Here is a 72,089-nt window from a genome sequence, read left to right as displayed (position 1 = left end):
TTACAGGGTAAGACAAGAGCTCTAGCACAAGGTTAAGTAACCACCATGTAAAAGGTGACCCCTACAATCTCATTTTAAGAAGAAAACAGTTAAGATTACTTGTGTAATTTTCAGTCCTAAAAATATTGTGTACTATAACAATCCATTGTTAAGCAGTCACAATATTCCTACCCAGAAGTGATAGTATTTTGGCCATGAAGAAGCAGCCACCTGGGATATATGTAACTGGAAAGAGGGGAGAGTATCTGATTAATTATGAAATATTTTTCTATTATCAGGATAAATGACAACAGGCAAAGGTAATACTTTTTATGCATAGTTTCATATATTGCCAAAACAAAACAGATAAATCATAATAATACATTTCCCTAACTTCCTTGTTCTTTCCCCTGTGCACAAATGCAGACATTTACAATGGGCTTAGCTTTACTGTCTTGATGGGGAGCTGTCTGCCCAAGTAGAAAACAAGCAAATTAACAGCAATGTGGATTTTTAGTTGGTGCTATGATGCTTTTCATATTAAAATCACAAGCTCTCCCTTAAAAGAGTCCATAATAAATTCAACAGGTAACTTGTATTTGAGGTTTGTCTTCTTCCCTTGTGACCATCTTTAACATATATTTGCTTTTAAATTAACCATGGGAGTGATTGGCTACTATTACAGAGGCAGAGACTTTATACCTTTCTTTGAAAAACCAGTAGTTTTTTTTTCTTTCACTTTTTTCCATTTCCCTTGCACTCTTTTCTCTGAGCCATAATAATCAGAGAAGTGGTTTGAGAGCTGTCGCATAGAGATAGCCTCCCTCAGTACCTGCCCTGCATCCTGATTAGGTGCTTCCAGTCTGCAGGCTGGAACACGGATTCAGTCTTTCAAGTCAGCCCACGAGAATGAAAAGCTATAAACCTCACTCAGCAGAATGGAAAGCATAAGGTTGCCGGGATATTGTATTGTGCAAGTTACATTCATGAATGCAGTGAAAAGGACTGAAAGAATCTGCTGTGATAAAAAATGCAATGGATCAGGGGGATTTCTTAGGAGAGCAGGGTATGGATCTGAATTCCAGCTACTGATATGCTTTCATGTCATCTGCAATATCTGCCATCTCATTGTTCACTCCCCCTTTTATACATAACTGCTCAATATATTACATGCAATGGGAGTACTTAGTATTGTACCTTGTGGCACCTCACTATTAACTTTTTGTCATGTGGAAAATCTGTCTTTTAATCTGCATCTAATTCATACAAGTATTACCTCATATCTGATTTTAGTAACCTTAATAGCTTAGTCTGAAGCTTTGCCTGTGAGATGATCAGTGAAGGTGTAACTCCTTTGCCCTAGAGTATCCCTTCCTACTCTGAACCAACAGAGATCCAATGGGAAGACTGAAAATGTTGGGCAGTGAGGAGTTTCCTGTCAGATGTCCGTGCAAAGAAGCTTGGACTAGGTGAAGTTAAGGCTGACAGTTGGGATGAGTGGAGAATGCAGACAGGGAGAGGTGAGGCACTGCCCTAACACTATGTTGGTTGTTGAAGACTGAGCTTGCTTCATCATTCAGAACCTAAGAAGAAGGAATGAGAGATCTTAGTTATTTATGTTTTGTTTCAGTTGTGTCTGTCTCTTGCTCCTGGAAAATAAGCTGTAGCTTCTCTGATTGCAAGTAGAAGCAGCTTGGGAATCAACTATTCTCTTGAAGAAAGAGATGACATTTTTTTCCTTCCAGCAAGGAATGTGGAAGAGCTCTGTTAATCCAGATCCAGAAGACATACATCTCTTTTGATGAGCTGTTGACAGAGCAGAGCAGGGATAGAAACCTCCTCCCACCTCTGCTTAGAAGATGCTGTGGATGTCACAATTGCTAGGGACTTTTCTGAGTGGGAATCTGGCAAGTGGACGGCCCCGGAACCAGAGATGCCATCTGGATAAGCCTGCTCTGATGATGCTTGATTCCTAAAGCCCAGTATTGGATGTCCTCAAAATTTTTTTCTTCAAAGGGAAAAATCTGTGAGAATGAGCACGTTTCACCATGAAACTGATGCTATAAAAAGATCTGCCTGGTGCACAAAGGAGTGTTATAGCCTGGCTGCCAGAAAAGGGAGCTGGTAAAAGTAAATGGTAGACCATAGTGTATGATTGCAAAGTTTTCTCTCTGATAGCATTTTTCTCCTGAGAAACATGGAAGTTCAAGAACAGTTCATCACCCTTTAAAGGTAAGGGAAGTAGACATCAATAGCCCCAATGGCTGAACTGCAAGCTTCAAAACCAAAAGAGAAGCATAACACAGATGGAAAAGTGGACAAATACACATTGAGAACTATAAGGGCATTTGCAGGGTGTGCAGAGATGCGGTTAGAAAAGTGAAATCTCAGCTCAAATTGAAATTTCCCAGAAATGTCAAAAACCACAAGGAAGGCTTCTTCAAGTATGTAAACAACAAGTAAAAAGAGAAAGAAAATATTGGCCCACCATTAAACAGGAGGGATGAATTAGTCACCAACACTAAAAGGGATGAGGTTGTCAACACTTTCTTCACCACTGTCTTTACCAGCACTGTTGGGACCAAAAATCCAGGTTGATGCAAACACAAACCTACCATCAGTGAAAGAAGAGTTGGTATGTCAACTATTACAGGAGTTTGATCCCTGGAAATTGTTGGACCCCAAGAGTATCCACCCACCCAAGGGTAAGAGAGCTGGCAGACATTGTTGTGAGGCTGTTCTCCATAATCTTTGAGAAGTTATGGAGACTGGGAATCATCCCAGAAGACTACAGGAAGGCTATTGTCACCCTCATCTACAAGAAGGGTTTAAAGGAGGATCCAGGATATTTTAAACCCATCAGTCCTACTTCAGTCCCTGGCAAAGCTGTGAAACAAATTCTCATGGGAGCTATCAAAATCAGATGATGTGATTGGGAAAAGCCAGCATGGATTCACTAAGGGCAAGTCATAGCTGACAAACCTGATGACCCTCAACAACAACGTAACCTGCTCGGTTGATGTGGGGTGAGTAGTGGACATTGTCTACCTGGATTTCTCCAAGGGTTTTGATATGGTTTCCCAAAGCCCTCTCTTAGAGAAACTGATGTGATCTCTGTGGTGGATGGGGAACTGGCTGAGAAGCAGCACCTAGAGGGTGGTGAAGAATAGCTCCTTTTGAAATCAATAACCTGTCACAAGTGGGGTTCCCCAGGGATCAATATTGGGCCCAACACTTTCATATCTCCATAAGTGACCTAAAAGATGGGATCAAATGTACTCTGACAAAGTTTGCAGCACAGGTTGGGCTCTACTGGCCTGCAGAGCAGCACAAAGGGGTTCTGGGGGCCCTGGGGGACAAGCAGCCCAATCTGAGTGAACAGTGTGCTGCAGCACAGAAAGTCAACAGGATGCTGGGCTGCAGGCAAGGGCATCACCAGCAGAGTTAAAGAAGTCATTATCCCACTCTATTCAATGCTTGTCTGGACACTCTTGGAATACTGTGTTTAGTTTTGGTCCATGCCATACAAAAAACCTGTGGACAGGCTGGAGAGGGGCCAGAGAAGGGCCACAAAGATGATGAAGGCACTGAGAAGCCAGCCATATGAGGAAAGGGTAAGAGAGCTGGGTTTTTTCAGCCTTGAGAAAAGTAGCCTTAGGGGAGACCTTATCACCATGTTCCAGTATTTAAAGAATGGCTACAAGGAAGATGGAGACTCCCTTTTCACAAGGTTCCATGGAGAAGATGAGGGTTAGTGGGTACAGGTTAATCCTGGGGAGATTCCTGTAAGACACAGGAGGAACATTTTTCACAATGAGGACATTCAGCCTTTGGGATAATCTCCCCAGGGTAGTGATGGTTTTCCTAGCACTGGACAGTTTAGGGTTCAGCTAAACAGAGTGCTGGACCATCTTGTCTAGACCATCCTTTTGCCAAGAAAGTTTGGACCAGATGATCCTCGAGGTCCCCTTCCAACCTGGTATTTTATGATTTAACAGTTTCTTGGTTTTTATTTATTGGAAACCAATCATGATTTCTTGAGCAGGCTAAAAGAAGAACACCTCCATCAATGTATATTTGGTCAGTATTGAATCAAGTCTTTCATGTATTGATGGAAAATGTACCAAGTCTGAACTTCAAATGCTTATTTTGTATATAAAACTCTCTTGTTCTGGTATAGATCATATCCAAAGTACGTATCATTCTTCAGTATAAAATTAAGAAAATAATGTAACCTGTGTATTCTGTTGTGGACATAGCTTGATCTTCTGTGTACATTAAATTTTAGAAGCTGTCCACACACACTTAAACTAGAGCCCTTCTGAGATCCTGGGTGGCCTCTGTCAAGGGAAGAACCTGCAACAGGGCAAAAGAAAGTCTTAATTTGATGATGATTCTTCAAGTAGTAAGTTTCCCTGAAGGCATGAACTACCTTGCTGTAAAAATGACCACTAATAAGTTCTCTAGATAGCTAATGCACCTGCAGACATTAACAACTAAGATAAGATAAAACCATTGCCAAGCGTTCAATGGTAGCCTAAGGACTAATGAAGATCTGAAGGACTGCACCTTGAAAGGCAATGGTCACAGCCCACCAAGAACATTAGGTACTTTCTTGTCTTACTGAGACATAGATGGAAATGATTCAAAGGGCTGGAGACCCAAATTCATCCTGCATGTTAAGAGGATGGATTACTGTCCTCTAATAAAGCACCCAGAATTTCCTTCTACTGAGGCATTTGTCCTCATGGCTGATTCAAATCCTGTATATATATTCTGTGTGCATGTGTTTGGAAAAAGAAACAGAAACTGAAACTCTTCCTCCTGGCAATGTCTTCTATGATTCACATTTTCACAGTGGCCAACTTTTAGTCTTCAAGGGTTTTTTTCATGAACAAGACACCAGAAGCAGAAGGGGACAAGACTTTGTCTCTGTTTTTGGTCAGAATCATCACTCTTTTAAGCCTTTCAAACCAAATGACCCAAAGGAAAGGCAAGACAAAGGATCATCATAAGGAGAGAAATAAAACCATCTCCTCTCTGGATTTAGATCTCTCACTCATATTCATAAAGATAAATATATTCGACTTTGTCTTTAACTTTGGATATCAGGGGCAATTTTGATTTCCTTATTTTTCAAGGGGGCAGAAGAGGGAGAGTGGCAAGAGGGGTGTTATTTTTTGCTCTTCCTTGATTAGGACTGGCAGATTCTTGTGGGTTTTGCCAAGTAGCAGTTTCTAAAAGAGAACTGTTAACTACTGTCACTCTCAGAACTTAAAAGATTTCCTGCAAAAGCCAAGTTTGATTCAAGCCCTAAAAACAGGCTGTGAACTCTGTGTCTTTCAGCTCTTCCCAAAACTTGCCTGCCTTGAGGTGAAGAGATCTCAGTGAATCCAGTTTCTCAGATGAACAGAGAAGGAATTCTTATCTATTTCAGTTTCTATACTAGCTCAGTCTCATTACTGAGATGACTCAGTAATGTCTTCTGAGAGAAACCACCATGACTACAGACTGTCAGGAGCACAGAATATCAAAGGATGCCTCCTTAGCTTTTCTTGAACAATTCCAGATACTTTTGAAATCACGAACCAGCCATCAACCACAGTGAGTGTGTGTCTGACCATAACTACTCAATTCTGGGCAGCTACAAAGTATTGAGAGAGCCAAAGAGTAAACCTTTCCTCCAAACATGTTCAATTGTTTGGAACCTGTCTCTAGGGGCTGATGACACTTCTCTCAGCTTTAAACTTGGAGTCTTGCAGCCAAACCCACAACAGAACAGGGTAGGATGCAGGAAACAAATCAGATTCCACCCTTTTCTGGAATTTTTTTCTGCAGCTATTTGGCAACATTTTTAGCTTTGTGGACCAGAAGGTTGTTAGACTGATCAACTAAGGAGACAGGCAAAGGAACAAATTTTATCACTGGAATTGCCACACATTCCTTCCCCTCTTCTCCCACCCAATTTAATATCTATTATCTCTCCTTTAGTGCTTTTTTTTTCAATTGTGTCTGAAAGAGCTACACGAATGGTTGGATGAGGAGACAGTACTGGATGATATGTGTGCCCCCACATTTAGATGAATCTTTAATGAATGAAATCTTTAATGAATCTTTAATGTTTAGAATATGAACAAGGATTCCTATTAACATTTTCTTCCCCAAAGTTGTGGTGTGCCTAGTTGTTGGGATTTCATATGCTCTTAGATCTAAAGTGTGAGTTGTGTATTGAACTTGTTTCTGTACTTAGCGTGTTGTAGCTTCAAGGACTAGTTAATGAGGTCAGCGGCTCCTGCCACCCTCTCAACAGATGTGTGTAATCGGCCAATTAGAGCAAGCTTTCTCATGCAAACAGCATTGTTAACCAATTATCAGTGCCAAGGTGGTGGAGCTGCGGAGGAATTCAGCTTTTGAAGTGTTTAAGAGTTTTGTGAGCAGATGAATAAAGTTGCCTGTTGCAGTAACTTCTGTGAAGTCGTCTCAGCAGGTCACAAACCCGTCTCCCTCGGTTACACCTAGTTCTCCCACAAATTCTTGCCTATGTTTGCTTTCTGTTTAAAGAAGGTTTGATGCAGGCAACTGCAACAATCCTCAGTTTGCACAATGCTCCATGAGCCAGTGACCAGAAAGCAGTGCCTTCAACAAATCAAAACTAGGAAAAGTCTGTCTAAGAAGAATGCTGGACCTGCCACTTTCCAAAAGTTACTCTGTGTGCTGTGACACAAATGAAAGCTACACTCACTATCTGTGCTGGGTTTTTATCTCCACAGATCTCAATTTTTTTAATTGATAAAGTAAACCAATGAACAAACAACTCAAGACCAACATCTGGCACTAGCAATTCAATACCACTGAGGTAATTACTCCTACACTTCATTTTATGGAAGGGACACTTAATACCACCTTTTAAAGCTTTATATAGAATGACTAAACTTAAGCATACACACCTGGTGGACAAAATAAAGACCATGCTTTGCTGCTTTTTTTGTCCATATCAGAACTCCTTCCTCCCTCTTTCTGTATCTAAGGAAAAAAAGGTTTTAATTGATCACTTGCAGGTGAGTAAACCTGGTTGGAAGTGCACTTGCAAGGCAAATCACAAGCCTGTGTGAAAATCACCTGCAGAAGTATTCTCCTGAAGGAAGGTGATGTCCAAATTTCTATGCATTGACAGGTATAGAAAAGTTTCTTGCCAGAGGGATGGGTAATAGATGAGTAGAACCTTAGAACCAACAGCCATGCTATGGAATGCCTGGAAGAAAATCAAAGTCAGAAGTTGAACTTTAGAGCTACCTAAACTATCAACAACAGCTTCAAAGGAGTTCTCTTGTTTAAACGTGATTTTTATTAAGCAAAGTTTCAAAAGCTGGGCCCTTGCCTCCAAGGGGTTTATGACAGCAAGATGGGATCTATAGGTTTCAGAAATTCAGTGACATAAAGTTGTCTTTGAACTTTGACTTTCGTTACATAAAGGACTCATTTTCCTGCACTCTCATTTAATCCACAGAAAATGCTTCCTAAAGATGATAAGGCATCAGTAACTTATTATTTCACATTTCCTTCATAAGTACCTCCAAAGACATCAGCCGATGAGATCTTGGCCAGGCAAGGTTAAGTGGCACATTGCTATAGGTGAAGGATCCAGTCAGTAGATGCAAGAAGCTTTTGTCTTTGAGGCAGGATCCAAGGTTGTTGACTGAACACATCCGTTTACTGTTGGAGCACCTTCTTTGCCTTTCTTTGCTCATATGACAGGAGTTGCTCTCCTTCACCTCATCTGACAAACTCTAAACTCCTGCCCGCTGGAACCCACTTAACAGTTCTGTGTCAGGGATAACACACATAAAACCCTTCCTCTTTCACTCTGCATTTAAACTCTGCCACTGTGTGAAAACAGTAAAGTAGTTCCCTCGTGCTGCTTGAACAGCTGTGCCCTGTTAGATTACTAGAAAGAAGAGATGAAAACGCTCTTCTAAGTAGGGGAGGCTATAAAATAGCAAATAGGGTAGAGGACAGAAGGAGTACATTCCTCCCTAGGAAGGGAGGAATAAACTAAAAAAACACCTATGAACTAATGGGGCTGCCATATTTTCCCTACAGCTTTTTCTAGTCTTGCTTTATGAGAGAATTTCTCCTTTGAAAGATTCAATGCAAAGAGCTGTATTGGCCACACCTATGTGATCTTTTAGGAGATGATCTGGTTTTTAGGTTTCAGTGGACAGGCTTGAAAGACAGCGTTCTTAAACCAAGAGCTGTATCCCTTCTAGAAGCTTTATGGAAAGGTTTTCCGTACCATACCCCATAACAGCATCTTTCTTAATGACATAAAGGTGATTTCTCTCTCCTGGAATGACAAATGCTGGGAATGGCTCTGCCATACTTGAAAAGGTCCAAGCAGCCAAAAAATGCCCAAATTTGATAACCCACCAAAAACACACAATCTCTTTAAAATAAATTTCAGGAACCTACCCTTAAGATTTTTTTTTTTTTAATAACATACAATTTTACAAATTTATTTCTTCCAGGAAAAAAGTTTAGTCTGAATACTCATCTGTAGTGCAGCTACTTGAAAATAAAGTCTCCGATAAATAGATTCATTTAATTGCATTTAGATTGTAAATTCAGTATCCTTCACAGCAGCATTTATAAATAGATACAGCACTTACCTCCATGGAAATGTCTGAAATATTATGGTAACTTATTTCAGATTTTTAAAAGTAGACCGAATATTTTACTACCACTGAAGTAGCTCAGGTACTTCCAGAACTCCGTAAAAACTAAAAAATTGATAGAAGGTAATATTTTTTTCCCATTAGCATCTCTTTTAAATTCTTCCTTACACCTGGCATTTGGGCTGCATTTTTCTTTTCTGAAGGTAAAAATACTCATTTGTCTTGAATTACTATGTGAGCTACTTTGCTTAACATTTTTCTTTACTATTTGTCTGGTTTGGAGTTTTATCATGACAACCTCTTTAAAGGTAGGATATGCTTTTATAGTTTGTATCACATTTAACTGTAAAGTCATAATAATATAGTAACAATCTCAGAAGATAAATGTTAATGTCTCAGCACAATGTATCTTAGAAACTGCTCTCTTCAAGACAGCCTGAGGAAAATTATCTATTTATGTGTCCCATAATTTAAATGCATCCAAACACTGAAATGCAGAAAAGCACATAACGGTACTACACAGCAGTTCGGGCCTAGTTCAGACTTTGGAGGGAATGCAGTTAGTCAGCTGGTAACTCATCCCAGTCTGTAATCGAAATCTCAGTTCTTGAGAAAGATGCTACCAGCCTTTAATGAAATCAAACAACAGGAATTTGAGTTTATACTTCATCAATAGAACAGTACTTTATGAATTCTATCAATATCCTGTGTCAGTTCAGTCCTGGAACAGGAACAGAGACACTGTGGGTACAGACACTGTGGGTACAAGAACATCCACACTTTGCATCTTCCAGAAGTCACTTCCAAAGCCCCTATAATGACAGGGGGTTTGGTAGGTGAGATGAATTCATAGGACACTAAAGTGAAACAATTTACAAACTATGGGCAAAAGCACCCTCCACCCCATCCTGCACCTTCAAGATGATTCTTGCCAACTTGACCAGTAAAAAAATTTTCTTTCTGACTTTAAATCAGTGCACCAAAGCCAAAATCCCATCAAAGCTCATCGCATGACCAATCTTGTCAGAGAAAGATGGAAGAACAAAAAATATTTCAAAAATGAAGTTACACTGCTAAAAAGGAGAGAAAAGAACAATTTTTTTGTTCTCTTCTTGAGGTAATGAATCAAAGCTCAGAAACATGTGGTACATTAATTAAATGCAACAATTAAATACAACAATTACTACTAAAAGCTCATGATCTAGCAAGAGATGAAGAAACTTATGTAATGAGTGGGCCTGGGTGGGCCATGTGCTCTGTCCTTGCAACTATCAGCCATAGAAATCCTTGGATCTCATACTGAAACACATCCTTGGGCAGACAGTCATTCTGTTTTCCTGGACGTGCCTGGTATCCACAGGACAGAAACCACACAAGTATGTAGCTTTTACCTATGCTGTTGTTATCTCATTACCAACTTCTGTGGCCTCACTCTCTTTCACTTAATTTTACAGCAAACAAAACATGAGCCTCCAAACATCTCCTGACACAGCCATACATGGAAAGCAAATCTTCCTTTAGTCCTCTTATAACAGAATACCAAATGCACAAAGCCTCATTTCACAAGCTTTATTTTCCAACTTCATGACCATCACTAGCCTGCCCCTAATTCATCAAGCTTCACCTTGTAAGCCATTCAGATTCCTTGCACCTATTACTGTGTCTGGAAGACAGTTCCAGAACTTCATTTTTCTGATAGCTAAAGAACTTCTTCTAAATTCCTGTCTAAATGCATTATTGATTAATTCATAACCATCTGATCTTATCTTAAAACTTTAATTGTTCTTCTCCCTACTTGCTATTTACCCAGAAATGTATTTCTAGAAAGTAACAATATCCTCTTTGAAACTTCATCTTGGTCAGCCAAACCAAGCCATGTTCTTTTAGTCTCCTCTCAGAAGACTTACAATTCCATTAATGGTCCTTGGAGACCTTTTCTGGGTTTGTTCCAGTTTAAATTCACCTTTTTTCCACTACAGAGAGTCAGACTGATACCAGTAATACAGATAATATCTAACAGTATTTTGTCCTAATTGTATCAATATTTTCCAATAACCACAGAAAAATGTGGGTTTGGCACTTGCAAAGCCTTCTTCATGGCTGAGGAATACCATTAGTGCATTTATCTTAATAACACAGAGGTCTAACTTCCTGCATCCATGCAGACCAATGAGCCTCCAGCAGAAGGTTCCTAAATGCATGACTTTGCAGTATTAAATGTTTTTCTCGTTGTGATGATTCTGTTGACAGTCATGTCATTCTTCCTGTCTCATAGGCAGATTCTTCTCTATATCTGTAATACCTCCTAACAATCTACTATGTGCAAATTTCATGAACACAAACTGGATTTAGCATCAGGACCACCAACGTGAAATATTAAAAGGAATCAGTCCCGAGATAAGTCTTTGGAAAACACCATAAATAAATTTCCTATGTTTTTATAACCTCTCTTTCAAAATACCTCACTATTTAGACAGTTTTTAATTCCAAATCCTGTTTGCTTCTGCTTAAATAATGATTTCTGCGAACAAAGTTTCAAATGTTTTGTTTAAATCCAGAAGTATTGGGCACACTGCACTGCACTTTTTAAAGAAATCCTTTATGCTTTCAAAGAAAGATGAGCTTTATCTGACATGGTCTACTTTTGATGAAAACATCTCACATTTTATCCCATTTTCTGTTTACCTCTATTTACGAGATCTTGATTGCTCCTTCTGTTCAAGCATTTTCTAAGACCTTGCACAACATCATAGTCAAAACAACAATCCTCTCTTTTTAAAAGCAAACAATTGTTCATGCATGCCAATCCCATTGTACCATACAGAACTGATAGATTAACAATCCTTGCTAGTGGAGGTGCAGTTTCAAGTGCCAGTGCTTTCTGACACACGATACAGATTTCCTGTTTTCTCAGGTAAGAACTCTAAATCTTCTATATTCTTCCCCACTGGTGATAGTAGTTTCTATTGCCCCATCATTATTCATGTTGGGTGTATTGTCCTTGTCCTTTGAATAGCATTATCTACATTCTCTATCTAATCCTCAAATCATGAAAACCACACTTCTACCTTACAAAACTTTCTCTTTTCATATTTCAGTACAGTAGGTCACCAAACCAACAGAAATGCATGTCTTATATTAGTGCTGTGGTTAATGTGATGTAAGAAATGGTGAACACATAAGAGTATGAAGGACACTCCATGCACATCGTTTTGCTCAGTCATATTAGAAGAGTATTACTGAAATCAGGAAAACATCCACAAGAAGGCATAATTCTACCACTACTTCCTACTAGAGGCACCAAGATTGTTGCAATTTTCCCATTTAGTGTGAAGAAAAAGCAGTTACATTGATTTTATTACTTATTTAATGAAAGGAGGATGAGAAGAAAGATGTTACAGAGGGAAATGAACACCCAAGTTTTATGCAATGAAAGTGTATACTTTGTAAAATGCAAGTTTATAGTCTCTAAACAGAAGAACATGTGGATTCTTACTATATTTGCTTCTTATTCTGTATTGCTTTTTTATTATTACTATTCCATGAGAGAAGCCCATTTAAGTTCTTCCTGAGGCAGGATATATCAGAAAAAACCCCCATCCCTATGCACTAAAATTAAGTTCTTATTGTCTTTTTATTTGGAGAGTTATGACATTTCCTTTATCTGCCTTTTCAGCCCACAGAAATGTGAAATAAAATGTAGAATTCTCACAGCTCTTCAGTCATAGTTTTCAATCATTCCTGAGACTGCAGAACCATGTACAGAGTTTGTAGAAATTGCAGTCTTTCCTGTCACTGCAGCATCTCCAGACTCCCATCAAGCTCTGCTCAGCCAGCCCTAGGTTGGACAAACAAGGTAACTGATCAATCTGACAATTAGTTAAACATAATACCCTTTAAGATTTCTTCCAAGTTAACCTAGAACAGGACAAAGGAAATAAAAAATTTGGTCTAAATAATTTTTTCGAAAGCAGAAACAGTCCCAAAAAAGGTATTTTTCTTCCAGAATATTTTAAAGCATTCTATAGTCATCTCAGAGAGATCTGCCTTTAGGATACTCTTTTCCTATTAACTGCCTTGGCTTCTTTCTCATTCCCCTTCAATCTCACTGTTCCCATTAAGGGGTCACAGCTGTTGCAGATAGAAGCATTCACAAGCCTGTGTATGACAGCAATAGTTTTGTTCATGTATATTAATTAGAATAAATTTATGATTGCATGATCACATAATATTTCCATGGTACCACTGCTCTACCCAGGCACTGCCTTTTACACATTATCCATTTTCCACAAGACTTCCAACATCTAAGAACATGTAATTGGGCTGTTTCATAATGCACAGATAAAACAGTTTGGAGAAAATTTGCCCAAGAAACCTGCATTCTGCTTTTGCCTTTTCTAAATGTGTGACTTAGAACCTTAAAAATCTTTTGAGTTTGTTTTGTTTTTTTTTTAGTAAAATGTGCTTTTATTCTATAAATTCATGACTTAAAAAAAGAGTTTTAAATCCTTTAGTGGGAACTCTGGCATATCACAGTTTATTAAATTCCGTTTCATACTAAGGCTACTAACTTATTTTTCACTAATGCATGTAAAAAACCCCAGTCCTGTTTTGATTTGAAGGTTTTCCATATTTCTTCAGAGAAACTTTCAAATCTTCATCTTAGGGGATGAAGAATCTCCACCTTCCTCTGTAGTTTATTCCATCATTGTTAAAAATACGAGTTTTATTTCTAATGTGAATTTATTTGGATACAGGTTGCAAGACAAAAGGATGCTATTGTACTACACCTGTCTTCCCTAACATGAATAGCCTTTAGAATGTTGGATTTTCTCTACAGGAAACCATTTATACATTGGAATCAAATAACTTTTGAATAATTTCTCCTTCTCTCTTAAAAAATATGAACTAAGCAGACTGGGCTCTTCAGTTTTCAAACTACAAAGTAATTCTCCACAATTATTTCTGGGGCTTCTATGCTCTTAAAATGCTTACTGTTCTTTTTGAAATGCAAGCCTCAGAGTTATTCAGGATTCCAGTGCCAATTCTATATCCAAAATTTAAATGACTTCTCAAGTGGGCCATTTCCTATTCAAATTACCTATTTCTGCCAAATCATTACAGTAGGAACCCATGTTGACATTTGTCCACTGTGACCTTGGAATCTTTTCCAAATCACTGTTTCCAGGAAACAACTCCTCTTCCTATAGATATACAGACAGTATGTTTTCTGCCCCTAAATATGCTGCTTCTGGATGTGTTAAAATATAACATTCTTTGAATGGGCATAACTCCATCAACCAGTCCACGCGGTCCTCTTAACACTGCACTGGCTTCACTGAGTATTTACTTTTTCCACTGTTTTCATATTATCCAAAAATGTTGTCAAATACATTTAGTACCTTTTATTTATTAAAATAAATACTGAATAGAATTAGTCTTTCACTAGCCAGCTGATAACATTAATGTCAATTGCTGTGCAAAATAAACTCCATTCATGGTGACTCCCTATTAACAACTACTTTTTTGTGTTCCAAGTTCTGCAACCAATGCAGCATGTGCCTTGTTAAGGTTCACTCTTGAATTAGGGCCTTTTTTGTTAGGCCCAATTCAACTGCCTTGTAAGAATCTGTGTTTATTGTCTCTATAAATTAGTAAACATATAAATGTCAATCAGACTGACTAGACTGATTTTCTGTAAATCTACTTCGACTGCTGTTCCCTTTATTTCTACTACTTAGTTATTTTTTTAAAAAATAAGTTCTTAATAACTTTCCACTGTATTGGCATGGATTGATGCCAGACTAACAGATTTATAATTACCTGGGACAGTCTGCTTACCTTCTAGAATGTAGGCATAACCTTACTGCACTTCTGTTTCATGGAATAAATAATTAATTAGGAGTGAATGCAAATTCCATCATATGGACCTCTGTTGATCTATATAATAACAGGGTTCTAATCTTTCAATTCAGAGTACAAGCTGCTGTCAGAGTCAGACTGCACTAATAAAATCACCAGTATAAATGCAATATAGGTCAGACTGTAGAATTGAAGATGCACTTTGATAATATATATCAGATATATTTTTGATAGCAAAAGAACACCAGGACTCAGATTTAATTACACATTCTGCTAATTAAGGAATTTCTTTTCCTCCTTTTCTCTTTACTGATCCTAGCTGGTGGTGTGCTTCTCATGTTGTGACAAATATTGTACCCCTACCTGACCCACGACCTCCTTTTCTCCACATTCCTTTGTAAGTCAGGTAGTTTTCTCTCTCTCTCCTCCATTCCCCTCTTTGCAAGAAGAAGCAGGTTTAAGGTACAAGGAGAAAGGTCTTGCCAGTTTCCTCACTTGGTATCATGACACTTCAGAATAACAATGCCTGGGGAAAGTCATGGTCCATGCCAGTCTGTTCAGAGAGTTTTTGGAAATGGAACATTTTTGCTCCCTTTAGAGAGATGATCCATCAGGGGGAGGAAGATCAGTAGAGACAGAGAATGCTCAGGGTATTTGGCAGCTGGATTCTGACAAGCCATTCCAGAATATTTAAAAACTGTTTTTCAGAGATTAACTGTTCGACCAAATAAAACTGAATCTCCAGAGATACATCCTGAGTTTGCTGAACAAAATTGTATATCTTTTGCAAAACTGACATCTGTCATAATGTGAGTATCTATCCACTGTGATTTAACTCCCAAATTTTACTACTTTGACATAAATTATGACATAACTTCTTCCCATATATGTCATGTACAAATTCTGTTAGTGTTAAAAGAAAGAAGTAGACTTAGAGTCTACCTACCACATTTCTGCTACTTTTTCCTAATTTAGACCAAAATCTGGCAATTGAATGAATAATCAATGATGCTGGCTAAATAACATTTCAAATTAAAATACCCTAATAATAATCAAGAACACTTTTTTCTCCCTGTGCGGTTCTTGCTGCTAATTATCTGTGCATGTTTTTCGCTGTGACTGTGGCTGCAGACTTGGATGTCCATGAACTTTCTATCCCCCCAAACCACGATGTAATAACTTTTGTAAATGTAACATCTCTGTAAAACAAAACCAGTAAAGTCTGTTGTGTTTGGACCACAGCTCATTTTGGGCTCAATACAATTTGAAAGCCTGTGTAATTTTTTATGAAAGCATTGAGACATTTTAGATCTGATTTCCTTTGACAAAAACATGACATAAGACTGCTTGGATGCTGTAAAATGGACTTATAGGTGTGTTTAGGTCACTTCATGCAATGTATGGCATTATCTTACTGTAAATAAAAACCAGGTCAAAAAATTTCCACAGAGTTCCTCTGAATGCTGTTGGGAAGGTGCAGCACCAATCGTCTTCTTTTAATCAAGCAAACATGAGATCAGTGGTTGCAGGAAAATATTTGAACTCCCAAAATATTCCATATGATGGTATCAGATGCTATATTATTTCATAGTTATATTTTCAATGTATATTGAACACCTACCGTGGAAATGTTTAAAATTATTTTTAATGTAAATAGCTTTATTTCCTTTATTTCCATCACTAGAACAAATTAAAATATTCTCTGCTTTTCTTTTGAACTGGTAGGCAACATCTATACCAACCTGGACTCCATAGTCTTTACTTTTCAGAAACAAAATCGAAAGCATTAAGTAGAAACTTGTTTTTTCTATGGATTCCTGTCTCCATTACTGCATCATTTCTCATGTGCAACGAACCATCTGCTTTAATGTCAACGTTGATTCTTTTAGCTGTTCCTTCAATTTTTTTTCCTCTGTCTCTTCACTTGCAGTATCTAATATGAAACCACAAATTTAAATCTGTCTGAATGAGAGTATTCAGGGCAAAGTGCTTCAATGACTTTCAAATTGCTCATTTTGTGCGACACTGAAGGTGATGTTTTCAGAAGAAAAGAAGGTTGCAACTTTCTATCAGGTTGAAGTCTTTGCCTTCATTTCCTTTTTTTCTTCCTTTATTTTTTAAGGTGCAGTCTCCAATTGATCTGTCATATTGTGGTTTTCAAAGATGAACTCAAACTGCTCTGAAAGGAGTTTGCAGCTGAAGAGCTGCTGGAAGGCTCAGAGTAGGGAATTACATTTTCATTGTGGATAACTTTCAATGACACCGAAGATGTCTCACTTGGAAGATCATCAAACCCATGTTTTCTCTTCCACTTCAACAGACAAAGCTTCATTCATTTGACGTGGAGGCTCTGAAGAAACTAATTTTCTTTTTGAAATAAGTGTGAATTCTTTTTATCTTGTGATTTAACAACTCTTGACAATGCATACATTTGATTTCAGAAAAATGAGCTGTTTTCATAACTTCAGTCTTTCCAATCATTTTTCCCCTAAAAATCTTTCAGGATCCCCTTTCTCAACCCAGGTTAATATACATGGAATTTTAGTAATAACTACTTCTAAGTTATCTATTTGTTGTATTAATAATAAACTTTCTCATTTATTAAAAATAGTATAAATATAACCACTTCTTGCATTCAACACTGTAAAGAATGGAAATAAGATGTGTTAATCACATCCTTCAATGACTTATCTTCCCTTAATTTCTAGCAGATCAAATCCATCCTCGATTACATGATACTCTTACCTACTTTATCCTTTGCTGTATCTAACATTTAGCTCCACCCCTGTTTTGTGACTAAGAATATCAAGAATTCCAGCCATAAGGCTTCCAGTTCTGTACAAAGTAAGAGTATTTTATAGTTCTATAATACATATTTGACAAAGATTTCATATACAAAAAATGGACATAGAAATAATAGTGAAACAAGACATAACTTCTGGGAAGTATATTATTTGCTAGCTTTCTTTCTACAAAGGAATCCTGATTTTTCAAGTCACTGGAGGTCTGAAACAAGTTTTCTATTGAATGGTTCACATACACTGTTTCGTGACTTACCACCATGTTACTGGGCTATAACACTGCAAGTTCTCATTTTGTAAGCAGAGTTCTGCTAAGCTCTTCTGAGAAGGTGCCTTTGCTGAGAAGATGCTTTAGACAGACATTGCAGTTTCTACCTGAACCACAGATAGAACTTTCAGAATTTTGTTAGGAGGAGCCAAAAATTTCTGACTAAATTAGGAGTTAATTTGAAGCTCCCAATACAGTATTTTAAAAAGCTTGAAGAGGAAGAGCATTTGAAAAGAAAAAATGAGGATGGTTTATAGCTGATGGTGACTTTTGCAGTGAAAACATGGAAGTTATTTTTGCTTGAAATGTCTACTGCATATAAGCCTAGTAGTTTTGCCCCCAAGATTACATGGATACAGAGAAATTCTTTCCAACATTTGTATTATAAAAATCAGAATACCTGTTTTCTTTTTAACAAAATGTTATTGAAATGAATATTGGTGCAAACCGTGTGGTTGCCATCACTGAGGTCTGGAGTGTTTGACACATACACAAGATTGGAGCAGCCAAGGTTGGAGAAGGGCAAACTTCTGATAGAAGATGCCACTGAAAAGGACCTTGAAAGTCCATCTCATCTATCTACTGTCCCGATGCAGGCCAGAAGTATCAGTAACATTTCTGAGCACAGGTAGTCTGAACATAATGAACTCCAGTAACAGAGATTTGACATCATCTCTTCACAAAATGTGCCAGTGCTTCATTATTTCTATGCTTACTCCTCCCAATATCTAGCCTGAATTTCTGTAGCTGTATTTTAAATCTCTTATTTCTCATCCTATCCATGCTGAATGTAGAGAAATATGATTCTCCTTCTTTCTGGAGTAGCTTAGAAGACATATCTGAAGACATATATTTTGCCTCAGACTTTTCCTATAGACTAAACATCACCAGTTAGTCAAAATTTCCTCATAAATCATGAACACTCTTACTGTTCTCCTTTGGACTCACTCCAGTTAACTCACCTCCTGTGTGAAGTGTAAATGCTAACAACAATAACCGAGGTGAGACCATACTGATGCTGAGTACCTGTATCTTACAGACCCCATCTCTGGTTTTGGATCCAAGAGAGATGTGCTCTACCCCCCAAACCCTTTTCTAACAAACTAAGCAGTTGTTTCCTATTCCAAGCTGTTAAAGCTCTTTAATCCCACCTAAACATGAAACTTCTAATTTCTTCATACTGAACTGCACTCAGTTTTCTAGATTGTTTCTCCAACTGGCCAAGACCATTTTAAATTTGAATTCTGTCCTTCTAACTCACTGTGGTCAGCCTACTGCCATCTGTAAATGAAATAACCATACTTTGTACTCCATCCCCAGCCACTACTGAGAATACCAAATAGCATGAAACATGGAGAGGTGCTCTTCCAACCCACCCAATACATAACTCCAATCTGACAGTACTGATTACTTTTGCTATTTTGCTACCACAGCTACTGCTAATGATTGTCTGAGTATGCTTTCTGAATAATTCTGCACTAGTCTTACCATCATGATGTTCATATCAAGTTTTTCTGTTTTGCTTACAAATATGTGGCATGAATACATGACATGTAAAGGTGGTAAGAAACCCTGCTGAAGTCAAGATACACAACATCTATTACTGCTCTTCTGTTCACAGCTGAAGAGAAACAGAAGGGAAACAGATTGATTTGATGTGGGCTGCTCTCAATAGATCCATTCTGTCTGTTATCCATTTCTTTGCTATCTTCCAGATGGTTACGTATAACTTACTTGGTTTTTTGTCCATTTTACTTGTTCTAGCATTTTTTAGGGATTGAAGTTTAAGTGACTGATGAAAAATACCCTGGCTATGTCTTTTTCACACTTTTTCAATATTTTTCTTAGAGCCTTAGCAACTAACTCCATGTTATCAGAGATGCCTGCTGACATCTTTAAATAGCTTTGGCCAGTGCTCTAAATAAGCTAGAGTCCATTTTATTAATCTGAAAGATCACGGTCCTTTGTTTTTCATAATAGTTGTATTAGCCCAGTGATTACTATAGACTTCTTTAGTGAATACTGAAACAAGAAATGTATTAAATTGATTGAAGACATTACTTGCTCTCAATTGACTATTGAATAGTTTCTCAGTCTTTCTCTTATTCCTTACAGAATTCAAGTAGAAACTCAATAGTCATAAACCATAATGTTCTTTATAGAAACAGATTTTTTAAACCGGTCACTTATAAAAGGTTTCTTGTTTCTCTTAATTATAACTTCTTCTGTGCCTTGTTCTTTTTGATTTCTGTCCCCACGTACTTATGCATTCCTTTATACTGATCTTAGTAATCTCACATAATTTTCATTTCCTGTATGACTCTTTCAGGTGTTTGAGGTCAATGCATATGATTTAACCAGATGATTTCTTACTATATATTTGCTATTCTTTCCTTGCATTTGGATCACTAAATTCTGAATAGCATGTTTTTCATCAGGAAGTGCTTAATTCCTTTATTCCTTTAAACTTCTATTCCGTGGCATATGATCTCCCAGTATCCTGAGTTTGTTGAAGTCTGCTTTCTTGAAATCCTTTGTTTCCTGTCTTACTGTCCTTCCTCCTCTTCTTCAAAAGGATCAGGGATACTTTCATTTCATATTCCCACAAGTTCTCTTCCATTCTCATCTTCTCATCCATATCCTACTTAGCACAAGGATGCTATTCTATCCTCTCTAGTAGCTTCCCCTACTTTCTGTATCAAGGCTGTCACAAAATATATATGTATTTTGCTCTCTCACAGTAAGCTGTTATATTCCTTTCCAAGTGAAGTCCATGTAAACTGTTTTCACTGGTTTGATGAAGTTCCATGCCTTAGAAAATTTCTCAAAGAAAGCAAAAACACCCCAAAAAAGTGCAACTCCACAAAAGCCAAAACTTAAGCCTTATACAGCAGATACTTCTGGCTTGGGATTTCAACAGAAATCACCCTGCTCTCATAATAGGTGTATATATCATCTTTCTGGACAAGCCACCATGTGTGCCCTTGTATTTTGGTCAAATGAGCCATTCTAACAAGTCATTATTATGTTAGTTGAGCTGGAATTTTGTAGTAAGAATCCTGGCTTTTCTATTACTGTTTTCTATTGCTGATTTTTATGTTTAAAGAGACATTTCTAGATTGGGAGGGAGAGCAGATCATTCAGATTTCAGATTGCCTGCTTAGCCTGTCATCAAAGCAAAAAATTAACACCCATTCTCATGAAACTCTTTACATTAATATTTTTCAATGAAAACCTAAAACTTCTCCCAATGTACATTCACCACGTAGGTTTTTTCTGCTGACCCTCAGTCTGAGACTGGGGGCTTACTTCAATATACTACAAGAAGAAGAAAATGGCACCTATAGTCCAGATTTAGGAGCATTTCCTATATACAGAAGATGAAGAGGAGGAATATTTGGCCTTAAACCTGAAAAATAGGTGAGAAATCTCAAGTTATTTTCTCACTTTGCTACTTTTGCAGGTATTGTGTTGACTAAGAAGAACATGTACTTTTCATGAGTTTTAAATAAAGTACATGTATAATCCTAGTGAAGACAGAAGAGTTAAAGCATGAAGCCACATTAACTGCTTGAAGTAAACTCTAAGATTAAAAAACTGTTTTTCTGATGGTGACACTGCCCTGGTGTGTGAACTTGGGCAACTCATTTATCTGTTCTTTAATTTTGGTTCCTGAGCTGCAAAATGACTCTGACAAGAGTTTGCAAATTCGTGAGATGTTTGTCTTAGAGAATATTTATAAACCCATAACGGTCCCTAGATGAAAAATGCTACAGAAAGCAAAGGACTTTTAATGATGCCCTCTTAGAGTGATGCTTGTAACTTAGTGATAACTTTCTCCTTAAAATCACTACACGAAGATTTAAAAGCTTTCAGAAAATGCTGAAATGAGGCAAATTTTCTCTCATCTCTGTGGAGCAGCAGCGCTGAGAGCTCCAGCACACATCTGTCATCTGGAAACCAAGCAGGCCTTCCTCAATTCCAGGAAATCAATTCCAAAGACTGTAGATTGTCAGATGCTACTACACTGGAGGCCATACAGGCAGCAGATTAAATTGTATGAGAAAATTATAGCAGGGTCTAAACTACATGTAATGGTGACCTTCAATGACCTTTCCGAGGACTTGGTAAACATGCATTGAAATTACCAACGGGCCCTTTTGTAGTACCAAAACTGCACACTGAACTTCTCTTACCCATCAGACAGGGTCATTCACAACTGAACTACTTCTGAAGAGGAAAAACAAACCAGAAAATGTAACCACCATATTTTCTTCTTTCAGAAAATGTATGAGAATAAAAGAGCTGCCTAAAAGGAAAAAAGGCAAAGAATTTGGTACCTGTGAAGGCCACATTCTCTAGCAACATTTAATGGGGCTGCCATTCCTGAATCTGTCATCCCAATACCCAAAATACTGGCCAAAATGATTGCTGATGCAGAAGGCTGAATTAGACAAGTAATAGTTTCAGTTTCGTTGTTTTATTCAGAGTCTGTTAACCACTCCCTGGATTTTAGGTCTCATTTTTTCTAGTGCAGACCGTGACAGTTCAAACTGATAATGTGACCCTTTCAGTGCTGCTGACTTGAGGGTTCACACTACAGTGTGTAACTCTCCTTGTCATGAACAGAAACGTAGACAAAGAATGTAATCCCTTTTGAAAATACAGATGAGCTACATGAAATTCTATTTATTACTTCTGATCAACTTATGGTTTCAAAAACTGGGGAGTTGACACCTCTAACTTCTACTTTCCCATTTATCAGTGGCAAGGTGGGCTGGTCTCACTCCTTAATAGTATTTCTACTCGTTAGGAAAGATGCATGGATTAACATATGTTTGGAATTTTAATTTTTCAAAATCTGTCAGAATATTCTCAGGGAATTTTAAGCAAATGGAATGAGTAGATATGTTGGTTTGAAGTGCAGTTGTGCTTCTTTGAATAGCTCCTTTACATTCACTATGGCTGTTAAACGTCTTTTTCCTTTGCTAAAAGATCATATAGAATCGTATCCCAAGCTGGCTGTAACTCATTGTGTTTAGTTCCAAAGCAGCTTTTAGGGCATCAGACGAAGCGAGTTCTTGGTCTGACAGCAAGGCACTACAACCTCAGTGAGGCACATGATCAGAGAGGGAAGTGGTGAACAGGAACTGCCCTTACTATTGTTTTGTTGACTCTGCCACAGACTTCCTATACGACCTTGACCAAGTTTTTAAATCTATTTCCTTAATTCCCTGTGTGCTGTTCTGGGCTAATAATTCCCCAGGTCAGAAGCATCTGAGTATAAATTTATTGCTAAATGTGTTTTATGCTAAGACTTCTAAGTAACAGTGAAAGAAACCTGCCTTTCTGCTCAAGGAACAATTGCTCCACTGATTATAAACTAACTTTGTTTATATTTTTAATTTTACTTTCTCAGAGATCTTGTTCTTTATTTAATGCCTTATACTTTCATTTACACATTGGTATTTTTCTGCCACTTACATTAGATATTTTTACAAATGTCTTGATCAGCTGTCGTACTTTTGGTGTTGGGCATTGTAGAATTAGACCTATGTTCTGGGGAGGAAAGCTGGGAGGGAAGGTACAGAGCAGCAATCCCTGCACACACACAAAAAGGAAATCTATGGGCTAAATGACTGAAGAATGGAATGAAAGGCATATGAATATAAAGAGCACACTTTCAAAGACTATTTTAGCCACAGGCCTTTTCATGTCAAATATCTGGTGCATCCAAGCTGTAAAAAGCAAAGCAGGAATTTCTAGGATCGATTTTCATCCCTTTGACTCATCCCTTTCCTTTGCCCATTTGCTCTCATAAGACAGGCCCAGAGTGTGCAACAGGAAACCAAGAAAAAACAATACAAGAAAAACGCATTTTAATTTTAGCCACACAGCTGCTTCTGGGTTCTTTAAATACACTCCTCTCTAAGTGCTTCCATACACCAAGATATACAAGCACTCTAGACAGGCTGAGTCTCAACTGCAAACTCATTCCACAACTAATCTGTGTCTGGCATTGTTACAGCGATCAAACCAAGTTGATCAAATGCCCAGATGGGGCAAACTAGGTCCCTGTCCAAGGGCTCTCTGTATTATGTGGCTTGAAGTGATGAGGTGCAGTCCTGAAGTTCTTTGGGCAGGGACAAGTTTTCGCATAGGGATTAAAAACAACCTCTTTTTTCTCTTATCATCTCCCTCTGCACATTAATACACAGCATAAGAAACCAAAAATATCTTTTGAAGGCATGCCTGTGAGTGACACTGTGCCCTAGTATAATGTGACAGGTGACCTATTCTCCTTGTGCCAGGCTTCGTGTAGCCTTGCTGTCTGGAAAACTACCTGGGGAATTTAAGGACTACCAGGAGAAAAATGGGAAATGTAAAAGCTTAGTCACATACTCAGTTCTTCATCTTGAATTGTTTTTTCTCTTTGACTTTTGAAGGTGAAACATAAGCCACCTCTGAATTTCAGAGGTTTTTTACTGCCATCATGTGGAGAATGTCCTTAAAAAAACCAAAAACTGTCTTCCCTGACTGGATATGATTTTTCCTGCCCTTGACAAAACTGAAAGAATCTAATTCAGTATTATATCTACACAGGGCTAGTCCTGAAGCCACAAATGCCATAACATCTGGTAAATGTTCTACTGTCCTTAGTACACTTTGCTTTTGCCCTACTGAAGCAGTTTGTTTGTTGGCATAGCAGAGCTGGGCCAGAGTGTGACAGCCTGGGTATGCTTGTCATTTCTGATTTTCCATTACAGGTTTCTTTCTTAGGTCTGCAGGAACATACAAGCATTTAATATCAATGCTATTTCTTTCCATGCAGCAACGCTACAAAGGAAAACTATATTATAATAGGGTATCACAAATCTCATTACATAAAATATCTTGGGATCAGAAATACACCTTTTTCAAGCATTCCTATTCCCACTATGCAATCCTCCATTTTACCACCATAACAACTGCACTTGAGGAATTTGATAAAAACATCAAAACTGTTCTGGAAAGCTGGAAATTTAGAAGGCTATATTAATTTTAATACAAGAAGGAGAGTATTTCTACCTTCCAGGAAATTCCAAGATTTCAAAAGTTTTGACCAAGACCAATGACTATATTTAAATTAAAGCAACAACAAACAAACCAACCTCCTCCCAAGCAACATGGAACACCACTGCATTTTATTTATTTCTAGTTTACTTATTTTTAGTTTTGTACTGTACTAATTAACATTATATTTTACTTATATACTGCACCATTTTTCAGTGAATTTTTCAGCAATATTGACAGATTTTCCCTAAAGGTTTCCCTTTTGTTAAATCAACACAATCTGGAAGATGATTACTGTCAGAACATTTCATAGAAAATCCATTATTTTCCCGAAGACAAGCAAACAAGTGGCCCCATTTTCAGGAGTGTGAGGCCCCAGTATCTCCTCATGAATTCAGCACACCAGAAAGCAGCCTTGCATGGAAATTAGGAATCCAATTGGTATCTTCTATTCATTCTGCTATATCACTTGAAATAAAAACTGGGGTTTAGTTTCTTCCTGACTAGAGGTTGTAAACAGTAATTATGGACTTCAGCAAGGGCCATAAATTACTCCAGAACAAAAGCACGTTCTAATTGAGACTGACATACTCTTATACAAGACTTCTTCGGAAGAGCCGCTACCACTTGTCAAGTTTAACAAGTTGATCTGAAGTACTACCACCATGGCACTGCCTTCTTCATGAAAACTTGTTCAGATTTGGCTGCACTATACATAGCCCACTGTAAAAATCAGCACTTAGCAGCTTTTTCTGGATCTGGTCCTCTAATCCCTCACAATTCCTGTAGCACTGGACTCAAACTGTTCAGTTTTTCACTGTGATAGTCAGTGTAGATTTCTAAGTTACAGGTAAAATAGATCCTGCTGCTGTTCCCTACAGTAGGGGATCATACTTTGCCCTGCGAATCAAGAGCCAGTTTTATATTTGTCTTTTAAATGGTTCTAGTAATTCTGAACATTTCACTATCATATTGTTAAGCGAAGCCTCAACTACTACTAAGAGAAGGCCCCCACACCAGGTTAATTCACAGCCATCTAACATAACAAGCCTACAGGGAAAGCAACTGAGTCACAGTGGCATGTGAGATTCTCAGCAAGCCTATGTCCAGTCTATACCCCTGCTCATCCCTCCATACCATGAGGCACAGCCCGTGGCTATATCAATGTTACTGCATCATGTGATCTCTCCAATGACCAGTCTGTCAGAAATGTAATCCTTCTGTGTGCAACTAATATGGTTGGTCTATAATCCTCTGCAGCACAGGTCTGAAGGTTCAAGATTCAAGTTCTCTTCTGCATGGAGTACATTTGTTAGCCTTGCATATAAAGTTACAAATTACTGCCTTTTCATTTCCTTGTAAAAATGATGAAAACAACAGGCCAAAATCCTTATCAAAATAATATTCTCAAATACAACCACATCAAACACAGTTCCCCAAAATTATGAAAATACAGATTTGAGACCACCAATGCATCCTGAATTCTGCTACATTATGCATTTATGGTATCAGGGTATCTTTACCTACTGACATCAGGTTATTTCCACTAAACAATGTGTCATTCAGTTGAATGGCTTAATGGTATTAGGAATAAATCATGCAGAGAATTAAGCTGTTGTTTGTGGTATGCCTCTTTCATATTTGTTGTCCTTGGTACATAAATAACAGAATCACAGAATATTCTGAGTTGGAAGGGACCCACAAGAATCAAAGTTCAAATCCTGGTGCCGCACAGGACAGCTCCAAGAATCACACCAAGTGCCTAAACAAATAACATTGGTTTAAAGTAAGATGTGGGACTTCTTTATTGTAATTGTCTGTTAATTAGATAAAGGCCTTTTCATCCGGAAATAAAGTCCACAGGCAGTCTTTGATTGGACCAAATTTGTCCTTCCCTATATCCTGTAATCCAAAGAGACACACGACACCCAGTGGTTATTAGAAATAACGCAGGTGTACAGAAACCCTGTAGAATGCGAAGATGCTTACCATAATTCTCAGGTTCATAAAATTAAGATGCAACCAGAAAAGTTAAGACACTGAACAAATTACAATCCACAGCAAGGAGTCAGCAGAGATGATCTTAACAGATTCAACACTTGTAACACAAAAACCCTCCCAAAGCCACCACCACCATCTGAAATACAAACCCAAATAATTTCTGAACTCCAGGAAAACATGACATTGAGCATACTTTGAAGCAAACAGTAGCTCTTGCACGACAGCAGTGTAAATGCTGTAGATTTCTCTGTCAGAAAGTAACACTATCATGAGATTTCCTAGACAGTATTGCACTGATTAAGGAAAGCTATCCTACACCCTGTAGCTTCCCACTCACTGCAGACTGTATTGCTGCCAGACAGAGAAGGTGACTGGGAGGAGGAAGCGAGGGAATACAACAGGGGTTGCTGCCCTCCAGGGCACTCCTGGCTGCTGCAATGCTCAGATGCTGCAAGGGTTTAAAAGCAGTCATTGGGGCTGCTCTTCTACACAGCATCCCCAAACCCTTGGTCCAAAAGTCTAGGAGTTTCAAAGGAGGTATTACATCTACCTTTGTTGTCCTCCAACATAAAAAAGTACAGAGTAATGTAAAGAGCATCAAAAGTGCTTTATTCTCAATATGCCATCTCTGCTAATAATCATTCTGACTTCTCTTTAATTGGATACACTTATGGTAAAGATGAAGTCACAGCCAGATACAAGAATATGAAAGATGTGTACTTTGTAAAGGATGCATACCTAGATAAACTTGAAATGTAGAAGAAAAATGACCCATTGGTTAAATATCTTCACTAGAGAAAATCTTGTTAAGTCAGCTGCTGAGTGAAATTCTATGACCTGTGATAGAGTTCAGGTCAGAGCACATGATCACACAATGTTTCCTGCTTTGGTATTTATTAAATAAGATACTAATTATTTAAAAATACAACATATGGAATGTCTTTTCAAACAGATTTGAAGATTTAATATTGTTTTAACATTCAACAACACAGCTAACATAAATATAAAAGCAAATACCTTTGAGTACCCCTCTGCTGAAAGGTGAAGCAAACATCAATGAAAACTTGGAGGCATCACTTCAACAATATTCTTCTATTTATGTATTAGAATTAGAAAGTGAATAACAGAAGGAACAAAGATATCTATATTAAAATATCATAAAAATAGACTTTCGTTCAATGAAATGAGATGAATAAAGCCATTTTTTTGCAGACTAACTTAATACAATATAGTACCTGTTAAATTGTATTTTGCTTGTGATATCAAAACAAAACAGTGAGTATTTGAAGAAAAAAGATTGAATACATGTTGTTTTCAGACCTAACCTTTCCAGTTCTGACGATGTAATATGAAACCACGTTCTTCTGACCTGGATATGCTTTACTTTAAAAGTTTGCCAAACATTTCTTTCTACTCCTCTGTTAGGACAAAAGATTCTTTTTTCCATAAGCATTTATGAAGTCCAGGAATCAATACCTTCATTAACTGTTTAGTAAGTACACAAGACCTATTATTTAATCACCTCACTGGATAAATACTTGCCTTTGTCCCTCTTAAGCCATGAAAGATGATTTCTGCATCTTCTCCTGAAAGAAGAGATTCAATACTTTTTTTTAACAAAAGTGTTGAAACACCTGAACTGAATAAACATATAGTCATACTTCACTCATATTCTTTTCACTCTTTGCCTGTTGTACAGCCAGAATAAACAGGGAAGTGAACAAAAAGTCAATACTTATTTGTCAAAACACTCACCTTTAGGATGAACAAACCAACCACTGTACAATGTAAGGAAAAAGGAAAACATCCTGTTGCCACTGACAGTAATCACTGAACTCACATAGTAAATAAGATCTTGGATCAATGAAGAATCAAATGAAAGGAAAAGGAAGAGAAGAGGCAATGGCAGAAATATTATTAACATCACAAAAAGAGCTTATTTTGGAGCAGGAAGAATTCAGATGATAATGCTCTATATAAACCTAGGGTTTAATTCAACTGAATTCAAGGAGAATTCAGGTAATAAAATTTAATTTCTTTAGAACATGGTTACTCTGACTATCCAAGAAAACTTCTTTATTAAACAGCACAGTACTTTGGTTCTCCTACCTGCTGCCCCTTGAATGAAAGCCTGGTATCACACATTCCAAATCTGTTCTGAGTCACCTGAACTGAATGGCAGGTTGTCTGTCCCAAACACAGGCTGTTGGCTTTCTGATGAGCTGTTTTTAGTGAGCCCCAACACATACTCCATATCCTGAGAAATGTGGTCTCTGTGGAGACCAGTAAGGGTTGTTTCTGGGTATAAGGCACCCAGGACCATGCCTGAGCAACTATGATGATACAATAGTGTCCTTAACATGCTGGTCCTCAGAACCCAAACCTCGTAAACAGTAAGGGATCCAAATCCAGAGTCTGGATATCACATATCTCATGCTACAGTTTAGATGTAAGTCAGACCCAACTCTGGCATTTAAATACTCAAAAATACATCCTAGGAATATGTGTCAGTAGCATTCTCTCACAGCATTTCTGATTGCTAGGACTGGAATCCATTGGTGTCATATTTTCAAAATGAGTGTCATTTCACATCATCCCAGACATTTTTATTTTGCATTTGACAGGTTACTTATGAGACTACGCTGACATTAAAAGTCCTCCTCTTTTTCACTCAGAAATTTATTAGGTCTTGTTGATCTCTTTAATCAGCATGTTTCAGGTTCTTTAACAAGACTGTGATAATAATTAAAGTATTTCTTTCATCCATTTCTGTTCATTGTGTCTTTGCTTAGCCCTTCCACGCAGCCTTTTCAGTGTTTTTTAGTGAATGGCTTTCGTGTCTGTATTCTGACAGATTTCTGGGTGCTGGTAGCATTTATGCAGTTCTCAGAACAAGAATAACTACTCTAGTCATATTCACTGAACAAGAGGATTTACTTCCTCCTATTTATTTGCTGTCAGTTTATATGCATGGAAACAGTATTTATTTCACCACCTCACATTAACCAATCATGTAAAAGGGTGTCCTTTACTCCTGACAGGAAGGCATGATCCTTCCCTGTGCTCAGCACTGCTGAGGCCACACCTTGGGTTCTGTGTCCGGTTCTGGGACCCTCAATTCAGGAAGGCCATAGGGGTGCTGGATTGTGTCCAGGGAAGGGCTGGGGAAGGGCCTGGAGCACGAGTCCTGTGAGGAGCAGCTGAGGGAGCTGAGGGTGTTCATTCTGGAGGAGGCTCGGGGGGGAGACTCATCGCTGCCTACAACCACCTGAAAGGATGGTGTAGCCAGGTGGGGTCAGACCCTTTTGCCAGGGACAGCAACAGGATGAGAGGATATAGTCTCATGCTGTGCCAAGGGAGGTTTAAGCTGGACTTCAGGAGGAATTTTTTCACAGAAAGAGTGAGATGGGCAGCCCAGGAAGGTGGTGCAGTCACCGTCCCTGCAGTGTTTCAGTAAAAACCAGACATGGTGTTTAGTGCCATGGTCTAGTTGCCAGGGTGGTGATGTTCGGTCACAGGTTGGACCCGATGGTCTCAGAACGGAGTTGATTTCGTCAGTCCTCCTTTTGCCATGTTTTCCTTCTTTGCGACAAGGTTTAAGCTTTTGGATCTCTTTGATGCTGCGTTCCTCATGTTTTAAGTGGCTGTAAGCGTTTCATCTCTCATTCATGGAGGGACAAAGGCTGTACAGAGGTGTAAACTTTGCGAAGCCGAGCCCTGCCGTCTCGCACGGCCCCGGGGACGCGCCCGGCGCTCCCTACGCGCCCCCGCCCGGCCCCGCCCTGCGCATGCGCGCGCCGGTCGCGCCGGCTCGGGTGGGGAGCGGCCGCGGCGGGTGTGGCGCATGCGCGGCGCGGCGCGGCGGAGCTGTGGCGGCCCCGCGCCCAGGTGAGGGCGGCCCGGCCCGGCCCGAGGGGTGCGCTGTACCCGCCGCGCCTCCCCGTGTGACAGCTCGGTGTCTCGGCCCGCCTGCGCGGGCTCCCCTCACTCCGAAGGGCTCCCCGCGGCCCGGGCCTGCCGTGCGGGCCGGGGCGGGCGGGCGCAGCGGGAGGGACGGCCCTGGGTGGTGGCGGAGGTCCCGCCCGCCCGGCCGGGAGGCGCCTCTGGCTCGGGGATGGGCAGGAGGGATCCGGCGTCTCGGGGAGAGCGTCGCGTCTGGTTGGTTTATTTACGGTTGTGGTTTTGTTATGGTTTGTTCCGTAGAAGAAGGTGTGCCAGCCCTTCCTAAAGCTTCCCCTCGTGCCAAGCGGGCTGATGAGGTGTTCATTTTTTGCTTATTTCTATCCCTCCTTGTTTCTAGTTTTGGTTTATGGTGTTTGGTAAAGGACTAAGTAATGAAAGCATGGGTCGAGACTTAAAGCACATCTTCGTTTCAGAGATGGCATCTCGTTTGCTCTTATGTAATCACGTTTGCTCCATACCTGTTAGGCGGGCAGGTGTGACTGAAAACGGAAAGTAAAAGCAGTGCAAGTAGCTACTTGAGGAGATTCTCTTCTGCTCACCATTATTCCATCGTCTTTGTAGTTACATAGATGGTTATCTTACCATTGCATAATTCTTTACCGGAGGTGCCAGGGCTTGAGATTTTGGAGCACAGTTCAGACAACGAGTTGGCAGGACCTTAAGAAGAAAGCTCATGTTGCAGGGTAGATTGTTCCAGAATGTCATTTGAAGCAGCTTGCCCTGGGTACTGCTGCTGCTGGACTGCTGGCCGCACTGTGATGCAGACCAATGAGTTCCTGGGTTTGTAACTTAAATATAAAGCTTTAGCATGAGGCATAACTTCAAATTATTACTATATAGGAAAATAATTTCTACAAAGAACATTAGAAATAATTTTTGCACTTTGTTCTGTCAGTTTTCTGTTAGCCAAACTCTCAGTTACCTTCTTTCAGAGAAGCAGAAACTTTGTCTTCCTAGAGGCTGCCTACCCTCTGGAAGCAGCTGAAGGTTGTGTCAAGTGAGTAGCATAGGAAGCTGTAATATTACTACATTTTTCTGATTTTTATTGCTTTTAGTTTCAGCCTTTCAGTGTTTTCATTCTGGGTGTATGAAGAGGAGGGCATTTCTAAGGCCATGTCTCCCCTCGGAGTGCTCTGTAGGGTTGCTGTGTGCTGCACTTCCAGCAGTATGGCTTTCTTTAGCCCCAAGCATTTTCATTGGTCAGTTAAAGTTTCTTTTCTCTGATGACTTCCTTTACTCTTTAGAGAGAAACAGACTGTGTTAACAAACCCACAACTTTGCAGGTTCAGCTGTATTTGTTGTATGGGCCTCACTCAGCACAGCTGGCTTGTTTTGGGATTCAGTCCTTGGGACAGCAAAGTTTTTGTAAGATAAATATGGTCTAAGTAACTTTTAATTCTTGAAATAAGTGTTGTTTATGAATAGCCTTTAGTTTTTAGGTTGTTTTGCTTTTTGAGGGTGAAGAAACACGTCTAATACATTAGTTTTTGGTCTGTTTCATTCTTTCAATATTTTGAGGTATTTCCTGAAGTCTCCTGGTTAGCTCACTGGCAGTATGAAAGGAGATATAAAACTATCCCACTGGACTCAGAGGGACATTGTTTTAATTACAGATAACAACCATACACTTCGTGTCTGCTGTTTTATCTTGGTTACCCATGTTGCTGAACTTCATAGATCTGAACAGTACATTTTTAGCAGATCTAGAAATGGTGTTTCCATTTCCCCAAGTTTTGTGTGTGCAGTGAGGAATTTTTGCCTTGTCTGACAGAATTCATAATAGTGTTAGAAATTACTGATGCACTGTGTTCTCCAGGTGAATCTGCTCTGTACTTTACTCAGAAATTGTAAATAGTAAATGGTCGCACTTTGGGTAATTCAGTAAGATTGGCTGTGCTCTGCCTTGCTTAGCCAGTGAAGAAAGAAGTAAGGTGGGTGCATTCTGCTCCTTCAGCTGCATCTGTGTCTTCAGTACTTCTAAAATAGTTGATGGCATTCAGTAAAGATTTTTTTAAAAATTAACATATATACTATATTTTTATTTCAGTTAGCTTCTTCCTTCCTGTGCTGTAGATTTTTTTGGCATCTTCAACCTATCCTAACAGATTAAAGCCATGCCTGCTGTCACGCTATTCTCTTGAAGCTGGTGCAGGGACTGAAAGATTGGTTAATGGAAACTTTCATGAAACTTAAAAAATCATCCAAAGACAGTTGTTAAACTTTAGTTCAGAAGATTCTACAAAGTGTCAGTCGATGCAAAGAATTGTTGCCTATCTTTTCTACTCTGTAATATGTTGTCAAACATGCAGAGTTAAGAGTTTTGCAGGGAATAAACTTTTTTATTGGCAGTTTTATTTTCTACAAACATAGCAAATGTGAGGCAGGGAGTTTAATAGAATTCTGCAGATTGCTTGAGGGGTACAGCAAACCTTTCATAACCTGATTTCCTTATTGACAAACACAGCCACTGTTGTTGTCTTACACTGGTTGGAACTTTCTTTAGATTCAGAGAACATCCTTCTTTGTTGTTAACTGTTTTTGTAGTTCTTCAATGGAGAAGGCATTAAGAACTGCCCATGGCATGATGGAAGGACCCAGACAAAACAATCATCTGTTGAGACCCTTGAGCAACTATTGGGCAAAGTTATGGAAATGAAGAGCTTCAACCATCACCTCAGCATGGCGGCAGCTGAATCTGACAAAGACTCTGGATATTCAGGTTTAGAAAATCACTGTGTTAACTGTTTTGTATGTTATCCTGCTCAGGCTTTGCTTTTATTGGTGATGTTTAACAAATCTGACTAACCCCTTACAGTTTATGTTTCATTACCTTGGAGGGCCTTCTGTGCAAGATGGGTTTCATCTGCTGTCATCCTACCACCAAAGTCTTTTGAGGTGGAACTTCCTCTAGCTAGAAAGTTCATCCTGTGAATTTGAATGGCATGGGAATTTAAAATGTGACTAATAAAGAAATTAGTGGAAGAATCTCAGACTACAGAGTCTAGAAATGAGGATGGCAAAACTACTTTTCATTCTTTGCAGTGATGAATGAACTGTTGGATTATGCTACTTCATGTCTCTTATGGTCTGACCAGATTGCCAGTAGAGCCTGATAAACCAGAGAGTAATTGTTACAACATCAGTAAAATGTAGACACACAGTGTGCCATTTTAATACTTAACAAAACTGTGCAAAAAATGGCCTTTAAAGAAGAGGGGGAAAAAAGCTTTTGTGAGCGCTATCTGCTGTACTGGGTTTTTGGATAGAAACTTTAGAAACACAAAATGCCTGCAGCACAAACTATGGATGTGGCAGTGCTGGAGCTGGTAGTTCTTTCCTATTCCAGGTTTTTAGAGCAAACTTCATGATAGTATGCAGTCCCTTGGAGATTAAATACAAAAGAACAAAAAGTAGTAGATTTTTTGGGAGATGATGTGGCTGTGTGAACTGACCTGAATTACAAAGCCTTTTATTAAAGACTATTTGACAGCTATCACAGCAGCTCTAATTTTGTTGATGTTACAGAACTAAACTAAATTGTTCTTTGTGACTTGGTTGAAAGGAAGCAGAACTGAAAGGAAGTAACAAGCATGTTGCATGTGAAACAACTAACAGCTGAATTCTACATCTGGCAGATGGAAGTTCCGAGTGCCCGAGTGCCATGGAGCAGACGGACTCTGAGGACGTGCTGAACACCTTGTGCTGGAATGCAGAGGATGGGCCTTGGCAATGCCCGAGGACCACGAGCAGCTCCTTTCCTGGGCTTTCTCCTATGGTCGTAATGAAAAATGTGTTAGTTAAGCAGGTAAGGAAGAAATAATACATTCAAAAATATTCTGTGTTCCTTTTTTTTTAAAAAACGCTTTTCTTTTCAAAAAGATTTTGTGAAGTTGTTGCGGTCTGGAAAAGTGACTGTTAAGTTCTAATGTGACAGTCTGTTCTTTTGGGGGACAGCTGGAATCACTAAGATGAAAAAACAAGTGAGATGGAGAAGCTCTGCTCCATCTACTACACCTCTTTGTCTCAAAAGAATCCCCTCCAAATACATCTTTAAGAATGTTATGTAAATAGCACCAAATATTAAATAGAAAAATGCAAAAAATCAATCCTTATCTGAAGTTAGCTATGTTACTTTTAGTTTAATGGTTCTTACCCTTAATTGCTTGATGGCTCACATTACAACAATTACATTCTCTATATATGTTCTCCAGTATTTTGTAATGTGTAGTTCCACCAGCACATCTGTGAAACCCCTAACTTTTACATTTTAACGAAGGTACAAGAGCACCAAGTTCAAAGTACTGGCATGTTATTAGATGTCTTTCTGATTCATTTTTGAAACAGAGCAAAATTTATTCAGTGTTTTATTCTAAATTCGAATCCTTCTGAGAATACAGTGAGAAGGGAGGAAAGGAATATAGATCCTGATTCTTTTTCCACTGAGTCTTTTATGACAACAAGCAACACCTGTTAAACACTGTATATCATTGTGAGCACAGATGTGGGTTTCTGTTAGTATTTAGCAGATTATGCAACAGTGGGGGAGATGATTCTATTTTCTGAGCATTGTGCTTTATCTTGACAAGGAACAATTTTATTGTATAGTCCTGTTCCTTAGATGTGTGGACAAAACTCTGTGTAAACAAATTCTGAAGTTTTTATGTAGCAGGGAATAGGCAAGCTTCACTAAAGGCTCATAGGCTTTGGCCCTGTGCTTGGGCAGTTGGCGTTTTTAATTTAAAAAAAAAAGAGATTATATTTTCTAACATTTGCGATCACATGTGCAATTGTACACGCTATGTGGGGCCCCTCCCCAGGGGGGAAAAAAGGGAAAAGGGGAGAGGGAAGAATGGTTAAAGAGGAATAAGGGGAAACAAACTCAAACTAAAACAAATGAAACAGACAAATACAACCACAAAATGTGAGAAAAAGAGTACAGGCACGACACAGCCTCACCACATCCCGGGCTAGGAAAACCAATAGCAACAGAACAGACCGTCCAGGCTCCTCCTGCTCCCCCCAGCCTTGCCGAAACCAGGAAGACAAAACTCCCTCCTATCACCCCTCCTCCTCTGTTACCTGGAAAACACGTGTGGAATACTTTGTAATGTCCACTTCCTTAGTTACACCTAGTTACTAAGGAACCCATGGATCAAACCCATCACAGGCCCAGAGCTCAGAAATTAAACACTGATTGCAGTGTAGTCTAATGTTAAACTCCAGGTTGTGTATCTAAGCTTAGATATAGACAGATACATACATACATATAAAAAAACCTCAACCACATATAGGTGAAAAAACCTGGTAGTGTAGCAAAACCAGAATTTGGCAAGGAAGAGTTGGAGGTAAATAAAATTACCACACTTGGTTCTCTTGAGCAGTGTGTTGTAACATCTAAGTCTAGTTATGATTAAAGACAATAATGTTAAATTGAGAAACTTCTACTTCAATAAACAAAAGGAACAAATGTAGGTCAGAATAATAATGAAGTGTCTTTCTGCCTCTTTTCATTATGCGTAGTGATCTCAGATAGTCACGCTGGTCATCTTTTTAAAATGGTCTTTTCATCACTGCTCAGTTGGGCTCACTGGACCAGGAGAAAAAAAAAGAGGCAGTATCCAGTTACTGCTGTTCATTTGTTCCAGTTTCAATTTCAGTCAGCATCATCCTTCTGTTATGGAACCATCGAGATCCCGGTTTGTGATGGTTACCTGCTGGCCCAATTTCAGAATGTAAACAGCTAACAATAATGCAACTAACAAAATTAAGCAGGGAGTAATTCTCTAAAACACAATGCTGTGCTTGTCTCAAGGTTTCTATAAGTCTTGTAAAAGTCCTTAATAAACTGGAAGGCCTTTTAGGCAAGTGTCATTGATACATCAGGGTGTTATCTTTCATAGTTTTAATTTAAAAAAAGCACCAAAACCCACAACCATTTGCAGAATTAGTAAAATAAAGGCGTCCTTCTCTACTGAAAATGAGATTTTGAGTAGGAGAACAAGAGCAGAGTGTAATGTAAGAAGGAAAAGGAGAAGAAAGTAGGTAAGAGGTAGGAAGAAACCCAAGAACAGGATGAAGAATTGCCACAAGTCTTTTGGCCTCAATGATTATGGGGCTCTGCTGTGCGAGGTGCTGTACAGCTGTGCAGTACATGGTGTCTTCTGACTTCAAACCTTTGCTTCTTTAGGCTGTGTGTTCTGTTCTGTGTATGTATAGCCACTCCCGACATCTCCAAGTTACTTTGCTTTTGTATGTCGTTTTTTCTCTGTCACGTAGTAATACATTTTTACCGCTAGTTTCTGTACCCCTGTTACGTAAGGATCTTGCCCACTGAACCACAGAAACATTGTGTGGAACCAAGTAATTGACTGTCATCTCCAAGTCTCAGTGTCCTAATCAGTGGGTAATACCTGCTTTTGCCAAGTTCAAGGCCATTACTGGGGAAATGGACTTTAGCAAAGCATGTTAGCATTTGCCATTTTAATGAGACTCCTGGAAAGACTGTGGATTTCAGAGGACTGAGTATAGTACTAAAAGTGGTAAGATGTATTTACAGTTGCTAAAAACTGTTCCTTCAGCAAGCATGCCAGTTGCATTCCAGGTTGTAAGGAACTGAAAAAGCAGCTGACAATATATTATGTTAGTATAATTGTAGCAGTGATGACTTAAATATATTAAGAAGTGAGATTTTGCTTTAAAAAGCAATAGTATCTCTTACTTGGGCATTTGATATTTTTGGAGAATAGCAGGCATGGTTTTGGCGGGAAGATCTCTTGAAGATCTGTAGTAATGTGTTGGAGGAAAAAGAGGTAATGGCTTGTAAAAATGAAAGTATACCTTTATATTCCAGAATATGGCTTGTGGGAGGGAGTAAAAACTTGGGCATTTTCCTTGAAATATAATGCTTTAAAGGTTTATTGGTGTACACTCTTTCACCAGAGGTATGCAGTTAAATTCTTCTGGGCTTACAGCAGGCTTCTTTCCCTGCATTGGTTGATATTCAGCAATTTCTTCTACTTCCTGGTTTTAAATTTATTGATACTGTATATTGTACCTAAGATTGCAAGGCTTAGTGAACAGCTGTTGTGTATTTCAAGTAACAATTTCAAAATCTTGCTGTAAGGATAGAATCAACAAGATTTGAGTTGCTACCTTTCAATAGAGGGAGCCTGAACTGTTCCTAAAATCTGTGCAGTGTTTCCTTGACTCTTAATATATTTCATAACCACAAAGCTTAAATTATTTTTTCAACATTTCTGTGTACTTGTTGTTTGACCCCAAGTCTGTGTTGAACTTTTACATGAACTGTACAATAAAAGTTTGCACTGTAATCCTCATTTAGGAAAGCATGTTTAAATTCAGATTGAATTGTTTTTAAATATATCTATTCTTGCATAGTAAAAGGGTTATGGATTGCAGCTTTGATTCCAGTATTATGCTCTGTTGTCAGAGAAAGGGAAGGATGAATTTGATGGAAGGCCGTTCAGAACACATTAACTGGACAGTATATATCAAATATGGAGAAATGTCACAGTCCACCTGTTTCATTTAAGATATTTTTGATCCTCTTCTACAATACTTTTGTAAGACTTCTGTTTTTTCCCTCTTTGTGCTTCTCAGGGGAGTTCATCACAGCTCCAGTCTTGGACTGTGCAGCCATCCTTTGAAGTGATTCCAGCTCAACCACAGCTAGTCTTTCTTCGTCCATCAATGCCACCTCCCATTAATCCTCACCCTGTTGGGAAAAAGAGAAATGACTCCACTAATTACTTGCCCATCCTAAATTCTTATCCCAAAATAGCACCACAACCCTGCAAAAGAGATCACTCCTTTGATCTAGAAGAATGTCAGGAAACCACTTGCCATAAGCGACTCTGCATGGAAACACCCAAGATGGAGACTTCTCCTGTGTTGATGAGCGCAGGCTTGCCTACCAGCCCTTTTGCCCATCTACCAGTTAGCTTGAAGACCTCTCAGAATTCTAGCCGGCAAAGTTCTGCAGCTCTGGTGACAAGTGGAAAACTGTCAGCTCTTTCTAGTTTTCATCGTGTTTCCAGTGACACTCAGAAAGTGCCAGGTTTGACTCCCCTTTTGCCTTTTGGAACTCTGCAGGCAACGAAGTGCACCCTTCATGAGAGCGAGGGTGCATCGCAGACTATGATGCAGTCTGCAGTGTGGAGCCCCCCACTGATACCAGAAGAAATTTGCACTACCCCTGAGCTGCTCTTGCAACAGCAAAGCAAGTGCAGACGCTTTCAGAATACCCTTGTTGTGCTGCGTAGGTCGGGGTTGCTGGAGATCACCTTAAAGACCAAGGAGCTCATTCATCAGAACCAGGTGACTCAGGCTGAGCTGGACCGGCTGAAGCACCAAACACAGCTTTTCATAGAGGCAATAAAGAACAATGCTCCACAGTCATGGGCAGAGCTAGAAGCATCTCTAACAGGATCTGAAAAAGCTGATAACAACCTCGAAGACCCCCCATATCCCAACATGTAGTAAAAAGGTGCATAACTGTTAGTCAAGTTATTTCTGTGCCTCCTTTTTCCTGTCTTGAATTTAGATGAGCATTTTTTGAGTCCAAGACTTGCAAAGTCGCATTGCCATTAACAATTTGTCTTCAGGGCAAGCTGTGGGACTGGAATAGCATGGAGAGTTCTTGACAGAATGGGTACTTAGTACTGCAGTGTAACTTGAACTCCATGCTAACTGTGTAATTCCTTGGACTTGAGAAGCTTGGATGTGCTCTGCTGGCATGTTCCCATTCTTGCAGTGAAAAGACAGTGGTTTGCAGTGTTCTGCAAGCATCCTCCTATTCCCAGCTTCAGATAGTCAGTTCTGAGAGTGCAACTGCAGAACAGGCCTCACTGTTGGGCCATCGTCAGTTCCAAGTAGGTGAAGGGAGTTGGTGTGAGGAGAGGAAACAGTGCTGATGGGGTGATACCTTCAGGTTGTTGCTGTCTTTTCTGGTAGCAAAGGCTTGCTTTGGGTTTTTCATTCATTTGAATTAGTGGAAATCTGCTTGTGGTGAAGAGACATTCTGTATTCATTGCAGTCTTTGGTAAAGTGACAGGTGTCTTGGGCCCCAAGTGAAATGGCGTATTTTGATGAATATTCTTCTGATTTTGATCTGTACAGTTGAACAAAAATCACAAGGCTTGCACTGGAAGTGTTTGTTCCAAAGGCATGTTTATTAATGGTAATAAGTGTAAAGGGTGGTGGCTTTGCATTTTCTCAGTAGTTAACAGATTAAGTACTGATACTAATGGCTGCAGCAATATTTTTTAAAAAAAGGACAAGAAAGGTATTAATTCAGCAGGATTAACTTGGCAAGACTAGTTGCATATTATTTGATATGTATATCTTTAGTTTACGAGTCTAAACTCCTTTTTTTTTTCTGCAAAATCAGATTTCTAAGTATAAAATTAAGAGAGGTGGAATGAGAGGAGCATAATGGCCAGTGGTGAAGGTCTGGACTGGGTATTTTGATGCTTGGATTACTTCTATGCTCTGTTTATGACTCTCAAAAAAAAGAAACTGGAAAGTAGAGTGAGTGTCTTGCTAATTTGTGATGTTGCCTAAAATGGAGGGAAAAACAACTTTCCAAACAATATTACTATAGATAAGGTAGAGTGCAGTTCTTCAGTGAAAACTTTCAGGTGCACAGAGTACATAGGCACACACACCAGCATGGAATTCTCACAGTTTTACAGCTTTAATTACCATATCTGTGGGTACATCCAACCTGAAAACCATTTGCCTCTGGTACCACCCTCAGAACTTCCCTGTTGGACCCTTTCCAAGGTTCTGGGCCCTCCATCTTGTCTTGACTATGTTATATCTTATTCCAGTCCAGATGCATGTCCCAAACACGATGTCATTGCTTAAGTCTCTTTCCTTGATAAGACTGTTATACAGAAATTCAGGAATGTAACACAGACCATGTGAAAGGGTTTTAGAACTGTTGACTGCTTTTTCAGAGTGAGAAACTATATTAAGAGTAAGAAGCTGTATTAAAATCTACAAAAAGCTAAAAATCTTTAGGTATCAGTGACTAGACCTTTTCATTTTCTGATGCCTCTGGGAGTCAGTATTGCAGAAGACTGTAGAAAATGCCTTTGTAGTCTTCCTCAAATAGGCATATTAGAGAAATTGTAAGGGACTTCTCTCTTGAGGGGGATTTCACCCTTTTTTACACTGATGAAAAAAAATACTGTTACATGTCTTACAAAGGTGAGGCACATGAGTTGTATTTTTACTAGCCATGGGCCTAGAGAGAAATGTGGCCCTAGTGGAGCTCTGGCAGACCAGCAGCCATGCCATTCATGGGATCTTGCCCACCTGCTAAAGACTGGTACAGTATGTGGTAATTGATTGAAATTGTTCACAGACTGTTTTGTTGTGTATTTTTTTAAATATACCTGCTATAGTTTTGCTACTGGGATGTCTCATAACTCACAGCCCAGTAGCACCAAAACTCAGCCAGCAAGCCCAGATGGCAGCACAGTGCAGTGTAATAATGTCCAATCTAGACACAGTCTATCAATTGTGGTATCTGCACTATATGACATTTGGTAGGATAGATGTGATGGTGCCTGAGGCTGTTTATGCAAGATGAGCTTGTTCTGAGCTTCTCACAAGAAGGGAGGAGGTAGTTCCTTTGATGAGATACCTGTAACAGGCCTAGAGGTGTGAGGTATGAGAAAACACACTGGATATTTTTCTTACTTTTCCTAAGGTTCTTATTCTACATATTGAGAGGAGAATTTGAAGTTCAGAATATGTATTTTTAGGATGACTGTCCTAGAAAACAGGATGATGGGCTCAGGCTACTGAGAGATGAAAGGAAGTCAGAAAAGTTAAGTCCAATCCTAGCTATTTCAGGTAAAGAAAAATGAAGCTACTGGTGACCTCCTCAGCATCCTATTTCCATTGTTTTGATGGAGTAAAAAGGAATTAAAAACTTCCCTTGCAGGGGAGTACCATCTGACTTGGACTTTAGCTGATAGAAATCTCTCATAATCCTCATAGTACCTCATGTTTTATTTCCACTGACAGCACTGAGGGTGGGCTGAGTTGGGTGTGCTTACAGCTAATGGGGCTTTCAGCTGCTGTAATTTGTATAAATATATATTCAATAAATCTGTGAATAAAGTCCAGCAGCTGGTTAGAAATCTTCTACTGGGCATCAGTCCAGACTTAAATAGTATTTACTGAACTAGAAAAATCCACTCTGAAACTCTTATATGTAAATCTGGGGCCCCTTAGGAATCATATCCGTAGATAATGGCAAATCTTGGTGCAACATCTATTAAAAACCCGAAGGTTGAAGGCTCCTAGTGATAAATATGTCATCAGATACCATTTTGTTCAGATTCTCTTACTGCCTTTATTCCTAGAAGCCATTACAAAGCTTGAAACAGTAACAACTTTCCTTTCTTGGCTGCAGTGTAATAAAACAGGTTAGCTTGGAAATACGTTGACAAAATTAGTTGACTATATTGGGACCAGAGTAGGTCCTGATTCTGAGTGGGATCTGGTTGGTCCAGTAGATCAGAACAGAGATAGTAGCCTCAGATTAGAAACCTGTAAGCAATGAACTTACACATTGTTTTGATCTTTGAAGAAGCAAGACTTTGTATTACCAGGTTAGCTGAGGACAGCTGTCCCAGTCTCCAGTTAGTTGGGTGGCTGACAACTAGCAGGTGGGGTAGCTTGATGGGTCAGACTGGCAGCTGTTTTTCTATTATGTTTTAATAAATGTTGGTATTTTTGATTACTTTTGCTATGTCTTTGAAATTCTACTGTTTTAGTTGGAATGTAAATATTTTCTGTACTTTCAAAGTCCATTGCTAGCTTTGAATACAGTAGCCTAATAACTCTGTTACAGAACATGACCTTTTTGCTAAAACTTTACAGAAAGACTGTGAAATATGAGTGAAATAAAATATATACTTGAAAACTCTGTGGGTTATTTTAATGCTGTTAAACTGCAAAGTCCATGGTTCCAAAGCTTGCATTAAATGCAGCTCCACAACAGCATGTTGCCCATGTAGGAAAGGGCAGATGCAGAAGTGATACTCTGATGTATCTCTCTAAAGGGAGTCACGTGAGCTTTAACAGTAGGTATGAATTAAAGGGTCTCTGTGTAGAAGTGAGCTGTACAGAATGTGTAGAAGTGAGCTGTACAGAATTCTAAAAATACATTGCCGTGGGTGACCATTGCCATAGATGTCGTGAACAACCTGGAAGGATTTTTCCATCTCTGAACTGCTGTCTCTGTGATGACTGTACATTATGCTCACCGTCTGTGCAGGGTGAGCTCCTACGCTGCATCTTAATCCTGTTAGCTGGGTTTGCAGTTCTAAATTGTCAAGTAAGAATCTTGGCTGCTGAAAGAATTACTTGAGTGAAAAATTTCACACTCTGTCTTGAAGAACATTCTCCAAGTAAATCTGTGTACCAGCTTTTCACTAAAGCACATTTCTCCGAAATGTGACTGCCTTTGCATGGTCTTTCCTTTGTTCAAAAGTGACTTGTCAGGTGAGAACTAGGCAGTCATGCCCAAAACTTCTAGGAGCCTTGTGGCATGAGATCTTGTCCTAAGGTAAAAGAGATTCTCGTTAAAGCTCTTACTGGGCACTAGACAAGGCAATAACTTGAATCTCATTTCTTACACTCAAAAAGAAGTGCCATCAATTGAAGTAATTTTATTTCCCGAGACTGGAACTCAGTGTTTGCAACTTTTGTATTCATAAAAGGTCTGGATACATTTCAAGCAGGAAATTTGCAGGCCTCTGTCTCTTCTTACTACCTTTTCCTTTACGTGGTGAAGTCTGTCTGCAGCGTGGCAGGCCTATTCACCTTTACTTCACTGAGGCCAAAAAGGTGAATTGCTTCTTTCAGGTGCATTGCATGTGTCTTACTTCTCTTATGACACAGTCTGAAAGGAGCAGTACCCTTGCAGGCTTGGGCTGAGCAATCTCCTGGCATGCCAAATTTCTGGCATCCACTAGATTGAACATAGCATGCTGTTACTGCTTTCATTTTCATAATTTCTGGTACAGAAATGCGGGGTCTGTCTCTGTCTACACCATTTTATACTCTTGCTGTAGCTGGGTGGTGCTGCTTTCAGGCTGCAGTGTAATGCAGCCCTATAGCCAGCTGTACTGCATGTTCCAATGTGTCTAAAATGCTCGTGCCCGCTTCCCTCCCTTCTTAAATCTACCTCCTTTGAGGTATGTCCATGAGACAAATTTAACAGTTCCCATGTAAATTTGATTCAGGAGGCAGAAGGAAACACCATGTGTTGTCTGCTCTCTTGCAGAGCAATTTCCAAGGCTTCCTCAATTGTTTGTTTGAACTAGCTGTTTTTGGAAGAATCCTGCATTGCTCTGAAACCTCGTAAGATTAAGACTCCACTCAAATTGTTCAAAGTGCAATTACTTACTGTTTAAAGCATGCCTCATATTGAAGCTGAATTTGTCATCTTTCAGTATCCAGCTGTCAGATCTTTTGTCTTTTGTCTACTAAACTGAAGTGCATGCTGTGACTTTACTGTTTTCACTGAAGGCACTTACAAACTGAACAATTCATTCTCCAGCTTTCTTTTTTAAAGTAAATAAATAAACTCTCAAGTCTTTTGGTTCCTTTTTTCATCTGTGACACTCTTCCTTGGATCTTTTAAAATCATTTAAATGCATTTCTAATTGGAACACTAATAGCACAACAGGATTTCCCTACTGTTGCTGCACCTCATTTTTATTGCAGTCTTGGCCATAAAATCAGATGGAAGTCTAAATAATCCCAGGGCCTGTTGTTTCTGTGGTTGGTGAATGCCTGTCTGGGGTAGTTCCACATTCCTTTGAATGTAGTTTGCAGCCAGAAAAAAAGCAAACTGATTTTAGTAAGTGACCAGTTGTATTCATTAGTTTTCTCTGCTTCTCTCATTTGAAACTTTGTCATCTTTAGATTTTTTTTGCTTGTACTTCAGTTATTGAAAACACTATTAAATAATGTTACAGTCAAGAACCAATTTTATACCATTTTTAAAATAAGAGTAGAAGATAGTGCTTAATTGATCTCTGCATACAATTCAGAAACTGTAGTTGCAATGTATTTCACACCAGTCAGTTAATTTTGTATAATTCTCCCTTCAGTTTGTCATGTGGCACCACTGTTAAATGCCCATTAGTAGTAAAAATACTACAGGTGTGTTGGCTTTGTCTTCAACCAATTTTTAATTCTAGTTGATCAATATAAGGAGTCAGTTTTGTTTGACCAACTCTATTTCTTATAAGCTTCAGTGATTTCAGTTAGTTTTGCTCTCTGTGTCCTGGAGTAATTAAAAATTATGTGTTACTCCATTATTTTCTTTCAGTTGTCCAGCTATGTTAATTTAGATCAGTCTACCTATCCATTGAACAGCTGATGCTCTGTTAGTTCTTCCCACACCTCAGTCCTATGAAATCTTCCCTAGTGGTGTGAAATTCCTTGAAATAGTATTGATGATCCAGGGAGCTTCTTGATTAGCTCTGTTAAATTTTTAGTTACAATTTACTCAGACTGGCTGAATTTAAAATGTTTAATAACCATTGTTTAAAATGTTCTGGATTACTTTTTGAAGTGGAAATCAAGCTACTATCATGATCTGAGAGTAATTTTTTAAAATTTTTTCTAATTGCTCAACAGACATTTTTGTGAAATGCTTTTGCCACTGTGCACAAGAGCAATATAATATCTATCTTGAATTGGAGCACTGCCAGCATAGATTTCTTCTGCATCTCATACATATTAAGTAATGGAGGAAATGTACTTTCCAGGGCCAAAGGGGAGTTTCATCAACTTCTTAATTGTTTTCTTCATGTTCTTATTGTGATTGAATTAATTGAGTTAGTTTAATGGAACTGAAATGCTGCTTACTATGGCCCTTCCGCAATCTTTTTTTTTTTCCATAGCAGTAGTAAGGATATTGTTTTTGGCCTCATACATTTACAGGACCAAGAAATCCAATAACAGACAAGAAACCAATCCCTAATGTTTTTTAATAGATAGGACTGCTTGAAAAATTGATGTGTTTTCAATGGAAAACTCAGGTCTTTTTACTGGAAATGAAAATGCATTTTGGTTGAAAGTTTAAGTGTTTTACGGTGCTAGTCATGGCATTCCTTTTTCAGTGAATCTCAAGCATATGGAAACAGGCTGCACTTCGGGAAAGGGAGAAGATGTTTTTTCTCTTCACCCTCATCCCCTTTACCTGGATTGTTTTGGGTTGCCTGCACAGGAAACAGGACCCCCACTTCAATGAAGGGTTCCACCAGCTCATGTTGAAGAGGCAGAAGCCCCCATGAACAGCCCAAAGTGCTCAGTTGTCCGCAGTGGCACAAAACATCACAGTGCCAGACAGGCCTTACTCTGCATGTGCCAGAGGCAGAGTTCAGCACAGTGTAGTGTGGAAAGTGTGAAACCTGAGTAGAAGTAGGAAAACTGTTTTACCTAGGCTGAATGTTAGCAATGCCTATTGGTTTTTGTCTTGCTAAGTATTGTCTCCTGTGCAAATGAGAATGCTATACATGTCCAAGCAGGCTTGGAAGTCAGAATAGAATAGTCTGTATCAAAGCAAAATAGGTTCTCACTGTTCCGCTGACCATGACTGAAACACATTTGCACGGTGATGCTTTCTGAGAACATTCTGGAAGTGGGTTATTGAGATCAATTGAGTGATAAATGGCCAGAAACATTCCAAGACATTTGATTGCAAACTGATTGTGCAAGGACTAAAGTCGGAGCTTAAAGATAATAATCTAAGAAGTGAAACCCCTCCAGATGTATAGCAGGGGCTGCAGCTGGCCCCAGCTGAGACAGAGCAGAGTGGGTGACTGCACTGAGGGCCTGTTGTAGTGCTCATGGTCTGCAGTAGCAGCGTTTGGGTAGAGGCTGTTAAGAGACTGAATGACATTGTCTCTCTTAACTGCAGAGTGAGATGTTGGTACACAGTTAAACCAAGGGCCTAAGTAGCTTCTAGCAGTTCAAAATCAAGCTGGGCAGTCTGGACATGTGCCTCAAGACCAAAGCCAAAGGATGTATTTCTTTGAAAGGCTGAGATGCAAAGGTCAAACTTGCCTGCACATAAAAATTGTTACCCCGCTCATTTTTTCCACAGCCAAACTTAAAAGAGTGATATTAAATGAAGCAGAATGATGCACTGCTTCTGCCTGATTCTGGAGCCAGAAAAGTTATGAGAAGGATTATTGCAGTTTCTAGGACTTGCTGGTTTTTTTTCAAATTCCACTGCTTCTCCAGCACCTAAACACCTAGCAGCCTGAGGCACTGCAGCCATCTGATGTGAAAGGGGTTAGTTTTTCAGGGAGCTTTGTTGGGTGAATGAAAGAAGATGAATGCAAATAAAATTAATACCCTGAATTCATAGGGAGAGTTTACTCCCTGATACTCTTTTTCCTGTACCATGACATTGTAACATCTCTATATCCACAGGTAAAGGAGGAGTACCTCAGAGGAGTACCCATTCTTGCTTCATCTCACAGTTGACTCAGTAACAACCAAGCACTTAGAAGCGATGCAGAGATTCACTATTACTTATAACAGGCCACTGCCTGCATCTCACATTAGTATGAGGAAGGAAGGAAAACACCCTATTGTTCTCCTCAGCATAATTTATCTTTGGGCATGCTTTTGTGATTCCTTTATCACACCCTGTTCTGTTGCAAGATCAGTCCTTAGCACATAATTTTTTCAGTAAATGGACTATTGCGTCCATTTTAGATCCCTTCAAAATATAAATATGACTAAAATTAAGTCTATTTGCCTAAAATTGTTTCTGTTTGGGATGACAACAAATATAGCAGTCAATTCTTCTTGGACTCCTCCCATACATTCCCATGGCACCCAAACTCCAGGTGAGAACTTCTCTAACCTAAGCACACTTAAAACATGAAATTGATATTGGCAATTGCCATTAGCACTGACATGTCTGATGGATGCTTTTGAACTTCTTCCTTTTTTGAGATTTGCCCTGGTGTTTTTCTTAGATACTGTATTTATGATGTGTAGCATTAGCTCTCAATATTACTCTAGTGATGACTATTAATGTTCAGTATTTCCTTAGAATGAGAAAGCATTTCTTTCAAATTGTACGCTGTTCTCAGTGCACAGTACTTTTCCATTGCTTTTCTACAGTCTAAATTGTCACATCAGGTAGAAGATAAAATAAGAACTTCAAGTGAGGAACTAGTTGCCATATGGCTGACACCTAAAATCTTAACAATTTGACAGGAAGAAAGTGGAAAAAAATGAAGTGAATTCCACAAAATTAATGCCATAAGTAGATGACAGCTGTTAGTAAAGGAGGAGGAGAACAAAGGCAAAGAAAAGGAGAGTGAACATCAATGTTACCACAATTTCTTTTCACAGTTGCATGAAAATAGATTTTAAGGTAACCATTCACACAGTGTCCTATATCAGTTTTCCAGGTTTCTTTTTAAAGATCTGAACATCCTATTTTTAAACAAAGATTATTCTTCCCATTTGATTTAGATGTATAATCTGAAATGTATCCTGATGGCGGAGATGAACTCATTTGCTGCTTTCAAGGAGTGCTTGCTTTTCTACCCTACTCTGTCCTCCAGCCAAAAAGGATGCTGTAGGCTGAAGTTTGTGGCTTTAATCCTGCAAATCATACCTACCTCAAAAGCACTTGGCACTGGCATTGCTACTGCTGCAAGAAATAATTCAAGCAATAACATATGGTTGGAATTGAGATGGCCCCAGGCTCAGTTTCTTGTCTCCCTTATAAAAGACACTTTGGTCTCCTCGGCTGTAAAATGAGAAAAGCAAAACTTGTTCCCTATTGTAAAGTACTTTAGCTTTTTATATAGGAATTGCAACAGGAAGACATGGCTGTGGGCTGTCAGGGTTCTGGCACTGGATTTTCAAAAGGCTCACTATCTGTGTGGTTATACTAACCTACATTTGGGTTCATGTAATATATTAAACTAGATAGTCACTGGGTTCATTTCCCCTAATGTAATTCCCCAAGGGGGTATAGAGACTGGTTTCTTATGGGCTGGAAAACTGAGAGGAAGAAATATAGTTGACTTAAATCTCTACTTCTGTGCCTGTCCAGGGAAACTTTTATAAATATCTCAGGGTTGGTAAGGCTAGAGGAATGGAGAGAGTGTTAGCTGGCTGTGTTGCAGACTCTAAAACAACCTTTTGTGGTGTAAGCAGACATCTGTCTTGCTTCACTCATGTATTAATTTATGCCCACACATGTAATTTTCCTCCCCAGCACGTAAGCCCAACAAGTAGCTGTAGTAGTGCTACATGTGAAACTCATGTCAGAAGCCTGGAGGCTTATCAAATGTGACATTTTTCTATCTAAAAAGTTACAATAATTGAAATCAAAAATGCCCTCACTGCAGTCCTGGAAGACGTTGAGTGCTCCAGTCCAACCAACAGAACTGCGAAACACGTGAGTCAAATGAAGGGTGTGAGTAGCATAGCTGCAGTTACGGGGCTGTGCCTGTACTTGGAGTTAGGAATATGCTCAAATAATTTTTCCTGGACTGAGCTACACTGCTCTGCAACTACTAGGACTGAGTGCTTACTTGCATTTGTCTACATGGTTTGCACAAGTTTTTTTGAGAGACACTGGGATTTGTCAAAGTCCAAGGGGAAAAGGATCAGGACACAGGATTTATAAGAACTGACTTGTGAGCAATATAAATTTTTTAAATAATCTCATATGCCTTGTAGTCTGTAATAGTGCATTAACTGAAGAATCTTCAGGTGCACAGTGTTGCTATTTGTACACCCATATAACACAAATGATTGAGCCTTCCTCTCAAAATTCACATTTGTTAAAAGACTTGACATTTGGCTAGTTAAATGCAAAAGGATTATTTTCTCTGATGTAGTGTGGAGACTTCTGACCACCAGAGTAATGCTTCTTACACCTCAGAGACTTCCTGTGGGGAGTGAAAATCCGTACAGCCTCTTAGCACTTCAGCTTAAAAATGAGCCTCAATTTTAGGCTTTTTCTGGAAATTTAAATTTTGTATTGGTTACATTTCCACTGGGGTTTCAGTAAGTAAATTTTATCAAACAAGTATAAAAGGTCATTCTCTCTGATTCATAAATAATAATAGCTGAGCTAATGAAATGTCTGCTTTCTCCTCTTTGCTATTTCCCAGATACTGTGAAGGTCTCCCAATTCTTCCATGCAAATCTTTTCTGTTTTATCAACAATGTTTCCATATATTATTTGGAAAGAGAGGGAGAAGCAGCAAGAGTAAGAAAGATAAAGAAATAATACCCTAAAGTTATATCTGAGTTCAAAAGTGGTCTTAAACCTATTATGACATCTCAATTTGCATGTGTTTATGCAGCTGCCCTGTTAGAGGATCCTGACATTTCCAGAAGTTCTTAACTGGCAATGTTTCATCAAACCATGTGGAAGTTGTGTTATGGGAAGGTAGTATACCTAACTTGTAATTTCAAGGTTAAAAAAATCAAATAGCAATATAAAGATGTTTTCTTCAGTTTGCACAGTCACAGAGTGGTCATTCTGGAGTACCGGAAAGTGTAAAAAAAGATTAAAAAATAAGCACCTGGAGGATCTCTTAGTCCTATTGAAATGCTAAGAAATATTACCATAACTCATCATTGAACAAAATCTACTTTATGGATATAAACTTGTGCCATTCTGTGTCATCTGTCAATTATTGCTGTAGCACTTACAAACAGAAGCCATGTGGGAATCATACTTATGAAGAGAAGACCAAAACCACTGGGGTTTGCTTCTTTCAACATGTTACCTATATATAACTTTATTTGCACAACTATTTGTATTTCACATTACTTCTATGGAATAAATTAGCACTGGTACTAATAAATATTTTAAATCCAGCTGAAATAGCAGAAGTGTAAAGAATAGAAAAGGGTAGCTCTTCTTGGATTAAGCTTGGGCAACTGCCTAGGTAAAAAGTGGAAGGTTCTCTGGTTTGTTTCCCCCCTCTATTATTACTGATTTTTCCAGCAAGAGCAGGCAGTTCCCTATTCCCTGTGATTTACCCTGTTCATTCTGTAGCTCCCCAGATATGAAGATTTCAGTTTCTTCAGTCTAACTTTATTCTAAAGGCTGAGAGTGGAAGAAATGCTGTTTGAAAGTATTTTCTGAAATGTTAACATATAATTTCCTTTACTTAAATTGAACGCTGTTTCTAGTTGATGCTTGTTTGTCCAACAAGAATTATTTCTCCCACCCTCTAAAATACATGCATGGTTGCTGCATTTTCCTCACATCCACTTTAGCTGTAATTTCCCAAGCTAGACAAATACAACAGTTTTTAAGATCTTACAAGTCCATTTTTCAGCTTCTTAATCGTTTATGGCTTTTCTCTGAACTCCATCTGGTTGGTTAATGAAGGCAAAACTGAATGTAATATTCCATATCTTTACTGCATTAGAGAGAGATAGCAAAGGTTTATTGTAATTTTTTTGCTTTGATTTCCTGCTCATATGTAGCCTGCAATCCTGCCATCTTATTCCACAGGTTCATATTAGTTTGTCCGTCATGCCGTAGCTTTCAGGCTGGGTTGGCATGCTCCTTCACATATTTCACACTTTCCTTCTCTTTTCCCAACAACACAATGCATATCCTCATGAGCCCTTGCTGAAATTCATCCTTTCCCAGTAGATCCCAATGGGTGGTTGGATGACAAAGGACAAGTTTTGGTTAAATTAATTCATGAGAGGTAGTCCATACACAAAGCCAAAAGGAGATTGTCTAGAGTAGAAATGTGGTGTTAGCCTCCAGCCTGAGTACAGAATTTTTTCTGCTCCATACCTGGATCCTTCCCTTAGCTTACTGAAAGTTTACGGGACTTTTAGTGGTCTGTTGACAGCCTGCATAGTAACATTTCCTTCTGAGCTGATGGCATCTCTTGCAGCAGGGCACTGGCTTTGCCCAGACTGACTGTGCCTGCCAGCTCCATTGATTATATAGTCAAAGTTCTGACGTGTTTATCTATCCTGAAGCAATGGAATGATCTAATATGGTGGTGGACTGAATCCATACACCTGAAAAACACTCCAGTTCTGGGAGCCAGAAACTGGGTCTTAAAGTTTGATCTGAAGTTTCAGCTTTTCTTCTGGCGTGAAATTATTGTGAGGTTTTCAGAGCTTTGTTTCCAGAGCTTTCAAAGAGATTTTAGGTCTTCAGGAACTGCATCTCTGATAGCTAAGTAGAACTTCATTGCCACATTTTGCTTTCTTAGGCTTCATATTCACAAATTGACTTATTTCCTTGGATGGTTAGTGACAATGGAAGCATAAAGGAAGACAGCTAGAGCTGTCAGTAAATTGCAGGCTAGTGCATACTACTTCAAAGGAATTGATAGATCAGTCAAATAGATTTTTTTATACCCTATAACATGACTTGAAAGGAAAAATGGTTTCTCTTGACAGTAACTTGACTGAGATGTTGGAAGTATTTTCTTTAGTGTAATAAACTGCTTGGTTAATCAAGGTTTTCTCAGACAAATCTATTTTTCTGAGTGTTACAGGTGTTCCCTGGAGAAGAAAATTGTAGTACCAATCCGTACTTGATTGACCTATGATGGTCTTCAGTATTGTGTAAACCACTCTTAATGTAGCACTGGATGTTTTGGGACAACATGCAGTGACAGTCTTATCAAACTCAGTGGACATTAATAAAGAACTGATTCTTGAAATTTGTCAGTAGGAGAACAGGTTCTCCAAGTCCTGAGGGACTCAAAACATTGATCTTAGCATTGAGTTCTTGGGAGTTCCTCCTTAGCGAATCCGTTTTTCCTTTAGGTACTGCTATTTGGAAGTTTCTCTCAAAGTAGCTTTCATAGCTTCTGGACTTTGTGGACCTGTTTGACTTTGGCAGTTCATGTTTAGACCTGCAAGGGTTGCCTGTGTTGTACTGGTCAACAGTTTCCTCCCAGCAATTATAAGCCACTAGGAATCCTGGCTTGTGTTTTTCTTGGGGTTTTTTTGTCACTAATCATAAAGCTCATCTCTGGTCTTAAGCAGTTCTGGATGATAACATAATTCCTTGATAGCAACTTTTGTGACAAGGCTGCATTCAGCAGCTGCTTGTTAACTCCTAGGGCACTCTCCTGTGGGTCCACTGTGTTAACTCCCTTGCCCATATACGATTATTAAGGGTATTTCAATTACAAACCAATCTATTGTTTGTTTCAGCAGTCTGATGATACATAAGTTTAGGCCTTCATCTCTTCTGGTCCAACACAAGCAGCTAAAAGACTGACCTGACAGCTAATGAAAGTTTTCCAATCAGGCATGAAAACAACGTGAATCTGGGAATGAATGGTGGTAAATACAGGCCAGAAGCTGCACATTCCCCCTAGCTGGTCGATATACAGTAAAATCAGTAGCAGACAAATGGAACTTTCACATATAGAGCTTGCTATTGTCATCCACTGCCTTGCCTCTTTTGAAGTAAATTGATCAACATGCTCCATTTATTTTTAATTGATAGCAATTCTAGAACTACTATTAAGGTGACTGACAACATGTTAAATGAGGCACTGTGCAAACAGTGTGTGGCAATGGTACTTGGGAACTTGCATTTTTTATTTGTAAACTGTGGAGACTAGGAGAATCTGTCTCCAAAAGCCTTAGGAGTCATGAGATTGGCTTGCCAGACCTGACATCACTTGCCAGTTAGGTGCAGTAAGACAACCAATGCTGAAAGCTGTTTGGTGTAATGAAGACAAGGCTGCTGCCAGGATGGCTTCATAAGAGGACTGAAGCAGTATTTGGTCCATATTTGCTAACTTTTGGTGTAATCTCCAAGGATTCTTCATTCCCCTGTCTTTCTGGAAAAGAGCTGGAAAAGCAGAGAATGCACATGTGGACATGTAGTTATTAGAGATTATCTTACTGTTTGTTAATTTGCCTGACTTGTGTTTCCATTGATTTGAATATGTAGCAGGGCACAGAGATTCCACATATGCTTTAAATTTTCTTCTCCCTTTATTTATTTATATTGAACAAGTAGGTCATTGCTTTACTCCAACCATGATAGTTCTGGTTAGTCTTCAAAGAACTCAAAGAGAATTATATAACACTGCTGTTGCTACTTATGACTTCTGTCCACACATCTCCTACTTATAACATAGTCTGCTGTTCAAGAGAGAAAAACCCTTTTGGGTCTGCTGGGGCTTTGAGTTTTTTTTCAGCAGAAAGTGATTAGCAATGAGTTTTCTTAGCTTTGTGTTCATTCAGTCAACAATCAATGGAGATAACTTGAATTCTGTTGTCATACCTCATATTGCCTGATGGCTCTCGTCATCCCTACACATCAAATCACTTCTGCGCTCACTGTGGCCACTTTGTCTGATTACTTTCAACCTTGGCTTTTCTTTCTCTCAGTCCAGGACTGCTTGTCCTCCTCCAGTGATCTCCTTACAGTTAATGAGTCTCATCATTCATTTAGTCTGTCTCCTTGCACGTATTTTTAGACTGTGATCATCTCCCTTGAGTTGGCTATTTCTTAAGATAAATGCTATTTCATGTCATCTCCTCTCCTATGTTCCCTCTGCCTTGTTACTTGAGGCTCTTATATTTTAACTCTATATCCTCTGAGGATATATAATGAAGACCTTTTGCATGCAGGCCTTCAGGGCTGCCCAATAGTGTAGTATGAAGAGGAAAATCATCTACTTCTTACTTCATATGGAATTCTTACTATGCATAAGAACACACTTCTGATTTACTTCACAGTTGCATACCCTAATTTGCTCTACACTGTCACTGCAAAGGCTTCTGAGACCTTAGAGGTGACACCATTTGTTCAGGTAGTCACACTTAAATAGCTGTAAGCAACTAAGCACAAGTGTGTTGTTTCTGTGCAAGGTCGTTAGCAACAGCCACTACTGTTATCAGAGAAGAAAAGATGGTCATCTGATTTTTCAAAGCCAGAGAAGCCTTAAGTGCTTTATTTTTAAAACCTTTGTAAGTCTTTAGACATTGTCACAAGAAATCATACTCCAAAATATATTTGCTGTTGCAGGTGGTAGGTAATGAAATGCAAACAGTAAGTATATGACTCTCTCAGCACAGAGGATGAGCTTTTATTATTTATCCATATAAAACTTTAGAGCCATTGAACTGATTTAGAATTTGTGACATTGCCATTGAGCTCAGCCTTCATTTACTGAATCATAGTGAAGAGCAAAGGTTCTGTTCACAGTTGTTGAGCCTTGGTACATTTTCTTGCCAAGGCTTTCAATAAGTACAGAAAGGTATGACAAAGAAGGGATGTCAGGGCAGCTGGCTAATTAAAAAGCTACTCTCCACTGTTCCTGCAGAATCCCTACTGCACCCCAAACAGGGCAGTTGGCATATCTGGGAATGAGCAGGGAAATAAGCTAATATACAGGGTCAATCCAATGTTACATTTTTATAGCTCTTTCCATCCCAGAGGATCATAACTATAAAGGCTGTATCCATCTGAAAGTCCCACCACTACTGCTGAAATCCAGTAGTTTGCTGCAAAGGAACCATTTAGCTGCATAAAATGGTGATGCAGCAATGTACAGCCAGGAACACAGGTGTTTGACAGGAAGAGTAGTTATGCATGACTGTGCTGTGCTGACTCAGACTAGGATTTGTGCTGCTGCAAGGACTGAAGTTTTGTGGTGGGGCAGACAGCTGTGACCCTGACACAGGGGCCAGGCATGATCAAACCCTCATGGGAAGAGGCAACAGGCTTCTCAGGCAACTAATCCTGTTATACTGGGTGGATTCTGTCCTTGCAGAGTGGCCCACTGAAACTCTCAGCTGGTTGCCCTTCTCAGTGTGCACCCCGAAAGAGCTTTACAGCCCAAGGCACTGTGGTAGCAGGTGCTGAGTGTTCTGAGCTGCCTGAGACTGTAGTGGCCATCAAACACCAAAAGCAGAGGGCAAAGATGTCACACCATAACTTCTGCTGGTGGGAGGTAGCTGCTGGATGAAATGTTGAGAGCCTGTTGTCTTTAAGTACATAAAAAAGAAGAAGCTGGATCACTGAGTCTGTGGAATAAGAATAATCCTGGGAATCCTTCCAAGGTCAGGTGTATGGCATGAGACACTGGCTCTGGTCCCAGCATCAAGGTGACTGTCTGCTCACCTTGATGCCATTTGCCGGTAAGGAATAATTTATGTCAAGATGCTGTTTGTGGATGATGATAATAGCTTAATTTTCCCTTAGCTTTCAGTTGAGGTTGATAGTGTAATTCATAGATAGAAGTTAGAATGGGTCTGCAAACTGGTTATTAGATGCATTTTTAGATTGGTCATTACATTAAAGTAGGGAAGATGAAAGAACTTCTCAAAAATCACATGATGAATTATAGGCAAAGCCAATAAACAAATCCTAACTTCTTCCTTCAACATGTCTGTGTGTATACTGTAACAACTATACAGAGACAGCTAATGACATCTAACTGTAAAAAAGCACAATACAGCTCATGTAAAAATCAGAACACTTTTTATTGTTCACAGTTAGTGAAAATACAGCATATTACACATGGAAACAGCGGTGTGCTTATGCAAACACACACAGCATGGGAGGACGTAGATCCTACATGTTTTAATTATCCAGCTAAAGGGTTTTCCAGTATATTTTCAAGGTTACTTTGCTCATCACAATTGACTTCGTTTGTTATCAATTCAAACGCGTATTCGAGTGTGAAGCAGTAAAAGACCATTACAAACCTGTAGGAATGAGTGCTTCTGTTCTGGCTTGTCAGAAATGCAATGATGAAAGCAAGGTGCATTCCCCTACCTGGGATGCACAAAGAGCATTTCTGAGGAAGGAATAACATTTTTCATGACTTGTCAGCATACTCCCCACCCTATCAAAGAGAAGCAATGGATTCCTATCCAGCCCACATAAGCTGATGCAGTTTGCCAAAACAGAGACTGCTGGTTGCAGCTGCTGGGAAATCCAGTGCTATGATCCCGGTAGAGACGTCATGGTATCCTTTCTTAAGGCACCTATTAGCATACGATCTCAGCACTGATCTCATGGGTTGTTGCTGCAGCTAAAAAGCAACTGACACATTAAGTTGATTAATCTCTTTAGTAATTCTATTAACCTCCCTAATGGAGTTATAACATGGTTGAATTTACCCCTCTTCAGCAATGCGAGAGGGAATTGCCCTGGAGAGCCTGTAACTACAGTGTAGCAGGGATGTCTGAGATAACTATTCTTCTGTTTGTTTTAGTGCAAAATGAAGTGTCCTGATAAGCTGGAAACCCTCCCTGTCTTCTGAGATTTTGAACTCTTCACAGCACTAATGGTGCAGGTGTCCCTGCAAGAGGATGATGCATCAGGGCTTCTACACAGCAACAAGATTCTTGGTGTCCTCCCAGCTGCTCGCTGTGTGTCCACATTTCCCTCTGTTGCTCTCATAGGCATGCATAGCCTGCCTCATCATACAGCTTCCCAAGCACAACCTTTTCATTCACTTTTGCTGTTTCCTATCCTTGAGCCTCCATCTGATCATGATTTATCTGCTTGCTGCTCCCTATCAGAAGGGCACCTTTGCCTGGACACTGTCACTGGATATAGGACTGCTAAAATAAGTAGCAGACCTACAGTCCTGACATATCATTGCATAGAGAGCACATCAAGAACAGAAATGAGAAATTCTCAACTTCTCTTTGTTTTCCTTCTGATTTTCTAGGCTGTGAAGGGAAGGCTTACCTGCCTCATTAGCCATGTGCATAGCCTGCTTCTAGGGCAGCTTGATTGCATTGCAGTCCCATTGTTAAGGGTTTCTCAGTACTGTGAATCATAGAATCATGTCCTGAGTTGGAAGGGACCCACAAGGATCACTGAAATCCAACTCTTGGCCTTGCACAGGACAACCCCAAGAATCCTATCATATGCCTGAGATCATTGTCCAAACACCTCTCGAGCAATGCTTATGGAACAATGCTCTCATGTGAAGTTACCTCAGGTATGTCACCCGGCCTCAAACAGGCATCCTGCAAATCCCTGCCAAGAAGCAAACACCATTTTTACAGTCTACCACCAAAGTCCAGCCTCTCTGAAAGATCCTGCTGTGGTTTGTTAGGACTATATAGGGTGACTACTGGGGCTGGAGGAGTCAAGCAGGAAGCCACAGGAAGGTCTGAGTAATTTTTGGGCTAGTTCAAAGACTGTTGCCACATATGCAGGTGCAGTCATGTGACTACTAAGCTGCAGTATCTCATCTATGTGGTTAGTAATCTCCATGTTAATATGCTAAATTTATTCTGTTTGATAACCCATCCTCTCCTCCCACAGCGGCTGCAATCCCAAAATATGGAGTAGCCCAGCTCTTTAGTGATGCAGGAGGCAGTGAGAGAGACAGGGAAGGTGATGTGTGCACAGGATACACACACACACACAGGAATTTTATTTTCCTTTCTGCCTACTGCAGTCACTTTCCACATTCAGCACGGGGATGAGAAGTCCTAGCAGCCACCTCTTGCCAAAGATCTCTTGCAAGTTCTCCCTCCAGGGCCGTGCTCTTACCACCATCCCTTTCCGCACCTGGTACCGAGTCTGCCCACGCAGGATCAGCAGCATCTGGTGGCAGCAGAAGCCAGCACAGGCCAGTCCGATCCCAAGCCAGAGGTAGAGCATGAGGATGACAAACATCTCAGAGCTAAGGAGAGCTCCTGCAGACCAAGAGTCAGGGGGAGGGAGGACAATAAAAGAAAGCTTAGACACACCTCACATGCAGTGTAACACTCAGCCCTGAGAACCAATGAGCAACCTGTTTTCTCTGGCCAGGAGTGGGCAGGTAGGAGCAAGACAGGCTGGTTGTTCTAACTATATTAACTTAGTTCCTTCTGGGGAAATACTAAAATGATAATGGTCTCTGTACACCTCTCCTTTTGCTGTTAATGTGAGGATATAGATTATAGGGACAAATTCAGCCAGAAGTGAAGCGTGTCTGTAAGATACCAGCACTATTTTGAAGAATGATTTATTTGTTTAAGGATTTACTTGCTGATCACAGTGAATCTAAGATTTTGAGGTTTTTGAAGTGAGAAGTGGATCCTACAGCATGTAGATGCTTCCAGAACCCTTACTATGTTTATTAATACCAGGTAAAAAGATCTGAGATTTCTCTCTCCACCCTGCCCTTCTCTGTCCAATATATGTGTATATATATCTATATCTATATATACATTTATGTTAAAAAAGAAAAAAAATCAATTATTACTTTCCTACTTTTGGCCAAAGGCAGTTTTCATATGAATGCAAGAAAGAAATAGAAACCTTTTCAAAATACAATCCAAATTCCTTTTATAAGGTGCTGCTAGAATGCTCAAAGTACTTTGTATGTCTAAAGCTCCTCATTCAACAGGGGTTTTTTAGCATATATTTATGTTTAATGTATTTAAATATATTCTGTGGGCCCTTTCCTCTCCAATGGTTTTAGAACTCCTTCTGGAAAATGTTAGTGTAACAGCAGGTATCACTGAGTGACATTTCAGTGCATAAAGCAATTTAACCCATTAATATAATATTCTCTGTGTGCTCATATGATGTTTACGCTAGTATTTTGTCTATATTGGTGTGTTATTAAACACCCAATTTACACAAAGGGAATTAAATGTGTGTCACTACTGGTATAAATAGCTGATATACTCTCACTTGTTCCTGCAAGGAAATAAAAAATCTCTCACATGTTCCTGTCCCTCTGGAAGACCATGGCCCCTACAAGAGCAACTGTGGTGGAGCAGGGATTGGATGGACAGAAATGTGCTGCCTAAAACAGGTACATGGCTTCTTCAAATTTTAAGTTCAATACAAGGGTCACTGATATGCATCTCTTGCTTCTCTAATGCAGAAGGCTGGATTAGGTGGCATCATCTGGTTTTGCAATCTGTGAATCCTGCCTTCACCACCTGGCAGTGCTGTAAGTGAGAGATTGGGGCAGGTTCCTCTGAGGATGATTTGTAAGGACACTGACTACAGCCTCAAGCTTTCAGAGATTGTCCTCACTTGAAAAACACTCAGGAGTCATGTAGTTTTCTTCCTAAATGCAATGTCATCTTTCCCTTCTTATTAGATCCCATTCAGCTCAGTGGGCTTCTCATGCAATACATCAAGAACAAGCCCCATAGGATAATGACAAATCCTCATACCAATTCTGTCAGAATTACTTAATCTACCAGGTAGGAAGCTCAGAGCCAGATATGGGATTCTCTGTCCCTATTTTACTGGACCAGAATGTGATAGACATTTTTTCTTTCCTACAGCTGATACCCAGATGGGATATGGAGAAATACAGCTTTCAAAAGAAATTTTCTTTAGAGCCTTTGCAAGGTGGCTCTAAGCTTTATTTATATGAGCTGCTGAAATTCAACATCCAGAAAGTAATTACCCTTGCTTCCCCTTGAAAATATTAAGCATCTCTGAGCCATCCTTTCCAGACTCATGATTTTTTTAACCTTTTCTTCAGGTTACCTACAGAAAGCATTTTCTATAATTTCTCCAGTGGATCCAATTTGACCTGTGTTTACAAAAGTGCTCTCCATTTGTTCCTCATCACCACAGTCCCTTTTAGTCTCAGATTCACTTTTGCTCTAAATGACCTGGTATGATTTCAAGCTTATTGCCATACATTATCTATGACAGAAAAGCTGAATCATAGGCTGCAATTATAGACTTTGGGTCAGATTCTGAAATCCATGCTTGAGCACAGTCTGGGCACAATGAGCCAGCTGAAAATTTTCCCAGCATGAAAACAGGGAACTCTTGGTTGCCATAAGACCAGCCAATTCACCCTTTATCCCCCTTTACTCCTTCTGCAGTACAGTGGGCATGATGGAGAAGAGGAAAAGTAAAGTTTTTTCCCCTGCTATAACAATTTTTTTTGATCATACAACAACCCTTAAGAAATAGTTACATTAGCTGAAAAATACTGCATGGGCAACCCTTCCAGGTATCTGTTCGAGACTGTGTTTTTCTTAATTGAATTAGAGGTTAAATGTGCTGGAAGAAGCTCAGTAGGCCCTTCTTCCCAAGCAATCAAGACACCACATGCTTGTATATTGCTGTGTGAGGCAGCAGTTCTCATCCCAGCAGAACTAGAGGTTTGGTGGGAGCTGCTGGGATCTGCTGCCTCTCACGGGTGCTCTGGCTCCCAACTCTGCACCCAACCCCATTTTGTCCCACTCAAACACTACCTGTGTTTGGCATTGCAGTTGCTGATACTAGAGCTGGGTCATTTCAGTAGTTCTGCAAAGGTATGCCAGGACCCAGCTCGGTGCAGATGAGCCCTCAGAATCAGAGAGAACTAATTCCTTGATAATCTCCTCCTACATCCCTGCTCCCCCTCCCAGGCTGCTGTGCCGAGCAGAGCTTAGGCACAGGGAAAAATCACTCCCAGTGTTTTTAATGCTAGTGAAGCTCATGCTACATTATTTACAAAAATTCTTACAGGTGGAAAAATGACTCCATAAAAATGTCATGGCAGGATTTCATGTTTATTGTCTTTCAGTGATTACCATGACAAATCTGCTAATTTGCCAAGTAGAGAGATATTTGTTTGTTTTCAGATGGCAACCCTACAAACCCAGCCTGGAATCTGAAAAGCAAGCGGGGGCCTCTCTGGCTCCTGTATCCTCAGCAGTGAAGACTCCACACTCAGATCATAATCAACACTTCTAGTGACAGTGCACGAGCCAAAATAGACTTTCTTCTTATTGAGCTCAGCTGGATCTGCAAAGCTAAAATACATGGGATACCTATTTTAACCTAGTAGAAGCTGATCTAAGCATGCAAGGCTGCATAGAGGGGAAGTGGCATTTTTCTGTAGTTGCTTTCAGAGCAGAGTAACAGTCTAAGCTGTCTGCATAGTCCCTTCTCTGAGGCCAGATTCTGTCTAGCTCTTCAGTGTGGACAGAGAAAGGTTTGAGGTTGGAGAGTTTGAGGGTATGTTGAAAGATGAAGAGGCAAGACTGGAAGAGCAGAGGATGAGTTATGGAAACAAAATAAGGAGAGGGAAGAAGAAGGTTTGTGGAGATTTATGGAAAGGCAGGGAGAGAGGGGAAAGGGGAAGAAGTAGAAAGAAGGGATGGCAGCAAGGAGGAGGTATCTGCTTTTGGTGTAGAGCTCTTGCAAAGAGTGGGCACAGAGAATTTCCCATGGTTCTCTGTGGACTTGTGTCCCAGACTAGAGCCACAAGAGAAGTGGCTAATCATGTCACATTAACTCCTCACAGTTTCTGTTGCCTGAATCCCAATTCTCCAGTGCTGGAAGAATGAAAAGGTCTCAGTAGGCTTGCACTGCCAGGAGACAGGAGATGGGTGACAGTGGAGGGAGTGAGTGGATCTGAATGAAGAGAATGAGGGCATATCTTCTGGAATTTGGGGAACTTGCACATTTGTAGGATATAAAAACCTATAGAACCCCCCACCTCTCTCTGTAGGACAGGCAAGTTTCTCCACACCTGCAGTACAATGAGTGAAATTCACCTACTCGGTCTAATTGCAAGACATGCCCTGCACAACAGATAGCCCTATTCTGTCACCAGCAAGTTGGTTATGGAGCATTTTCCAGAGCCTGATGCATTAGGAATAAGGCCGTGGCTGTAATATGGAGTAGGTCCCTGCTTCTATTTCAGGTGAAGCAAAGTCCTTTGCAAAGGCTGTTTCTACTGTCCAAAGAAGGCCAACTGCCCTTCTTACCCATCTTCTACCACCCCTCCACAACTCAGCTATCCAAGGAAGATCAGGCCCCCATCCCAGGAACCCTAGAGGAGGAACACATTTGTTATCTCTGAGCAAGGAGCCCTTACCTGAGAAGAACTGGCTGATGGAGTGAGGCAGAAGAGTGAGGAAGGCCAGTGGGTCCACAAAGGACATGGAGAGCGTCGCAGAAATGTAAGCCATGCCTGCCACTAGAGAGTCAAGGCAAGCCAGGGAGGTGTAGAGGCAGAACATGATGAAGTTTCGCATGTTCCTGCTCCCGATGCAGTTCCCTGTGAAGAAACAGTGGTGGTCATGCCTCTGGGTGACTCTGGCACACAGTCTACAGAAGTGAGTGCTGGGCAAGGCTGAGCCAGGGGACCTGCTTCCATCCAGCCAGTCCACCACTTCGGCTCCTTTGCCCAAGTTTAAGTCCTTGCCCAAGTCCTCGGGGGAGCTCTGGATCACAAGGACGTAGTTGCCCAGGGCATTAGCTGAGAGGAAGAGGAAGAGGGCCCCATGCAGCAGAGCAGGAGAAAGAAGTAGGGTAGTGGAAGGGTCTCTGAACATGCTGGGGATGAAGAGAAAAATCTGGAGGACGAAGGTCACTAGGGAGATGCACAAGAAGTAGGCTGGAGCCACAACATTGAGCAACCTGAGAACTAGCATTGCGGATTACATTCCTGCGAGGGAAAGCAAGGAGAGAAGGAACATCACCGCTCCGGCTGCACACTTCATCCTTCCATTTCCTGCCGGGTCCTGGCCCCGCTGACTCCGGGAAATGCCCTCCGGGGTCCGGTCTCCCTCGCCGCCAGCCCACGGCCCCTGCCGGCCGGGGCAAAGGTACAGCCGGTGAGCGGCGACCGCTCCCCGGCGCCCAGAGGAGACACCCCGGTTCCGGCGCCTGCCTCCGGGGAACTTGCAGCAGGGATGCCCCGGAGGGGTTGCGGCGGCTGGAAGGGGAGAGGCGGCTCCCGTGGTGTGCAAGCGATGTGGGCACCGCTCTGTTCGCCTAGCAGAGTCCCTCTGCCAGGCAGGGTCAGTTTTGGTATTGTATGAGAGGAAAAAAGGTGGTGCTGGAGGAGGGGGGAGTGAGTTGGAAAGGAGGGGTGGGAGGAGGAGAAGGGGAGGGGGGAGAGGTTGCTCTAATCCACTGCAATACGGATCAAATCCAGTGCTCTAATTTATCCCTTAAAGCCACGGATCTACAGATTACCTCTACGACCACTGCCCTGTTCTGCACGAAATTAGAAAATGTACAAAACAGCTGGTCAAGTGCTGTCCGGAGGCAACCTGCGGCGCTCGGCTACCGAGCCGGGGCGGCCCCGCAGCTGCAGCTGCGGCTCCGACCGGGCACGGCGCATCCCCGCCGGGCGGGCGGGCACCCCCGGCCGCGGGGCTCAGCCTGCATCGGCAGGGTACGGGAAAGCCCGGCGGGCCACACGAGACGGGCAGCTAGCTGGGTGGCCGTGCGGGAGCGCCGGCATCCCGCGCACCCCCATGCCGGCAGACCCAAGGACTCCCGACCGCCGTGGTGTCTGCAGAGCCCCGGCGACCGGGAGGGATCCCCGCCTCGGCCCCGCGGCGCTGCCACCTTGCAGTCCCCTTGTTCCAAGGCGCGGCGGGTGCCGCCCGGTACCGGCGCGTCTGGCGCCGGCGGAGCCGCTGCTAGAACTGGCTGTGCCGAGATCCCCATGGCAGCCGAGCCGGAGCACAGCCTCGCGTCTGCCCTGCTCTCCCTTTCCCTCTGTCTCCCTCTGCCTTTCCCTCTCCCCTCCTGCTCTTTACCTGTCCTGCTCGGTTCGGCCTTGTCCTGTCCCTCTTCTCTCTGTCCCTGGCCCGTGTCTGTCTCGGTCCGTCTAATGCCTCGTGTCTCTCCCTGTCCCTGTACTTGTCTCTATGCTTTTCATCCCAGGTCTTCTATTCTTCCCTCTCTCTCTCTTTATCTCGCTCCCCAGTCCTGTTTTTGTCCAGTCCTCTCCCTCCCCGACCCCTCCCCAGGTCGCTGCCCCAGTCCGGGCCCCGCCCCCCCGGAGCTGTCCCTTCAGCACCACCCGCACCCGCTGCAAGTCCCTCCATCTCCCTTCGAGGATGACCCAGGCCCTGGGGAAGAGAAGGATGTTCCTGGAGCTCTGAGGTCCTGACAAAATCCCATAGGGAGAGCAGAGGGGTGGGGACGCTCTGCTGCTCCAGCCCATAGAGCACCCTTGCTTCCCACAGTGTGGGTGAGGGAGGCAAGGTGAGGTTTCTGTGTGTTCTCATGCTGCCCCAAAGCAGGCCCTGTTGGAAACAGCACTGGAGGCAAAGGGAAATGTGAGGGTGAGTCTCTGCAAGTTTAAAGCCTCCCTAGGTTTGCAGGGCACCTTAACACAGCAGCAGAAAAGACCTTGAGCTGGGCAAGATGGTGTCTGGGCAGTATGACATGCTGGTAGAAGTTTTGGAGACACGTGTTTGCTCTCTGAGAGCTGCACACCCTCACCCCCCTGTGCCCACCCACGCCGTCCTTGTACTGTCTACACAGGCGCTGTGTACAGTCTCTCCTTCTCCTACACACCTACGTGCTGCACCTCCCAGCTCTGATGAATAGCATCCCTCTCTCCCTGCACAGATGAGCCACTCCTGACGGGAGAAGGGGAGAAAAGAGGTCTGCTGGGCTGCAGCTGTGCCCCTGGAGACAGTCAAACTCTGCACTGGTCAAAAGTCAAAGAAAGATGCATTTTACCAAATCTTAGGTCCTAGGCTTACTGGTCAGCCCTTCATCACAGACTCTGCTTCTTCACAAGAGACTCCTCCTTTGCCTGAAGATTCAAAGCAAATAAAGTGTTTTTCATGTCTTGGTTTCTAGGGAGAGAGGTCTTGAGGAGAGAGTGACTGCGCTTGTCTCCTGCACATGCACTAGCATGGAAGGTGATGACAACAACTGAGTCTTCAAGGGTCGTTCATTAGAAGTAACTTCTTTTTTTCTCCTTGATAACTTTCATGATTCAACATTTCTGAGAAAAGCAGTGGCAATAATACAAGCAAGTGCAAACCAAGCTTGTAGGCACTGGATCTGCAGTGATGAACAGCTAAGAAACACTCCCAGCAGAACTGGAGGGAAAGCTGCTCAGAGCCAATCTAGCTTTCACTCCCACCTCCCTCATTCTCCTGTCACGATTACTGAGAATAAAAATTCTCCAATATTCCCTCAGCTCATCAATTTAGAGTAGACTAAGTCTTGCAATAGAGATACGTGACCCAGTCTGGATTTTATCTTTAAATAATCAGACAGTGTTTTCTCCATATTTTAGCAGCTTACATCAAAATAATAATAAAAAAATTACAGAGAAATCTTTTCATGTCATGAAAGAGTCCTGACTGAAGGGACTGCATCTCATGAAAGACATTAAGCCTCCCTGTGTAGGGAACATCAAAGGAAGGGAAGGGAAGGGAAGGGAAGGGAAGGGAAGGGAAGGGAAGGGAAGGGAAGGGAAGGGAAGGGAAGGGAAGGGAAGGGAAGGGAAGGGAAGGGAAGGGAAGGGAAGGGAAGGGAAGGGAAGGGAAGGGAAGGGAAGGGAAGGGAAGGGAAGGGAAGGGAAGGGAAGGGAAGGGAAGGGAAGGGAAGGGAAGGGAAGGGAAGGGAAGGGAAGGGAAGGGAAGGGAAGGGAAGGGAAGGGAAGGGGTGTTTATGATTTGTCACTGTCAAAATAGTGGGTTTATATTTTACTCTATAGCAAAAAATTCCTCTTTCAGTGCTGTTTGCAGGATGGGTGAGAAGTGAACTAGGGATGGATTTGCCTATGCATATGCATGTGTATATAAGACAGTGATGGGTAAATAAGGAGATCAGCACAGGGAGAAAATGAAAAATGGGAACAGTAATTAATTTGGAGCAAGTATGAAAAAGTATTTTCTCCTGCTCTGAAACCAGTATCATGAGATAACTTCAACGTATGACATTCAGAAATATTATGCCCCTTTTTCTTCTCTGAGTCTTGTTGTGACCCGGGAGTTGGAGTATTTTGCCATTCTGATTTTCAACCATAGATAAATCACTTCATCCATGTGTCAAGATTTTCTTGTCTTTTGAGTAGGGCAGGGATTATGCTATATGCCTTTCTTTGGAAGATCTTCACAGCTGGACAAAAAACCCACATCATGATGCTGAGTGTCACCACTCCACTCTTCCCTGCTGGTCAGTTGTGTGGAGGGACTTTTCCTGGTATGGACTCTATCCCAATATGTCCCTTCAGCAAGTGGGGTAGGAAGCCACTGACATAATATATACAGTTGTCAGCTGGTGATTTTATCCTCTAGTTCTATCACCTGGGCTACTCTTGATAATGACTAGCAGATGACAGTTGTAATAGCTTTGTCTCCAGATCTCCTAGTTCCTTGTGCTCAGAGATTTTAAACAGAATAAATACTGAGCCTGTTTATGCCATGCTCTGATACATCCTGCTCGACATCTTTCAAAATCTTCCTTTAAATTGCATGACAAATTATGTATAATTTCTTTCAAACCAAAATGTGCATTGCCTCATACATTCCCATTAGTTTAGCATTCAGAATACAGTCTGATGGTGGTTTTTCTCTGAAATTAGTCAGTTAATCTCTTCTATTTGCTGTGATAGTTTGGAAGGAATGAATGCTCTCTTTGGTAAGCCAGATGCTGCTTGCCTTAAATTATCACTTAACTACAAACCTTATGAAATGGGTTTGGTGGGGTTTTCGTGTGGGTTTTTTTCTTTTTCTGGGTGTTTACTTTCAAAATTTGAACACTTGCAATGTCTGGAGAGGTTTCCTGTTTGGTTAGGTAAAGTTGAATGGCCACAAAAAGTAACAGGGGAGGCCTAATGCCTTCAGTTTAGCAACAAAATAAATATAACATGACTGGCAGCAGAGCTGCATACCTTTATGCTGACCAGCTTCACAACTCCCTAGGTGGAGGCATGAACACTTAGAGCAGAAGGGAGCTGAGCCCATTCTTCATTCAGTTCTAGGTTATTCTGCTTAGGTTGTCAGGAAGGACCTGATCTTCCTGAAGCAGAAATCTAATGCTAAGTTTCTACTCATAGTGAGAAAATACCTTTAGAGGACCACTCAACAACGCTTCTGAGTTTCTGCATATCCTTGCTCCAAGTTTACCTCTCCCTTGCAGACAAGAGTCTGAGCAGGTCCTGAAGATCTCAGGTGATGGAGATTCTTCACCACCCTCAGGCAATCCATTCAGTTCATTGCTATTCATTCAGAGTATTTCATACAGAACTGGACACTCCCTTGCAGCAATCCAAGGCCTTAATCCTTATCCCAGTGGATTCAGAGAAAGAGGAATCCTTTCCTCACTGCAGTCCTTTACATACTTGAAAGTGCCTACCATGTCTTCTCTGAGATGAAGCCACACAATTCTCTCAATACTTCTTCTTGGTTTGTGTTTTGAAAACCTCCGAGAGAAGGTCCTGGGGTATTTTTCCTGTTATAGGAGTACCTGAGAGCTGAGGGGCACCCAGCACTGAGGCCAGGCAGACCAACAGCATGATTTTAGGTAGCTGGGGTTTAGTTATTTTGATGTAGATTGCCAGTTGTGCTGGGGGTTCAATGAGGAGGTTGTTTACTAACAAGGCAAGAGATGGTAACTAAATGGTTGACCCATCATCATGACTAGCACACTAACAATACATGCTCTATCTGAATTTATGACTTAAGCTACTGAACCTCTTTTTCAGCTCCCATCTGAACAATGTCCCATTTGCCCAATCTCCCATTTGCCCTCCCCCTCTCCTTCCTTCAAGGACAGTGTTGAGAAAGAGAAGGGGTTTATACAGCCAAACCTCCTGCCACAGTGTGCCAAGCCTTTCCCAGGCTGATGCAGATGCTGTTTTCTCATCACAAATTTCCCAGCCTATCATTCAGTCTGAAACTAAGTGAGGAGGTTAGGGTTAGGGTTAGGGTTAGGGTTAGGGTTAGGGACCCATAACAATTGAAAATAGTGGCATTTATTGAGAACTAATCCAGAAATTTCTAAAACAAATGAGTAAATAATCTGTCACCTGATGACATATCCATGGCTTACTGTGTTATTGAGAGACATTTTCAACTCAATAAGCTAAGTGAATGAAGAAGAGAAATGGAACTGGGGGTGGGGATATGCCTAAAATACCACTCTTCAAAAGAGCTTGTTTTCCACCTTTCCTTGTAAAAATGTTCCTTAGTGAATGGATTTCCAGCACTTCAGAAGACAGAGGGAAATGTTTATTGGCAAAGGGTCAATTGCCTCCAAATGAAGCATGAGGTGTTCAATAGGCTGTAAAAAAATTTTTTATATCTTTCAAACCAAACTCACCTTCTGCACATCTGAATAGCAACACCTTCCCACACACCAGGCTGTTGTCATTTCTACCAGAATGTCCAAGACTCAGTAGCATGAGCACCAAGAGTATATTTAGACAAGAAAAAAACTAATTGGTTTCTAAGATGTGTCTTAGAGGTCTTCTAACTCACAGTATTTGTTTTTAAACAGGACTTGATGCTTAGGGTGCAAGCAAGGCTATCGTTCAAAACATTAGCTGACTTTGCTTTGATATGTTCTACCTCAGCTGGTGCTGGTTCCATGAACTGCTTATCCTTCTGAAACCATGGAGCTGCCACAATGGCTACATTTCTCTGGTGGTGTCTAACAGGAGGAGTTCCATGACTTTGAGATACCAGCTCTTTACAGGTGCTCAACAGGAATACAGAGCTCTGGCCACAAAAAAATCCAAGCAGTCGCTAACATTGCCTCGTCTTGCATGAAAGTCCTTACATGTCTCATTGTCCTTCCTAAAGTATCTCACTTACTCTTGAAGTCATACAAACATCTAAATATTTTTTGGGAGCAGAGGAGAAAGAGCAAATGGCCAACATGTTTCCAAGAAGTGAGATATCCCGTTGTTCATGATGCTCTGGTCCATTCTAGCTGGCCCATGCAATGGAGCATCAAGTCTGTTTGAAACAAGGACACTAAGTCTCAATTTACAGTGTGCTCTGCTGTGCTGGGAAAGCTGTTGCAAAAATCAGCATTTGACTTTTTTGGTGCTTGCTGGTGATGTCAGGAAACAAACTTTTGCAGTCAAGTAAAGTTCAGTGTGTCAGAGGATAACAGCAGGAAAAGAAAATGATGATAGGTGGGAAGAGTCTGTTACTGGAGGTAAGGCACTTATGGGCCTGAACTCAGACCAGGGTTACTGTCCCTAGCTGTGGTCCCCCCACTCCTCCATCCCCCTGGCCCTGCAAGTGCCCCTGAGCTCTGTCCCCATAGTGGTGTGGGAAGTCTTTCCCTAAGAGACTCAAGATTCTTCACTTCAAGTGCCTACAACTGCCCCCTTCATCAAACTCTGCTACAACACTGGCTCAACACCAGAGGAATGGTTGAATGCTGTGGCAGAAAAAAAAACTATAAAAAAAGTTCAGGCAGTGAAAAGAAAAGGAAGGACAAGAGAAGGGGGAAGTACTACAGGTATTTCTTCCTGCAAAGCTCTGAGCATCCTCTGCAGGTGTCTGGGTGCTCTCAAATTCACATCATCCCCAGCAGGCCTCAGTATCAGACATTACACCCTGACAAGGTGTCATCCTGGGACTTGATGGGACTCTTCTCCTTGCTTTCAAGATACTTTGACTATCAGGAAAAGTACGCAATAAAACATCTCTAAAAGCACTTGTTTCGACTGACTGATTTGAAGGTCCTGAGCCATAAAACTCAATGCAACTGAACAGTTCCCTCACCCTCAGGTGACTACTACAACAAGAAAAGGTATGGGACCAAGGTTCCTGACATTCAGCAGCTTCTCCAGACAGGACACTTCCAGAATTCTTAAGGAGTAGAAAATTAAAATAATAAAAGTAAATTATATTTATTGCAGGGGAGGATTAAACCCCAAACTAACAGGCATGAATAAGTGAGGATGGTCATCTGAAGCAATCTTCTGCGAGTAGAAGCAGCTACTGCTCAGAAATTGTCCACTGCCCTTTTTCACAGGGCTGGTATCTTCCTTCTCACCCCCAGCTGGCTGCCCAATCCTCATCTGCCATCCTTTGATGCTGTTGAGCATTGTGTCAAATTTACACTGGCCACATTGGGCTGTAGGAGACCTAGCCTTCTTTTCTGCTTGTGAAGTCTCATGCACACCTAAGGAATCCTAAAAATAATAAATAACAATAACACATGCACATATTCATAACCAAGTCATTGTTTACATAGTGAATATTCAGCATGCACCAGATGGTTCTTCTTTCACTGACTCCAAAATGGAAATGACCAGTTACTAAAGATAAAATATTCCTTCCCTCTGCTGCTTCCCTAGGGCTCCTATTTGTTGTTCTCTTGTAGAACTGCTGCTCCCTAGAGAAGAAAGCCTTTCAGCCTTGGAAACAGTGAAATCAGATCTGAAAAATGAAATGTTTCAGCAGAAGGTGCAGATAAATGAATACAGTGTTAAACCAATTCCAGAAAATAGACTAGGATTAATCCTCCTGCCTGCTGCAGCAGTGCTCTGGGACAAGCGATCTCTCTCCCCACTGTCACATGGCTGCTGCCCCTGCTATCAAGAAGATCCTCCAGTGGGTCTGTAAGGGCAATTCCTAAATTAGTTCTGCTCTGCAAAAATGCTAGCTATCAACTTGTGCACTAGATGCGTTGCACACAACCACCACTCTAGCTACACTGCAGAAGGCAATGACTTTTACTGACTACTTGGTTGCTATATGGAGGGCCAAGCTCTTGCCTGCTTCATTTCCACCTGACCCAGTGGGTACAGTTTCCACTTATGATCTATTATGTAAGGTGCACTAAGAGCACTGGGAGCAGAGACCACACCTTCAGTCACCCAATGCCAAGTGAAACACCAGCTCGCTTCTTGCCTTTCTCTGTCCCCACATGCCATGCACAAAATTGCCCAGCTCCACTGAAGAAGATGGTCCCACCCCATCCCATCCCATCCCACCCCACTCCATCCCATCCCATCCCATCCCATCCCATCCCATTCCATCCCATCCCATCCCATCCCATCCCATCCCATCCCATCCCATCCCATCCCATCCCATCCCATCCCAACCCATCCCATCAAGCAGCTTTGTGTGAAAGACAGTGGGCTCAAACTGTGGCAGATTTAGGAGGAGCTTGAGTCCAGGAACTTCACTTTCCAAGTACTGGATTTGGTGCAGCAGAAGGGCTATTATCTCTGCCAGTCAGGTGCCTACATGGAGGGGATTCCCACACTGATCCCTGAGTGGGTGGAGGTGCATTCTGTGCAGCTCTGAACTAGAGACCTATTCAGGTCCATCACCAGCCGGGGCATCCTCTGGGCAGCTCTCTGTCCCTACTGGTGAGAAACAGCATCTTTTCCTGGAGTAAATCTGGCTTGCTTTAAGAGCAGAAAATCAAAGCCCTGTTCTGGAAGAGGATGAGAGGCAGAACAAAGTCCTGTTCTCAGGAGGCTGGAGGCAGCCCCACATTCACCTTTTCCCCATGTGACCTGGACTTCCAGGGGAGGCAACTCTTTCTTTGTGCCAAGGGGATGGGGATGTGAGTGGGCAAGCTACCCCTACACATATTGGAAGCAAAACCCAGGCCTCTGAGGCCAACACACCTCTGGGCTGGGCAGAGCTGAAGGGTAAACCTTGTTCCAGTAATACTATCTTCCTAGATGAGCCAAGGAAAAATAATTGAGATGGTACTTTCTTTTCTCAGCTGTAGGAAAAGAGAACCATGATTTGATTGATTCC

The 72,089-nt window shown here is 40.7% G+C and overlaps 2 protein-coding genes across 4 annotated transcripts; one reads left to right on the top strand and one right to left on the bottom strand.

Moving 5' to 3' along the window:
- The first annotated feature begins 30,454 nt into the window (after positions 1–30,454).
- Positions 30,455–42,564, top strand: CIPC (CLOCK interacting pacemaker). 3 transcript variants are annotated; one of them, XM_071557778.1, is made up of 4 exons: positions 30,455–30,524; positions 33,144–33,318; positions 34,235–34,404; positions 38,220–42,564. In XM_071557778.1, exons 2-4 carry the CDS (start codon positions 33,246–33,248, stop codon positions 39,096–39,098), a joined length of 1,122 nt encoding a protein of 373 aa, XP_071413879.1. In that variant the 5' UTR covers positions 30,455–30,524; positions 33,144–33,245; the 3' UTR covers positions 39,099–42,564. The 3 variants fall into 3 exon arrangements, with proteins under 3 accessions (XP_071413879.1, XP_071413880.1, XP_071413878.1); XM_071557779.1 differs by lacking the exon at positions 30,455–30,524 and adding an exon at positions 30,555–30,794; XM_071557777.1 differs by lacking the exon at positions 30,455–30,524 and adding an exon at positions 30,804–30,895.
- A 13,612-nt stretch (positions 42,565–56,176) lies between these two features.
- ZDHHC22 (zinc finger DHHC-type palmitoyltransferase 22) lies at positions 56,177–63,407 on the bottom strand. Its single transcript, XM_071557781.1, has 2 exons — positions 62,462–63,407; positions 56,177–58,325 (listed from the first exon to the last, which is right to left on the bottom strand). Exons 1-2 carry the CDS (start codon positions 63,018–63,020, stop codon positions 58,060–58,062), a joined length of 825 nt encoding a protein of 274 aa, XP_071413882.1. The 5' UTR covers positions 63,021–63,407; the 3' UTR covers positions 56,177–58,059.
- Between the last annotated feature and the right edge of the window lie 8,682 nt (positions 63,408–72,089).

The sequence above is a fragment of the Pithys albifrons genome, chromosome 6 (assembly GCF_047495875.1).
Source record: "Pithys albifrons albifrons isolate INPA30051 chromosome 6, PitAlb_v1, whole genome shotgun sequence".
In the NCBI taxonomy this organism is placed as follows: Eukaryota; Metazoa; Chordata; class Aves; order Passeriformes; family Thamnophilidae; genus Pithys; species Pithys albifrons.
This window is presented reverse-complemented; position numbering and strand designations above follow the sequence as displayed.

Bases quoted from the DNA above. Each gene is read 5' to 3' on its own strand.
- CIPC (XM_071557777.1), top strand. From the start codon at position 30,824: ATGGTTTGTTCCGTAGAAGAAGGTGTGCCAGCCCTTCCTAAAGCTTCC. The intron at 30,896-33,143 runs GTGTTCATTTTT...CTGTTTTTGTAG, and splicing joins GTGCCAAGCGGGCTGATGAG to TTCTTCAATGGAGAAGGCAT. The intron at 34,405-38,219 runs GTAAGGAAGAAA...TGTGCTTCTCAG, and splicing joins AAAATGTGTTAGTTAAGCAG to GGGAGTTCATCACAGCTCCA.
- ZDHHC22 (XM_071557781.1), bottom strand. From the start codon at position 63,020: ATGCTAGTTCTCAGGTTGCTCAATGTTGTGGCTCCAGCCTACTTCTTG. The intron at 58,326-62,461 runs GTAAGGGCTCCT...CTTGGTCTGCAG, and splicing joins CATCAGCCAGTTCTTCTCAG to GAGCTCTCCTTAGCTCTGAG.